Consider the following 72077-nt stretch of genomic DNA (forward strand, 5'->3'; position numbering starts at 1 on the left):
CCCCTCTTGGTTAGCCTTGGGACATTTAATTAGGCTTAACATCTTAATTCATATTGAACGAGTTCTCACAAACAATTTTCTCATTATGTCTACAAATTGCATAAGTCCTTATACATACTCAAACAGGCGCCGTGAAAGTGGTTCAACAAACTCACCACCTCTCTTAAAGCCTTTGGGTTTACAATTAGCAAATCCGACCCATCACTACTTTTCTACAATCGAGATCATATCTCGTTGTATCTGCTAATCTACGTTAATGATTTGCTCCTTACAGGAAATGATCCGTTTACTATGTAATCTCTTTTACAAAAACTGCAATCATAATTTTCACTAAAGGAACTTTGCTCCATTTCTACATTCCTTGGCATTCAAGTATAGAAGACAGCGCATGGCATGTTTCTCCATCAATCTTTGTATGCAGCAAATTTATTAGACTCTTTTGGATTCACAAATTGTCATCCTGTCTCCACACCTGTAGCTCTCAAGTTACCTTCCAGCTCCGATGCCGATCATCCATATTCTAATCCCATATTGTATCGCAAACTGGATGGATCCTTTATGTATCTCACAATTACGCGGCCCGACTTAGCCTTTGCTACAAATCACATCTGCCAGTTTATGCACAATCCCACCAATTAACATTTTCTGTTACTTAAACAGCTCCTTCACTATATTAAGGGAACATTACATTTTGGCATCCCCTTACGCTCTGGTGATTTGCAACTTCGCACATATGTTGATGCCGACTGGGTTGCTGCCAAATTAGATCGCAAATCTGTCACAGGTTTCTATTCCTTTCTTGGTCCAAACCTCATTTCATGGCATGTTAAGAAGCAGACCACCGTTGTCTTCTATAGAGGTAGAATATCGAGCCCTTTCCACTGCCACTTCTGATGTCTTTTGGCAACGTCGTCTTCTTCATGAATTTCAGGCATCTCAGTCGTCTCCAACACCCATTTACTATGACAATACTTCTACTATTGCTCTAGCTCATAATCCATTTTTTCATCCCCAGACCAAACACATCGAGCTAGACTATCACTTCATTAGTGAACATATTCGGTCCACTGCAATTGCTGTTCTTCACATTAGCTCAGTTGATCAGCCAACTGACATTTTAACTAAATCCCTTCCTGCATCCAGGTTTCAACAGTTGCGACACAAGTTGACCATCCAAGATTTGGATAATCAACTTGAGGGGGGCTGTTAGCACACTTAGCCACTGCCTCCACTACCGTAAGGACCACCTGTTGCAGCCGCTCTTCAGTTCCCTTTATTCTCTGATATACAGTCTGTAACCCAACGGTTTTTGCATTTTTTGTCTCCTCTCTACCTCTCCATATATATGTATGAAACGGTATGATTAGTAATAGTGAAAATATAACTTGCTACAGTAAAATCTGTTTCTTCTCCTCAGCTTTCCTTTCTTCCTATTCATTACAGGTTTATTTGCCTGTGTAAACTTTCACTCACGTACTCTCAAACTTTGTTGATTTTCTACTTGGTTCTCTCACTCTAACCTGCTAAACCCGTTACTATGATCAGGTTAAGCCCAACATCAAAATTAAATTAAAAAAAAAAACACTTAAAAAAATAATACTTAGAATACAATAAACTTATAATATGCTAAACCAAACTACCCATCTCCTACCTCTTTGCCTAACTAAATTAATATAACCAATTAATATATTAGAATAAATAAGAATTAACAATTCAACTCCAGAAAACAAACAATATTTTAAACATAAGATTAATATTTAACAAATCCCTCCGTCCTAAATTAAAATCGAGGTAACCATAAAATTATGAAAAATAATATTTAAAGTTTTAAAAACTTGATGAAATGATCCTGTCGCCTGACGCAGAACTGTTGGTGGTCCGCCATGATCGATATAACAATGGCCAAATATTGCTGAGACGATCGATATAACACACCTATCCCAATAAAATAAAGTTGATTACTGGATCAAATCAAATTAGCAGCATCACCCAGGAAATTATTGTGCTAAGAATAAGCATCATTATCAGCTCAAAATGTGTACGCACGTTTTGGGATTTTGGGCAATATTGGTCAAATAATTATGCGCACATATAGCTTTATTAATCTCAATTGTATAAATTTTTAATTATGTTCTCATATAACATTTGCTGTTACCAAAAAAAAAAAAGGTTCAAGACTTAGGTGTAGGCATGATGCAAAATTATACTTTTGTCCAAAATATTATCCCACTAAAATTTCTCATATTCTCTCTTCTTTATTTTTACCTTTGACTCAAATTTGCTTCTTCTTTTTTAGGGATCTATAATTTTTATTGGAAAATATTTAACAACTAAAGATAATTTGTAAACCTAATGTTTAATCAACAATGATAAAAAGGTTTAGCTTTTTTTCACAAAAAAAAAAAGGATCTAGCATGCTTGAAGGAGTGATGAGTGTGGAGATGAATATTTATGCTACAGAGTGTCTTGTAAAATGGTCTCCTATAGAGCAATCATCCTAAATGTTATGTCACTTTTTAAGTAGAATAACAATTTTGAAGACTGTGCCACTAAGATGATCAATGGAATCATTAATTGATTCTCATACATTGCTTCTCTTTTCCGAACTCTCTTATTCATATGCATCACTCCATCCATAAAATTATTTCTCCGACGCTCTCCAACAAAGAGTCATACCTTTTTGAGCTGAGCATCATGGACATAACAATCGTCTTTTAACTGACAATGCACTGAGCATAGCCCTTCAATGCTTGCTTGATGGAAATTGTATAGGCTCATCCTCCTCCAAGATTCTATGTGCAAATTATGGGCTAACACACAAGAAAGTTAGTCTCTCCCAACCATGTCACCTGCATTGAGTCCAAAACCACTTTTCTAACAATTGGTGATATAGTGAAGTGTTAGCAACCCTTCAGTATATTTAAAGAAGATATGTTTTTGTAGTTTTCCACCAATCCTAGGTGAACATTATCAATATCTCAAACTTTAAGTGATGATTTATAGAATGATTTTCCAATAACTCAAGGTAATTGAAGAATTAACATGTTTTTGTGAATATTTCATAAGAACCCAACAAGTCCCTTAGCCAAATATAAGTATAGCTCACTTCCTCCAGAAAATATCAACATACTTAACTAAAGTCAAATGATACTCAATTTTGGTTGATCTAAGTATATAGTTTGAATTCATCACCTATCTTGGATAAGATTTTTCCTTAAATTTCAAGAATAGTGACTATCAACTCAAGGTCAATTCAAACTTTATTTTTCAATATGATGTCTTCTTATCCCAAGATTATTTCACACTTAATTTTTGAAGATAGTGACTGGATAACTAAAGCTACATCTACTCTTAATCTTTAACACCTATCACTTCATATTATAACTATTGAAGGAGACAAAACTAATATTTTCAATCATCCAACCATTACAAGCAAATAAAGAGAAGAATGAAAGAAAGGAAGAGGGAAGTAGAAGCAATATAATCTTATTCTTTGTATTTTGCTCTCATCTTCACAAATAGTGATTATGTTAATTCTTAATGATAAACATATAAAAGTTGGATTATTATCTTCATTCGTATTAAGTGTATAATATCTCTAATTACATTTTTGAAATCTTAGTAGAATGCTTAATATATGTGCATCCATGGATGTTGATGAATCTCACCAAACAACATAAACTCATATATCGTATGCCTTAGATATTTGACGTGGTTATTCTCCCATCTTCATTAATTTTTTCTCAAAGTTTTATATATCTCTATCCTAATAATTAATATCCAAGCTTTTCTCTAAGATGTTTTTTTATTTTATTATTTGAGCAAGGATGATGAGAATATTAAAATTGAGAAGATTGATGGCCATAACTTTGAGTTTTAAAGATTTAAATAAAAGACTATCTATATCAAAGAAAACTTTATAAACCACTAAAAGCATAAAGATTGTAGTTAGTCAATTAGGAAGAGTTAGAGTTGATGAACATACAAATTGATGTTGAACATCAAGTAGATTATGATGACCCTATCACTACATTAAGATTTAGAAATCAAGATGAGACCAAGGGCTATGTTGGCCCCTACTATAAAATTTAAATAGAAGGTTCAAATTAAGGACTAATGGAGAATCATTAACCATACAGTCTTAAGAAAGTCTTGATATGGAAACACACACAAATATAATGATGATTAAAGTTTAAAATTTTGAAAAAATTTTAATGTAAAATTTTGATCTTAATTTTTAATCTTTTGCCCAAGTGGGAAGCTCTTAAGTGCATTATGATTCTTGTAAATTAGTATTAGAGTCATTTTAGATGGAAAATGGATAACTACCCATGTCGGGAGAATATCTAATTAAAGAGATTTCAATTTACTTCATTTTTTTACTTCTTAATGTTTGGTTTCTCCCCTTTTTTCAGTTTAAGTTTTTAAACTTAATGTAATAGTTTAAATAACAATGGAACAAATGAAAAATATTGGTTTGATATTTAGAATAAAATAAATAAAATCTCTAGGGTAAGAGATTGGAGGCCGACCCTCTCCTTTTGGTATTTGGGGGAATATTTAAGTATCTTTCTTATGCTAATTGATCTTGAGAGAAAATAAACCACATGGTTTTGAAGCTCCTATTTTTGTAAAAAAATCCTTCATAGAGATTACCTTACCATTTCAAAAGAAGAAATGATATTCATAATGGATTCAAAAAGAAAATTAGGGTTTTAAAAATTACCATCTTCATTATCAAACACAACATAAATAATATCATGTTATCTCTAAAGACCAAAATGATATTTTTTAATGGCTTTCAAAGAAAAAATTAGAGTTTTGAAAAATATCCTTGATCCAAAAGTTATTTATCGTATCTTAGGCATAAGATAAGGTTTTATTTAATAAGGAGTTATAGGTTCTCAATAAAGGCAAACTCTAATGGTCAATTATAACTCAAGATATGCTAATCTCCTCAGAAGACCCTCACTTAAATTATTGTAAAATATTTCTAAGATTTTAACATTCAAGACAAGGATTAAATTTTGGATTTAAAGGAGATTGGTTTAAAAGTTAAGTAGTTCATTCTAGAGGTCAAAGGATGGAAAGTAAGGAGCACTAGGATTCTAAGAAGCTCGGAAGTAGCTCCAGCCTATCTTATATCGAGCTTTATAATTTTGATATTAAAGTATATTATTTAAGTTGATATTTTATTAAAATTTTAAGACTTACATTCATAATCAAAAGATTAAAATAATATCCAGCAAGTCAGGATTTATGATATAAAAATATATGTCGAATCCTGGAACTAAAATGAACACCATAATTTAGTAGAGCTCGAACCTAGTCTAACAAGATGTAATAGTAAGGTGGAGTTTATATCTTTAACTCCATAAAGAGTTTAGGAAAGCACAATCCTTCTAGAATTACAACCTAACCTAGAGTGGAAAGCTAGCAAAACCCACTTAAATGATTTAAAATCATTTAGTTAGCCTTATGAAATGCAAGACAGGGTAAGGTGTTGTTTAATTAAGAATTTGGGACTAACATATAGAAATCCTCAAAATGGTCTCATCCTTATGAATGGTTCTAATGTTTTTACTTTAAATGTAATTAGACTTATTTTTGTAGTTGGTTATTAATGCAAATTATGATAATTATATAAAAAAATTATTAAAATTTTGAAATTTTTAAAAAGTTCACTATTTTCTAAGCCGTCTAAGTATAGAAATTTGGTTATATCACTTCAATATTTGACTATAACATAGCCGAATTTTTCCTTTGTTGTCAATCATGTATGTCAACATATGCATGCCTCGCAAAATCAACATTATACTATGTTGAAGCGCATTCTATATTTTCTTAAGGGCACATTGCACCTTGGTCTATATGTAACGAAAGGCTCCTTATCCTTACAAGCATTAGTTGCGCCGACTGGGAAAGTGATTCTCGATCAATATCGCAAATCTACAATAGGATATTGTATCTTTTTGGGCTCAACTCTTATTCCATGGGCTACCAAAAAGCATGCTACCATCCCAAGATCTTCTAATGAGGCTGAATATCATGCTCTCACAATAGTAGTAATTTACATATCTAGCTTCGTCGGCTACTTCTAAAATTTCAAATCGCTCTACCACATCCCACACCTATATATTGTGATAATATATCAATCATTGCTTTATCTTATAATAATATTTTTCATGCAATAATAAAGCATATAGACAATGATTTATTTTTTTTGAGCAGATTCATTTCATGCACTCAGCGCTAACAATGAGTTTGCTGAAAGATGATAAAAAATATGCATATCTCGATGATGATAAAGACTTTCGTTTGGGATTTTTTTTTTATTGTTATTTAAAGCAGTTTTTTATTATAAAAATTTTAATTTTTTACTAAAAAACAGCTTTAAGAAACAATAAAAAAGTCGTCCCAAATAAAGCCAAAGACTCTCCTGGGTTTAATGGTCGAATCAAATGCAGCAATAGGATGAATCAGACATTTGAATTACAATAAACTGCAAGAATGTAGCAGGTGAGACTTCCAGCTGTTGGCAATTTGCTTGAAAGCAACATACTCACCTGCTACTGCAAATAAAATAATTCAAATAGCAGTTTAAGAAAATTGTAAGAAGTAAACAAATGATGAACTTTATGAAGTTAATTTTATTTTAACATGCTTAAGAAAAAAATTAATCAAAATAAATTATTTTATTGGGTTGAAGAGAAATTTTAAAGGTATTTATATACATATAATTAAATTCTTATATGTTTGCATGTCTCATATCTAAATATTTATTTTATTTTTTATATAAAACTCAAATTTTGAAATCATATTAAAATATCAGTAAAATTAAATTATGCAAGCTAAAATATATTTTTTCATCTATATACTTTAATATGATTTACATGTTAAATAATATATACATATAAAGATTCAGAATTATATATATATATATATATATGCATAAAAATGTTATTGTACGTACATAAATCTCCAATTTTCTCATTCAAAATTTTAATTATGTTTTTCTTTTTATTTTTCTATTGAAGTGGTTATTAGTTATAAAAAAACAAACAATCAAAATTTTAAATTAATTTTATTAGTTATACTAAGCACCAAATATAAAAAGCAAATGAAACCAAATGAAACCTTCCAAACTATTGTTTGTCATTTTCTCAAACATTTGGTGAGTTGTCTCTATGCAAATATTTGCATGCTTCAACACCAATTGAGCTGGATACCCACTGCGATTGCTTTAACGGAAGGTAAGAAACTAAGAACATACACAAAGACTTAAGCTTCATTTGGGGCGGCTACCTTAATATTTTTTAAAGTAATTTTTTAGTACAAAATTTTCTTAATAAGAAATTTGTATAATTCGATCTATAAATTTTTCTACTATAAACTTGTTTTAAAAAGAAGTAGAAAAGCCGTCCCAAACAAAGACTTAGGCTTCATTTGGAACAACTACTTTGCTGTTTTAAAAAAACGGCTTTTTAGTAAAAAAATTTCTTGAGTTAAAAATTTTTGCACAAAAAAGCTGTCCCAAAGGAAGCCTAAGGTTTTGTTTGTGACATCTTTTTACAATTTTATAAAGTAGTTTCTTAATAAAAATTTTTTGAATTTGAAATTTTTGTACTAGAAAGCTACTTTATAAAACAATTAAAAAACTGCCCCAAATGAAATCTTAAAGTTCGTTTGGGATGACATTCTTACTACTTCTTAAAGCAGCATTTTAGTATAAAAATTTTAAGTTCAAGAAATTTTTTTAGTAAAAAGTTGCTTTAAAAAGTAGTAAGATAACTATCCAAATGAAACCTTAGGGTCTCTTTGGTTAAATAAACACTACACTGCTCTTTTTTCTAATTGCATACTTCTAATTTTTGTATGTTGTCACGGAAATCTCGTCCAATCTCTGATCTAGCCAGGTATAAATTGCTGTAGACAACGTTGCTTCATCGATACGTCAAAACTATTTTCTTTGTTCGATCTCATAACTCTTCTGATCATAATAGAGAATCAAATTCTTGTTTTATGCCCACCCTTAATTTTATAGAGGTTTAATGTAAGGAATGGGACTAACTGTTTCAATAACATCTAAACCAACATCATTTGGCTGTGAGACAATAAAACAAAAGGTAGTAATAATGATTGATGGCAATTGGCAGCAGATGATGCACGTCAAATGAAGATGGATATAGCTGTTGAACTCTCCGAGTTTAAAAATTCTCTTCTCTAATCTTTTTTGTAAGAAAATCAAGACATTTCATTAATCAAACACTTGATGTTGATCAGTATCGATCATTAGATAGGTTTTTAGAGTTTACAATACCTAAATTATGTCAAATTTTGATAATCTTGAGCTTTTTTAGATTTTTCTCACCAAGACAATCACTTTAAATACAATCATGTAAGATTCAAAGATATTTAGGATTCGTTTGGGACGGCTTTCTTACTGCTTCTTAAAACAACTTTCTAATGCAGAAGTTAAAATTTTTGTACTCAAAAGTTGCTTTAAGAAGCAATAAAAAAGCCTCCAAATAACTTTTCAAAATTTTCAACCATATTACTTCAAGAAGATTGTTTTATGTTTATTTGGATTGAGGATACATAGCACTCATTACCTTATTATGCAATTCCATCTTCTTTTGTATAACAAAGAAGAGCAGCTCATTATGACTCTTAGCCTTCATTTGGGACGAATTTTTTTATTACCATATAAAACATATTTCGAATAAAAAAAAATTTAAATTATAATTTTTTATGCTAAAAAAGTGCTTTATAAAACAATAAAAAAGTCATCCCAAACAAAACTTTAATCTACATAGTAAAACTATTTTAGTTGAATTAATACCCCAGTTATTTTTATCCTTTGAGAATTTTCCACATAAAAGAAACTGTACAACAATTTCATGTACAGCTAAAAGACGGTAGGCTAAACAGATGTGTCAAAATAGATTTGTTGGGAATATGGCTGTCATCAGTTTACAAGGCTTTTTGGGTTAAAGAAATGACTATATTGACTTAAGCAAATCTAACATTGAATTTTCCATTTTCCTTAGATCAAATTACAATAGTTTTTTGAATATTTGTGATTCAGATTCAGATTCATCATCATCGACAAGGATCACACTGATCAAATAATTACAAAAAGCAATCAAAGTTAAACCTATCTTTGTTGCAGCACAGGAACCCATTACAAGCGAGGAACAATTACATGGAGAATGAGATCAACCAAGAAAACTCCCACTCTCTCCAACAATCTCGCTCTTGGCCAAACCTCTTAACCACAACCCTAGCCACCTGGTTCTTGCCCAATCTCCATCACCAAAAATCTTAATCCCTACTAGCCGTTGCCCCCCCCTCCCAAAAACAAAAATAAGGCTTCGTTTGAGACAACTTTATTATTGCTTTTAAAACAATTTTATAGTATTAAAATTTTTTAATTCGAAAAATTTTTGTAATAAAAAATTGTTTTAGAAAGCAGAAAGAAAGTTGTCCCAAACGAGGTCTAAATTTAACCAACCCTGTCCACTGTCCAATTCTTGGAGCTTCACGATGTCTCACAAAGACTGAAAATCAATGCTGACTGAGAGATAAAAAGCATTCATTTATGTGAAAATGTCAATTTGGTTTCTGTGCAGTGATAATGATTCAAATACAAAGAAGCTAAAAACTGCTGAATGAGGTGAAATAAAGTCGAAATAGTCAAAATATTCATAAGAAGATTTGCATCTTGTTAGGAAAAATTAAATTAAATATATCAAATTAAAAGGAACGGTTTTAACAGTAAATGCTTGGATCTCTCTGCCGATGCCAGTTTTCTGGTAAATTTATGAAGAATAAATAGGCTCAGGCTCAAGCACCCTGCAAAGGAGCTACTATTGATGGCCAATCTCTACGGATGTCAAAAGTGTAGTTAATCTCCAAGTAGCATTTCTCATCATCGTCAATGAACTGACACAAAATAAAGTTATTCTTAAATTTGGCAAAAATAAATAAATGATAGTGTAGTGTTAAGAGCATATTTCTGAGCTGTTTATTAACTAAAGACACCCACTCATGCAATGCACCACAAAGAGCACAAAACACTATTTATTATGGCTTTGTTTGTTGGTTTGAAGGAATTGAAAGAGAAGAAATGAATTCTCTCTCAACTGTTACCAATCTAGTCACTAAATATACATGTCCCAATTGAATTTCTCAATACAGAAAACAGTGGCAAATGAGTAAATGAAACGCATGGTCCAAACAAATACTCTATTATTATTATACACCTAGTAAAGACAATAGATAGATGATCTTCTTTTGATGATCTCAAATATATTATTGGGGGTAATAATATTTTAATTAACTATTAAGATTGATAAGATGCAATTATCACAAGGGTGAAAATGAATAAAATGAAGGACATGATCTGGAGACCATAAAAAGCTATGAAGACATACTCAAGATAAAGATTAAAAATCTTGTATTAAGTTTTCATTTGGGGCGGCTTTCTTACTGCTTCTTAAAGCAGCTTTCTAGTAGAAAAAAATTTATTTTTTTTACTAAAAAGCTGCTTTAAGCAATAAGAAAGCCATCCCAAACGAAGCCTAAGTATTTTAGTTTTGTAATTTTTCTTTTAAACTTATTTTTTAAGATTATGTAATTACACATTGTCATAATTCATGGCTCATTATGAAACTTGTTCTTAGGAAACCTCCAAAATAAATTTGGAATCTTATGTTAGTCTTATAGCCTTCTGTTGACAACTGTAAGCTGTAGTTTTATTTTAGACTCCTGGAATATCAAACAAATGATCTTGATAGTGCATATGATTTATGAATCACATATAGCTGGGAAATTATACATATGATGGTACATATATTTTTTGACAACTATGAACCATTGGGGGAAAGCTATACACGCTCATTTTAGTAATAATTATAACCACCAAAGTCGATTTGATGCACCATTTATCAAGATAATCAAAATTGCATCATACATATGGCTGTTAAATCACACTTATGATCAGAACAAATTTCCTATAATTTTCACCTAATATTGTACATATAATTGGCAAGAACTTGAGTTTAACATTTGACTTGCCATTTTTTTTTTGGAATTTGATTTTAATAGGAACCACAAAGAGACTTACCCCTTTCCATAACCATTAGTTAGTGAGAAAATTTCCCTGTTATTTTTCATTCACCATATTCAAAACTTCCTTTCTTCAGCTTATTTGCCTTCCAGCCATATTTTAGAGCAAAGAAAGAGAAAGAGCAGTCATAGTAAGATCATTTGTGCAAGATGATGTGGAGGAATAAATCATTATTCAATGACCAAAGCATTGTAAGAAAGTTATTTTTTATTTATAATTTTGGATTTTTGGCTTTAGATTTTTGTTTTGGAAGGCTCCATTGTTTTTGTTTTCATTATAATTTTTGTAATTATTAAAATTCATTTACATTGTAATTGTTGTACTAGATAGTACTCACCCGTAAAGTGAGTGATACGGTGTGAAAATTTTCCATCGACTTGAGAAGTGAAGAGGTTTGGATTGCACTTACAAGTTGCTAGCAAAATCATAATTTGGATGCTGAATAAAAATGGATATCAACCAATTGGGTTTGAACCACATAAAATTATTTGAGTTATTTTCTTAAACATTTATTTGCATGTGATTGCAATTTTACTGTATTTCTATTAGATTTCATTTCATCTAAATTTTAAAGAAATCAATTCGCCCACTAGTGTGTCATAACCCTTCAATTAATATCAGATCGAACTTAGGATCGATATTTAGTTTAGCCACCAAGAGTTAATCCACATAACACAACTTTCTTTGATCCTCCTCACACAAATCACTATTTGTAGATAACATAACTTTTAATTATTGAAAGAATAGAATAAGTAAATTTCTTAGAGAATAGGGTACTTTTCTATTTAATATGCATACTTTTGAATATAAGCCTTCAATTAAGTTTGTTGATGGTTTTAAGACCAAGAAATCATTTTTGGAATGTATTCAATCCATCATAGATTTGGGGACAAGCTTAATCCAAGGCTATAAGTAATTTGTATTGTGCATTAAAATCAGATAACATGAGATTCTCTAAGATGGAGTCAGCCAAAGTCATTTGAGATAAGTTAATCATTGCATAAAAAGGGATCAATGTGGCTCATGTTTCAGACATAAATTAGTCACTACATTTGTTTGATTAATTTCATATGAGAAGTAGTGAATATATTTCAGATATGCATATAATATCTATGAAAATTGCAAATTCTTTACAACCCACCCATCAGTAGTACAGAGGAATGTAGATGCATTTCATAATATGGAATGATGTTTGCCAAAGTAGTGGGATCTGAAAGTAAAAGCTACTATTAAATTAAAGGACTTTATATGTATGTATGTATGCATGTACTTCATTAATTGATTGGTTCTTTGATAGTGCATGAGCAGTAATAGCGATATGAGAAAATGAAAAGCCATTCCACAAGAAAAGGAAGGCAAGGGTATGATGTTTCATGTTTATGAATCCAGAGGACAAGATGGTTATGATCTCTAATTATTAAATTATCAAGGATAACACTTAAGGAAAAAATAGCAAAGTTACGAAATTCAAATCTTTAACGCATAAGAAAAAAAGCCCTTGGTGGGAGAAAAATAAAGTTAAAATGTTTAAAAGTGTAAAAATTTGAGACGCATATAATGAGATTGCCTAGATGTCGTAGAAGGCCATAAGGAGAAGGAGAAAAAAGAAAGAAAATGAGTAAAAATGTAAGAAGAAAAAAAAAACCGTGGACAAACTTTGGGAGCAAATCAAGTTCACCATCAATTGAAAAGTAGGCGTCAAAACATTGCCCATTGGTTAGAGAAGAAAGCAACATGTGCTTTAGATATTTTTTTTATGAAGAGTTTGATAATGCTTTCAATGTTATCAATTAAAAAAATATAAGAAGCTTAAGAAAAAATCTTTATGTAAAATGAACAAAAAATTTTAGATAGAAATTTTTATAATTTGGAAGAATGTGATAGTTTGAAATAGAAAAAAAAATTATTTGCATGACTGCTCTTTACTTGCATTAAAATTTGAAAACGAAAACTTTTAATAAAAGCAAAGCCTAAATTTGTTTTGAAATTACATGCAAGCACAAATACTCCACATTGAGGAAAGCATGCTAAGAATCATACATCATTCACAATCACATCAATCCAATCACCAAACTTGGATTTTTGTTATTCAAAAAGAAATTTTTGGTGCAATTATCCTGTGTTAGACATGAACAAATATCATAATTGAAAATAACATCAAAGAATAAATTATTGGCCTAGGAATTATTAGCAAGAATTACACAATCATTGATAAAATCCTCATAGTTAACGTTCTAAAGTATAGTCTAACTAGCATTAGTTAATTACGTGATAGAGATTATGAAGATAAATTTGATTCATCACTTTATTTAGTTAGAAATAATGGCATGTTAATATTGTTGATCATAGTTATAATATCATCGTATGGCTAATATAGACAAAAAATGTTATACTTATTTGCTTAATACTTAGCATAAATGATGCTAGTCTTTGGCAAGAGGCTATGTTATAAAAGTATGCACACTAAAAAAAATATTTCTAAATCAGATCTTATTGGTTGATCAAATATTGATTGTCATTTTGCTCATTTATGTGATACTTGTGTACATGTGGGGGCTCCGAAAATTCACACCCCGACCTACCCGTTGCTTTTCAGGGGAGTTTTAACGGGTTAAGTTCCAAGGTAAATTTTGGAAAGGCAGATTAGGTTTGTAGAAAAGACACTACCTAGAGATTTAGCACTCATTTTGAAAGGACTTTATGATCTGAGTTCTTGTTTCCTATAGGCACAATCCCCTATAGTTAATTACCCCTCCCAATAAAGAGAGAGAACTTTCGATTAAGGCTAGTCTTCAATCAGATACGTAGTATCCTTCATATAGTAACAGTAGGGGTTAGATGTTTAGTAATTTGATATTTAAAATTGGAAATGCATCATCTTGCACTTAAAGTAGATAGTGGGGGAATGGATGATGGGTCCGATCAAGATCCCATGGTTCCATCATCCCGGGCCATTGTGGTCTCTGGTCTACTTAGTCAGAGAAGGTAGTCAACCCAACCTGACAGAAGGATCCTTGTCGGTAGCCATGGGTTGCTTTGTCCAAGGGTACCTTGTAGACCAGGGATGGATGTCTATCTAAGGGGACAAATTTGAATACACATTGGCTAACAAAGGTCTTTGTGTCCTATTGATTTATATATCAAAGATTTGATGCCACTAGAGAGCATACAGGCTCTAGCCATGACCGTAATTTAGTGATGACATTTGACGACAAAATCACCTAGTTCAGAGGGCCCCGATCATAACCATTTACATGTGATGCCATTTGGCGACAAAATTACTGGTTAGAGAACATGTGCCACGTCCTTACTGACCGGAGGTTATTTGAGAATGAATCATAGAGATATTCTCGACCACACATTAGCTCTTTGTGAGCTAAAGTTATTTTCAATTCGTCCACCCGGCAAACTATTGCGTGGGGTTGATGGATTTTACTTTAAGCATTTAATGGTTTATTTTAAATTTTAAATATTTCAAATTTTGATATTTTTGGAAATTTGAGTTTTCATGAGTATTTGGGTGAAATTTTGAGTATTTGAAATTAACCCCTTTGGTAGAGATCTACTTTCAACATGGCTATAATCAGGTGATTTTGAAATCACTTCAAATGTTCATATTTTTATAAGTTTGGGAGGCATTTGAATATTTAGAATTGACCTCTCCGATTTAGATCTACGTTCAACATGGTCATCATTGGGGTATTTATAGGGAATTGCTCTTTGTCTGTTGAATCTTGTCGATTTTGTATGCTTGCCGATAGAGGATTGGGTTTGTCGTTAGCTTTATATTTTTGTTAATGGATTTTTTTTGTTATAGACCTTGAAGGCTTAATATGAACATATAAAATAGATATTCCGGTCGACACCTTGACCGTATATCTAATTGATAATTTGAACAGTATCAACTCATATCTACCCATATAGAAGGATCGGGATCGAATTAGGGTTTATTTATTGACCCGCGTAACATCCCTAGACATTACGTTGGGGCCCTTGTGGGTATATAACTGCATGTGCATTTCTTGTGTATATGTGTATACATATTGTGGTGCATGTGTGTGTGAGTATTGTCAGGAATATTTGAAGCTGCTCGGTTACTCAGGCAACCCTCCTTTGAATGCAACGTTCTATTTGGAAGTTCGTACACGCTTTCTATCCACTTATATACAGGTTGCGGATCCGAGGATAGCACATTATGTATTAATGCGTGGCGTAACTTGTGGATTGAGCTATTTGCTGCTTTGTACAGGTTGATTGTCCTGCACTACTTGTTACTTTCTACAAGTAGTTTTTTGTGCACTAATGAATCTCCTGCTATTGCAGAAGCTCGTAGGAACTTACACTTATGAATATTTTTTATAATTGCTTGAGGATAGCACATTATGTACATAATATATCTCCTACGATGGTTCGTAGGTATTTAAATTTGCTGCATATCACCCTTCCTGCTTGCAATGGATCAACGTATTTTGCTTAAGGCTGAATGTTAGTTGATTATGAGTTTGTTGCAACATTTATTGGATATCTCTTATCATCATTTATGAACAGTTCAGCGTGTATATCCATGCTCATAGATGACCTTCATTACTAGCATGTCATCTTCTAGCATCTGTTATGAATAATGTCATTGTGAATGCCTTAGATTTTTTGTTGGTTGTAAAATTGAATGTACTTGTTTTATACTAGAGTTGCTAACGGTAGAAGCACCCTGGAATTTGCTGGATATCACCCGGTGTTCGCTTACAGATAGCATTCAGTGTGTACGACGGGTCTTCTTCTGCTACAACAGCTTGTAGAAGTGTTTGTATTTGCTGGAGATCGTACATCTTCACTTGCAAAAACGATGATGTATTCATTTTCATGTTTTTGTTAATTACTGATTGAGCTATATAGTCCTCATCATCCATTTCTTAGTGTGTTGATTGTTGGGTGGGTTGTATGCATCATTGATTTCCCCACACATATTATCTCCAACTCGCCACATTCACTTGTGTGTTGGTTTCCTTATGTTTATACGAGACCGGTGTCAAAGGGGTGTGGTGAAAGTCTTTTTTGTTATGGAACAATAGTCTGTCTCATTGGCTTTAGACTTTTAAGAGCTTTGAAACAAGTTCTTTGTTGCTAGCCCTTTCGTTTGAAGTTTCTAAATGAAGAGAAAGAACTCTCTTTTTAGAATAAGATCTAGTACTCTTTCATTGTTCGTGTCTTTCTTCTTGCTTGGCCCATTTGAAGTTTCATTTCCTCAATAATCTCAATTCTTCTTACGAGCCAATTCAAGTGCTTTACGAAAAGTGTTCATAGTTGGCAAGTTATATTTATTTGCATATTGATAACTGATTTGTCACATTCACTTGCACCTCGGTCCTTCAATTTTCCTAGGAGGCTAACATACTATCCGCATATATTTTGTATTTACTTGTGGACGATCTGTTGTACACATACTGAGCTTTATGTAGTAGCTCATAGGAGCTTGCATCTGCAGTCTATCCTCCACCTTTGCTTGTAGGAGAGGTTGGTGTTTTTGTTGTATATTGGTCTTCTTTACTTTTGGACAATGTGTTGCATTCGTATGAAAGAGTCAGCATAGCCATTGCATGTTGACCCTCATCGTTCACATAGAACTGTTATAATACTCCTCAAGTGGTTGACATTGACTGTAAGGATGCCAAAGTATTCACCATTAACCTTATCATATGAATTGATCAGCGGACGTTTTATATCTCTTGCACATTGGCTCTTGGTATTGTAAAGAACTATGATGCATTTGTTTACAACTACACAACATCGACGGTATTCAAGTTCCAATCATCTTATGATTCAATTTATGGATTTGGTTTCCTTTCATTCTATTTCTAATTTCGAAATTCTTTATTCTTATTGATGTTTAATTTTAATATCAAATTCATATTGTTAAATTCAAATTTAGGTTCAGATTATTTGGGTCTAATTTCTTGTTATTTTTTCGATGTCCCCTTATTCATCTCATTTGATGTTCAAATCAAATGCAAGTCTTAAGTCCCTTATTGTTCAATATGTGTATCTAGTTCATTGTCATTGAGTTCAAGTCCTCTGTAACTGTTCATTCAAGTTTGAATTCAATGTTTGCAAGTTCAATTAATGTTCAATCGAGTTAAAGTCCAAGTCCATGTCCCCTGTTCACCAGAATTTTCGACAGCCTCCCGGCGTCTACCCTGTTTAGGGGAAGCTAAGGGAAATTGGGCCATCCCATCACGCTACAAGAGCATGTATGGTAGGTGTCGGATGACCTCAAGGCCGTACATCTTCAATCACATCACGCTATAAGAGCGTGTATGGGGGCTTTAAAGTACCTATTTGAAAAACACAGTCGACTCTCCCCGCCATGCTACAAGAGCATGTTGTGGGATCCAAAAATTCAGCCCCGGCCTCCGCCCAACTGTTACTTTTTCTTTTGCGAGGGAGTTTTAACGGATTTAAGTTTCGGGGTAAATTTTGGAAGGCAGATGAGTTTGTAGATAAAACACTACCTAGAGATTTCGCCCTTATTTTGTGAGGACCTTATGATATTAGTTCTGGTTTCCTATAAGCGCAAGCCCCTATAATTAATTATCCCTCCCGATCACGAGAGACAACTTTCGATTAAGGATAGTCGTCAATGAATACATCATACCCTTAGACCCGTGATATCCGATATATAATAGCAGCATGGGTTTAGAATTTGAGAATTTGGAAAGTTTGGATATTGGAGGTTCAAGGTTTAATACTTAAAATAGAAATTTTCGCCATCTTGCACTTAAAGCGGATAGTGGGGGAATGTATGATGGACCGATCAAGATCCCATGGTTCCGTCATCCTGGGCCATCGTTGTCCCTGGTCTACTTAATCAGAGGAGGTAGTCGACCTGACCTGACAAAAGGAACCTTGTCGGCAGTTATGGGTTGCTTCGTTCAAGGGAACCTTGTAGACCTAGGAGGAATACTTGTCTAAGGGGACAAATTTGAATCCACCTTAGCTAACAGAGGGCTTTGTGCCCTATCGATCATATCATATTGATTCATATCTCAAGGATTTGATGCCAATAAAGAATGTATTGGCTCTGGCCATAACCGGTATTTTGTGGTGCCATTTGGCGGAAAAACCACTCGGTTCAGAAGGCCACGGGTCATAACTGTTTATCCTGCGGTGCCATTTGGCGGCAAAATCGCTGGTTATAGGACACGTACCACGTCCTTATTGGCAGGAGATTATTTGCCAATGGATTCTACTGATATTTTCGACGAGGCATTAACTCTTTGTGAGCTGAAGTAGATTTTAATTTGTCCACCCCTACAAACTGTTGCGGATGGTGGATTGATTTTGCTTTAAGTGTTTGATAATTGAATTTCAATTTTAAATATCTTGGAATTGAGATTTTTTAAGATTTTAAATTTTGGTGGAATTTTGGAGATATTTGTGAACCCCTCCGGTTGAGATAAGCATTCAACACGGTCATCATCAGGGTGTTTGGGGTCATTCATTTTAAAATATTTGCATTTTGTGGATGAGCCTTGTCAACTATGTTGAGCTGTCAACAGAGGATCGAGTTTCTCAGGCTTCATGCCTTTGTTTGTGAATTTTTTTTTGTTAAAGGCCTAATATGAATGTATAAAATAAATATTCCTGTCAACTTCGTGACCACATATTTATCCGATGGTTTGAACCCTGTCTACTCCTATTTATATGCTTAGGAGGATCAGGTTTCGTAGGCTTTATGTCTCTGTTTGTGAATTTGCTCTGTTAAAAGCATTGAAGGCCTAATATGATGTAGAAAATAAATATTCCGATCAACTTCGTGACTGCATATTTATCTGATATTTCGAACCTTATCTACTCCTATTTACCAGCTTAACAAGATCGGGTTTCGTAGGCTTTGTGCCGCTGCTTGTGAATTTTCTTGATTATGGGCCTTGAAGGCCTAATATGAATATATTAAAACAAATACACCGGTCCCCACAACTATGTATTTGTTTGAAGGTTCAAACCCTGTCGACTCCTATTGATCCGTATAGAAGGATCATGCTCGAATTTGAATTCACTTATTGACCCGCACAGCATCTCTAAGTGTCACGTGTGTACCAATAACACGCTCGCCGAGGACAATGCAGGTCGAGATTGTATTTTCCCCTTTAGTGTACCTATGTGTTTACAAACTATAGGGCACATGCAGGGGTACTTTGAAATATTTTAGTTGTGCGGGTAATTGCAGTTTGAATGCACACAACATTTCATTTCAGAGCTTATACACGCCTTCTGTCCTCTTATATGATTGTTGCTGATCCGGTGGCAGCGTGTTGTAGATTGTAGACGTCATCTGTCTGCTTGTATAAGTGTTGCAGATCCGGTGGTGACGTATTGTAGATTGTAGACGCCTTCTGTCTGCTTATATAAGTGTTGCATATTCGGTGGCGACGTTGTCTGGTTGTCATGAGGCATCTCATAATCTTGATGTTGACTCCCCCTTTCTCATTCACTGGAGAGGTCTTTCTAGACTTTGAAGTCAATGGCCGCTGATTTGGAAAGAACACCTTTTAAGATCATCGGTATAATAGACTTGTCATTTCCAGTGTTTGTGAATGCCAGAGCTGTTTTCTCCCTAATGGTAGAACCAAAAAGAAACTTTGAAACATCAGAAAGTTTAGTTTTAATTTGTTCAAACATCCCTTCCATTCTGCCAAGGGGGTGTCCTTTTTCGTACATCGAGTTGCCTTTATACCCGACATAATTTGCAGCATCTCAATTACCGTTATTGTGGGTGACATCTGTACTTGTTCCCACAGTGGTTCATTGTACCTACGATATATCCATTGTTGTTATCCACAAGAGGCTCGTATTCATTTACAGGAACTCGTTATATCCACTACGACCTCCTAGAAATGTTCGTAGGAGAGCCATTTACACTAGTATCATATCCACCTTTCATCAATCTTAGGTGGTTTGGCGTACTTGCTTGCAAGGATGGATATTCTACTATCAATTGATAATATTGCCATTTCAATCTACAGGCAATGTTGTTAGCGTTGGAGGTTTCAACAATGCGTGTAGGGAACACTCATGCATTTTGAAACCATTCGTTGATCTTGCAGGTATGATGCACCTAATCTCGTAGAGACTGTTGTAAGAGTCCAGGATATTCTTTGTTTGTATGCATTGAGGTCTTGTAGCGTTCTTGCTTGTATCTCGATGTTGGTTACGAGGATATTGCAATATCTTTCCAACAAGAGCTTGCGGGTGTTTGTATCATCGCACTTTAGCCACATTTGTTTACAAGGATCAATGTATCTCATCTAACATTGAGTCACTATTGGCCATACAAATGTTCTTGTAGTTTGAGTTCCCTCGTTGTCCAACTCAAGTACTCGCTTGATTTCAAATTGTTCAAGTAATTAATGTTTAAGTCTAGAGTACAAGTTCACATTGTCTTGTTTAATTCATCTCATTTTCAAATTGAGTTCAAGTTTGAATTCACTCGAGTCCGAGTTAGGTGCACAAGTTCACAGGTCCCTTGTATTCAATCCAATTCGAGTTCAAAGTACATGTTCAAATGCTTGTTCAGAGTCTTCTGAAGTCCTTGCAACTTCAACTGAATACTCAAATTGATTTGAATTTTGGTTTCAGTTTGATTTTATTTCATTTGGGTTTGACCTTTATAAATCATTTAAATTTTGTTCAGGTTTAGGTCCACAAGTCCACTATTCATTTGAGTCCAAGTTCTATGCTTTCAGTTCAAGTACGAGTCCTCTGTTGTCCTTCATATTGTTGCTTAAATGATGTCTTCAAATTGCTCAAGTCTTGTGTACTTCAGTGAAAATTTCGACAGCACCCCGGCATATCCCCGTTTGGGGGAAATGTTGGGGAGCTGGGCCTTCTCACCACGCTACTCGAGCGTGTATGGTAGGTGTCCTTAGACACCGCGGTTGTACATCTTTTCATCCCATCATGTTACAAGAGCGTGTATGGGGCCTTCTACGGTACCCGTACAAGAACAGTAGTGGCTCTCCCCACCACGCTATAAGAGCGTGTATAGGGCTTACCCACCTCGCCATATACGTCGCATTGGGCTCCCTCCTACCGTGCTACTAGAGCGCGTATAGGTGGTTTTCCAGTCCACCGCAAACATCGAAAATGGGATTTGGAACATTATACCTTGCGTAGCAGTCGTCGGCGGTGCTAATATTAAGGTCGAGGCAAAAGAAGGTTTCGTGGTACTCAAGGTCGTCTCCACCACGCTACAAGAGCGTGTATAGGGCTTCCCCACCTCGTCATATGCGTCACACCAGGCTCCCTCCTACCATGCTACAAGAGGGCGTATAGTGGTTCTCGGATCTATCACAAATGCCAAGAATAGGATTTTAGAACATTATACCTTTTGTAGCAGTCGTAGGCGATGCTGAAGTCGTGGTCGAGGATTTTCCCCACCACGCTACAAGAGCATGTGTAGGGCTTACCCGCCTCGTCACACCTGTCGCACCAGATTCCCCCCCACCGTGCTACAAGAACGCGTATAGGGGATTCACTAGCGCGTCATGCACATCAAGGGCGAGATTTAAAACTGAACCAAAAGGGATCCCCTCTCACCTCTTCTTTTTCTTTCCTTCTTTTTCTTCTATTCCCCTCCTTTTTTGTAATTAATCATATTAATAAAAAATTAATTATAATTACTAATAATTAACTCTAATTAAAGATAATTAATTATAATTAATAATGATTAATTATAATTAATTATAAATAATAATAGATAATTAAGATTAAAAATAATTAAATATAAACAATTAAAATTAATGATGATTAATCAAAATTTGAGTTAATAAATTATAATTAATTCATACCTAGTCATTATTAAAAATAATTAGAATTAATTAAGATTAATAATGATTGATTATTATTATTAATGCTAATTAATCATTATCACTCGGGGCTAAGAATGTCAAAGTAGAGATCTAAAGATATATTTTATGATAACAAAATTGTCAAAAGCATTAAAAAAACCTTGCCTCTCAAAATTCAGCCTTCTATCCAAATTCATCAAATCAGATATCATACTATTTGCATTGACATATATATTAGTAATACTACAAAAGTAAAAAATTGTAACTATGAAAGCATCAAGCACAAAGCTGACAAAAGTAATCACAAGATCATTTATGTACAGAGAAAATGTAAAAGATTTCACCGGATTCATAACCTTAAAAAATAGATTTAATAGAATAAGCTTAATTGTATCATGAGCAAAACTTATGGCATTTACACTTATAAAAAGCTATTCGAATATGAAATGGAGTATTGATGCATATTTCCATAGCACACAATTATAACTTTTAAACCTGCTCTAATAGTCAAGCAACATGACTTCAAAACGGCAAATAAAATAGAATAACAAAAATGGGAGTGTCATGGTGATAATGATTAATTAAGATTAATAATAACTAATCATTATTAAAAATAATTAATTTAGAATTAATTAAGATTAATAGTAATTGAATATCATTAATGCTAATTAATTGAAAGTGATTATAATTAATTAAAATTGATAATAACAAATCATTATTAAAAATAATTAACTTAGAGTTAATTAAGATTAATAATGATTTATTATTATTAACCTTAACTAACCAAAATTGATTGTGACTACCTGAATCAACTTAAGGAATTTATGTTTGACTTTAAACAGAAGCTTGCTTTGAGCAGAACTCAAATCAAATTTAAAATAACTGCCCTCAAATGGAATTTGTTAAATCTCATAACTCAAAAGAGCTCTTTCGAATCTGCTTTGAATCAAATTTTCTGAAATCAGATTTGAGCACCGTTAGTTCTCATGGCAGTTAAACCTTCAGCTTTCTCTTATGCAACACAGATCTATAGGATTTGCTCAGAGAGCACGTGAATAAATAAGTAAATAAAAAGAAATAAAACAAAACAAAACAAAACAAAAAAACTAACTTTACAGTGAGAAATCTTTTGTTAATTGTTGTTTCTCCCAATCAAAATGATATAACGCCCGATCCCGCTAGAAAGGAACGTCGTCGAAGGAACGGGTCTACAAGCGTCTTGGAATGATGTGCCTAAAGCTTATAGCTTTGGTGGTTTGGTTCGACGAGGTTAAACGCAAGAGTTGATTAGGTGGAGGCAACGAAGTAGAGAGCTGCGGTTTGAGGCCGATAAGAGCTTCGGCACAGTAGCCGGGTTCGACAAGGAAAAGAAACGTGGATTTTGGCTGTTGAGTTGGAGTGGAGACATATGAAAGATCGGACCGGGCAGCGAGTTTGTCTGGAGGTTGGAGGGCTTCGTGAATCGACTCAGAAAAGCAACACAAGTGGGTGGGGTTTCAGCAAGAATAGCTCTCGTTTTGCACGAACTGAAGAATGACGGATCATCCCCATTCAATCAGTTTAAGGTCTTTTTTATCCTTTCATGCTACGATCGTGCTTCCTCTTTAATTGACGACAAGCAAATCCCAAGAATCGTGGGCAAGGGACGAATGAACATTGTGCAAGGTTCACCGGAGTTGTGGCTGGACGTCCTATTAATGGTGAGGTATTGTAGCGCATTAATATAATTTTGGAATGTTGCATTGATTTTGATTTTTTTTAATGATAAATATTATTATTACACTCTGATGATAATAATACTTATTATTATTAATAAAATATCATAGAGTTAAAATATGAATTCCTGCATTGATATTTTCGCTATTTCCTCGATGTTCCTGTCGGGTTGCATTGATTTTGCTTGCGTAATTTTCCTTGAGCAAATTTATAGTCCCTTTTGAATGTTGACAATGCTCTGAATGCAACGATAAAGTCCATTTTTATGTTCAGAGGTCATTTGGTTGACGTCGCACATTATTTTTGTCACCGATTTTGCTCTTTTCATGTGCGTATTTGCTATGTGGGTCAACAAATGCTCCCCCAACAAAAATAGTGTGCGTTTAGAGCACGCCGTGTTTGTTGTGTTGCTATTGGTTGCCGTTAATAATTTTTTTCATACATATAGCCTTTCTTACCACTGGTTTCCAACGTATTTTTACTCTATTTTATACAGGAAATGTTTGGTTGGCGACGATCTGATGATGTCACTCCTGACGAGCCTAGTGAGGCCACCATTTGGGAGGTCGTTGATAGACATGATCCTTGGGGTATTGCTGACATTCGTGACAGACTTGAGCAACACGAGGATATGTTGCGGGGCCACGACATTTTTCGCAGTTTCTTCTCACGTTCTCCCCTACTTTCGGTTTTCTCGCCAGACTCCATAGCATTTGATAATCCTGCTGAGTGGGTCACTAATATCATATTGCAGAGTTGGAAGTACAACCACGTGGACAGTACCATTGATCATATCAGTTGGGGCATATGTGATATTTTACAGCCTGCAGCATACACTCTTGAGCCTGTAGGACGGTCGAGGTTATTGAGTCACTGCCAGCTGCATTCGAAGACATTAGAGTGGCCACGTGACTCTTCAGTTGGGCAGACACAGAGTCCTGTTAATGGGTACGTTTGTTGGTGCATATATGTGCTGAAGGCTCACAGATATACCCTTCAGGAGGCTGGCATTTATGAGGCTGTATATGCCTCTTTATTTGACTTCGGACGAATTCTTTCTTCTTGGGCCCACGGATTGGTGGAGTTTTGGGATAGTGGCAGCAATACTTGTTGGGCAGGGCCAGAAGAGCTAACAGTGACACTTTCAGATCTACATGCAGTGTCAGGATTATCCATTCTTGGAGACCATTTTGAGGAGTGTATTTCTCCTGACGTGGAGCTATTTTGTAGGGTACCTTCAGCAGATGGGAGCAGGAGGGGTAGATTAGTTTTGCCAGACGTTTACCCAGCTCTCCTTCGGCATTACCGTTAGGTGTATAGATCTTCTAGTCTGTCGATGCGCTCCAGAGCCGCCATGCTGGTGGATACTTGGGTTCGTAGCTTTCTTCAGGACAGTTGTTTTTCTACGACTGTCGCATCATTATATGACCCTTTTGAGCTTAGCCTACGACCAAGAGTTTTGCTGTCAGAGGAGACTGCAGAGCCTTCTTCGGTTGGTTATAGGTCCCTTACATTGCCAGGCATTGATGAGGATTGACTTTTGGCAGAATTCTTAGCTACGTGGTTGTGCACGTTTGTTCTCCCACTTAGGGTGGAATCTGTACATTGTAGTATTTTCCTAACAGCCAATCAGCTTTCTCAGGGGTGACACCTTTCTTTAGCTCCATCAGTGCTTGCTAGGATTTTCAGAACTCCTCATGTAGCTTTTGAAGCGAGTTCACTTGAGCTACGAGATCTAGTTTTACCGTGGCATTACCTGTACGGTTAAGCCCATCTACACATCAGAGGTGCTTCTTCTTGCCTAGAGTGCCCTCAATACTTCTTGGAGAGGAGATACCCGACAGTCATATAGTTGGAACAGGCTACATCTACTTTGGAGTAAAAGGGAGTACGACTTTTCTTCTTCGCTCCACACCTAGTTGTGGACCGTTTCGCTGTGGTTCATTAGTCAGATGTTGTTGGCTTGTCATCCTACCTGAGAGAGCAAGTTATTACTAACAGACTTGACGGACACGGGAGATGTACTTTGTTACATAGTAGGAGCACTTTGAGAGCAGCTGAGTACTTTGCCAGCATGCGCCTAGTCTAGCTATGCTATCGTTCTGGCAACACTGTAATATTGGAGGAATATCAGCCAAACAGAGTTGCTCGTAAGTTTGTCTTCTCACAGGCTATAGCGTATGACAGACGGCCGCTTATTCCTGGGGTGGCAGATACTAGACAAATGGACAGCGTTCCTTTAGATGCTCGATTCTATGCGGCTTCTGCAGTATGGTTGCATTTACTGAGATTTGGTACTGGTTCTACTTTCCGCATAGCTCCTCCCCATAGTCAGACTGGTGTCAGATACATACACTTAACTTGGGTACGACTTTCTTTCAACCCGTTTCTGGAGCGTGGTGCCCGGACATACGAGCATAGAGTGCGAAATTTGGGATTACCAAGGGAACAGAGATCCTCACGAGGCTCTTCACGGACCAGCGATGATAGAGGTAAGTCATTTACTAATTTCCCCTTTTTCCTCATATGTGCATTTCATTTGTTGATTGGTAATTTAAATTTGCATATTCTTTTAACTTCGATATAGAGAGCCATGATGATCGACACACGCCATCGAGGGTACTGCACCTTCTCCTGTTAGGGCACGAGCTACAGATTTCGAGCCGCACCGTTCCGAGGCACCTCGATCTTCTCGAAAGCGTTCAAGTTCCCAGCATGCTGAGCCTTCTCGTACTTCTGTAAATCAAATAACCAGTCCTATGCCAGAGCACTTTTTGACTCCCGAGGAGGTATCAGTAGGCCCTCGGATGTCTATGGATGCATCATTTCTCTTCAGGGGTTCTATGGAGGACATTCATGGTTCTAGGATGTCATATTTTATTGGATATAGTGCACCAGACCCCTTTTTAGAGTTCAATTTTCAGATGAACCTGTATGGGTCATTCTGGCCTGGAGAGACAACCAGGGCTGGTGTACCTTCGCCTCTAGAGCCTCTAGATATGTCGTCGTACACACCTACTGTCTTGGACCTAGTACCAGTTGTTACAACACCTTTCCCTAAGGCTCTTCCTGGTGACCCTGCTAGCAACTTCTCAGAGACTCATCCTAGTGATGTTGCTAGCTCCTCAGGTATACTGTTATTATATTTTAACTTCAAATTTCACTCAAATTTTTATTAGTCTTTTCTCATGTTTATTGCTTTTGGGTTTCTTATAGTGCCCGCAGGAGCGGATTATACATCGAAGATTCATTGCCACGCTCCTGTAGCTTCTGACCCTTGGAATAGAGACATGTACGACCATTGTACGCATTTTTTACAGGACCTGATAGCCCGAGTGGATCCTGGATCACCTAATTCCCTGGGGCAGTTCACTTCTACAGCAAATTACACCCTTGGCTTGTTGGCACAGCTTGGTTTAGAGACCTCAGAGATGCAGTACTGGTAGACCTTATGCAAAGAGGCTGAGTTTTACATCTGGAGGTTATAGTCCCTTTCCATTATGCGCACTAGAGTTTCACTGCCAGAGTTACAGAAGAAGGTTGATGGACGCCGAGAAGCGGCAAATTTGGCACACGACGAGCTTGATAGGAGCATTGAGGCTCTTAGAAGACACCGTGAGAGTTCATCTAGCATGACCGGTGAGATTGAGGGGTTGACTTCTCGTGTGATGGACCTTTGGAGGGACATCAAGGGAGTGATGTTTCGGAAGACAGGCCTTCAGAAGGGACATGAGCGGCTCATCAGAAGGGAGGAGCAGTGCAACCAAATGTTACGCTAGGCATTGCAGGCTGTTGAGACTGCACTGACTCGAGCCACAGAGGAGCTGCACACAGATACGACTGAGTACCAGATTTTGGCTGAAGTTACTTCAAAGTTAAGGGATTTACGAGCTCGTCTCTCTTGATGTACTTTTCTCTTTTTTATCTTCCATGAGATGTACTATGCCATCTCTCTTTTTTTTAGATGATAACATTGAGTATTTCTGTACTTTTTCTTTATTCTGGTAATATTTTAATAAAATTTTAAATATTTATTTGGGGATCTCGGCATGCAGCGCGATGTCGACTCAAATAAATATTTAAAATGCCCCCTATCTCGTAGGGACATTTTAGAATGAAATAAATTTTAAAATTTGAGATTTTAAATATTTATTTGAGAATCTCAGCGCATAGCACGATGTTGACCTAACTAAATATTTAAAATGCCCCTTGTCTTGCAGGGACATCTTAGGATAGATTTGGAAATTTTAAATATTTATTTGGAGATCTCGGCACACAGCGCGATATTGACCAAAATAAATATTTAAAATATCCCCACTCTTTAGGGATATTTGTAGATGTCATCCAGGGTACTCATTTCATGGCTTTGACTTAAGTCATGAGATTCTTATTTTTTCTGCCTAGTGCTATGAATGGCGAACTTGGTGAAGGGTTGTCTGATTTGTCTTTACTAACTTGATAGAATATTTGTATGCCTTATGCCCTTTGCTTTTAGCTTTGGCGGACTTGACGAAGGGGTAGATGCCAGTGACCTAAAACCTTTTAGGTTTATACTAGGTCGGTGGCCATGAGTCATCGATCCAGAGCTTTGTGTATAACAGACTTATTGATGACAAAATCCTCTTAGTTCAGCTTTGAGCTTTGTGTGAATTTTGGGATAATTTTCTTCGGTCCTTTGCTTTGTGCTTTGACGGACCTGTTGAAGAAGAATTTTCTTTGATCCTCACTTTGTGCTTTACGGATTTGTTGAAGGATTTGCAAATTTTGAATTCAGTTGATAGCACCAAATGTAAGTAGTATCTTGATCCTTAACCACTTGAGGAGACTTTAATCTGAGTCAATTGAGATCATCAGATTAGGAGAGCTAGAATTTCACAGCTCTTCGTCCTCTGGTTGTTGAAATGGGGGTTCTCTACGGCCTTTCTTATGGCTTGTTGAGTAGATGGAGCTGCCAGCGATCTGGTCATATTTGGGCTTGTTGAATCCGAGCTCTTACATCTATTCGGGCTTATAATTGAGCTATGTGAAATTGCGCTCCCCAATGCTGATTTTATTGAAGTTGACAGACTTGGAGTTCTCCTTTGTGGTTGAAGATTTGGAGCCAACGCACATTTGGTGGTTGTTCGAGACTCATCTCCCCCATTGGAACTTTGATTCTCCAATCATTTGGGAGACTTCGGTGAACTACGATCACTTGAACTTGTCAAGTTAAATTAGCCTTCATACTATCTTCAGCCCCTACTGAAGGGTTGACGAAATGGGGTTCCGCTATTACGGCCTTTCTTATGGCTTGTTGAGTAGACGTAGCTGCTAGCGATCCGGTCATATTTGGGCTTGTTGGATCCGACCTTTTACACCCATTCGAACCTTAAGCTTCAGGCTGTTGAAAGACTTCAAGCTTTTCCAGCTCAATTTGTAGGAGTGTATAGTTATAAAAGTCTCTTTCTTGACTTTTAAATCTTTGCACATTGGAAAATATGGTGTCTTGAACTTTTGAAAAATCACCTAGATATACTTTGGAAAACAAGTATTTGTATTTTTTAGCACAAAAGAACATTTGAATTGAAAATTTTAAATATTTATTTGGGAATCTCGGCATGCAGCGCGATGTCGACCCGAATAAAATATTTAAAATGCCCCATCTTGCAGGAAAATTTTAGAGCAGAATAAATTTGAAATTTTAAGAATTTAAATATTTAATTGAGGATCTTGACGTATAGCACGGTGTCAACCCAATAAATATTTAAAATGCCCCCAATATGACGGGGGATTTTGAAATACATTATCATAACACAAGAGAATCTTAAAATGTGAAACGTATACGCTAATAAACATTTGCAAAATTATAGCGCATCAAACATAACATTTCTTGGATAATTTCATGCGTGGTATTTCTTTAAGTATCGGCCATTGATCGGCAACATGGGCCTCTGACCATTCAGATCGATTAGTTGATAAGCTCCTCCCTAGTACATCTTCTCGATGACAAAAGGTCCTTCCCAGTTGAATATGAATTTGCCATCAATTTTTCTATGGGGAATGATTGATCTTCTCTGCACTATGACCAATTCCCCTTCTTGAAATAATCAATGACGCACCATTCGATCAAAGGACTTTGTCATTCGATCTCTGTAGATCTTCAGATTTTGTTGAGCTTACAATCTGAGTTCATCGAGTGCATCGAGCTCCTCTATCCTTAACCAAACATTTTGTTCTTGAGTCAGCTCATTCTGGATAGCGACTCGAAGAGATGGAAGTTCAACTTCTAGTGGCAACACTGCTTCAACTCCGAACACCAGCGAGTAAGGAGTGGCTTTGGTTGGCGTTTTATAAGTAATACGATAAGCCCATAGCACCTCTGCCATCTTCATATGCAATTCTCTTTTGTTCTTAGTGAGGATCTTTTTCAACAATTTCACTAGCGTTTTATTAAAGGCTTCTACCAAGTCATTTGCTCTAGGATAGTATATGGAGGAATACCGTCAATCGATTTTATGCCGATCAACAAACTTATAAATTTTTGTACTTTTGAATGCAGTACTGTTGTTTGAGATTATGCGGCGTGGCACATCAAATCTGTAAACAACATTGCGAGTAAAAAAGTTAATTACGTACTCAGACGTAATTTCTTTGAATGGAGTTGCCTCTGCCCACTTGGAGAAGTAGTCGGTTGCTGCTAAGATGAAGCGGTGTTCTGCTGATGACGGCGGATCTATTGGTCCGATAACATCAGTACCTAGCATTTAAATGGCCAGGATGCTATTGTAGGATGCAGTGAATTTGGTAGTTGATGCATAACACCACCATGAATCTGACACTCGTAACACCTCTTAGCGTGATCAATGCAATCTTTCACCATTCTTGGCCAATAATAGCCCATTCTTTTGATTTTAACTGTCATCTTGAGACCCGATTGGTGCGCTCCACAAAGGCCTTCATGAACTTCTACTACCACTTTATCAGCTTCTCTAGTCCTTAGGCACCTTAGCCACAATTGATCGAAAGCACGCCGATATAATGAGTTGTTGACAAATGCATATCGTAACGCTCTTTTCCTTATTTGAGCAGCTAATGACTTATCTGTTGGTACTCTACTTTCTTTGAAGTAATCAACGAAAGGCTGCCTCCAGTCATCTTTTTTTTCGACATCTAGACAATGCCACCATGATTCTAAAACTTGACTAGTCTTGCGTCTTTTCTTAGGAACTTGTTGTTCTTCAGACTGATCTTCAAGGTCAACTGATTGGGGAGGTTGAGAACAACTAGAGTTGCATCCTGTTGGCTTGAGTTCGGTATTCCCTCTGCCTGCGGGAATTGTAATAATGCTTGGTTTAAGACTCGACGATTGTGCACCATAATTAATAGTCATTCATCATCCGTATTCGCCATTTAACCAATTTGGCAAGACAATCAGCTTTGTTGTTTTGACCTCGGGGAACTTGAGCTAGTTTGACGATTAGGATTTGTTTCATCAACTTAAGAACTCGTTGATGATAACAGGCCAACTCGAACTTGATGATTTTATAAACTCTCAATACTTGATTTATAACAAGTTAAGAATCACCAAAGATTTGAATATTTTGAATTCTAACGTCGATTGCAATCTCCAGTACTATTATTAAAGCTTTATATTCGGCTTCATTGTTGGTTCGAGGTTTAGTCAAGCTGAACGAGAATCTCATTATGCCTCCCTCAAGTGCTACAAAGATGAGACTGATTCCGGCTTAAGCTTTCTCTAGGTTTAGAGGTAGAGCACGTTTAATTGATGATGCTCCATCGACGTACATTTTCCATACTTATAGCATCTCCTCCTCTTCGACATTCATGATTTGTTCGTATATGAAAGCATAATACATTAAACATAATATTTTCTAGGGCAATTTTCATGCATAGTATTTCTTCAGGTACCGGCCATTGATCGACGGCATTGGTCTCTGACCATTCAGATCAATGAGTTGATAAGCTCCTCTCTGGTATACCTTTTCGATGACGAAAGATCCTTCCTAGTTGGATACGAATTTGCTACTAATTTTTCTGTGTAGGATAATTGGCCTTCTCTGCACCAGGACTAATACTCCTTGAAATAATTATTAATCAGAGTTAATCATTATCATTCGTGCTATGCGCCGATATCCCCAAATAAATATTTAAAATCTCAAAATTTTAAATTCATTCTATTTAAAAATGTCCCTACGAAACAGGGGGCATTTTAAATATTTATTCGAATCGACATCGCTCTGCATGCCGAGATCCCAAATAAATATTTAAAAATTTATCAAAACATTACCAGAAGAAACAAAAAAATACATAAATACTCAATATCATCATCTAAAAAAAAGGGAGATGCATAGTACATCACATGGAAGATCAAAAAGAGAAAAGTACATCAAGAGAGATGAGCTCGTAAATCCCCTAACTTTGAAGTAACCTCAGCCAAAATCTAGTACTCAGTCGTAGCTGTGTGTAGCTCCTCTGTGGATCGAGTCAGTACAATCTCAGCAGCCTGCAACGCCTGGCATAACATCTGGTTGCACTGCTCCTCCCTTCTGATGAGCCGCTCACATCGATCATGTCCCTCCTGAAGGTCTCTTCTGAGACATCACTCCCTCGATGTCCCTCCAAAGATCCATCACACAAGAAGTCAACCCCTCAATCTCACAGGCCATGCTGGATGAACTCTCACGGTGTCTCTTAAGAGCCTCAATGCGCCTATCAAGCTCATTGTGTGCCAAATTTGCCGCTGCTCGGCGTCCATCAGCCTTTTTCTGTAACTCTGGCAGTGAAACTCTAGTGTGTATAATGGAAAGGGACAGTAACCTCCAGATGTAAAACTCAGCCTCTCTACATAAGGTCTCCCAATACTGCATCTCTGAAGTCTTTAACCCAAGCTGTGCCAGCAAACCAAGGGTGTAATTTCATGTAGAAGTGAACTGCCCCAGGGAATCAGATGATCCAGGATCCACTCGGACTATCAGGTCCTATAAAAAATGTGTACAATGGCCATACATGTCTCCATGCCAAGGGTTAGAAGCTACAAGACCGTGGCGACGAATCTCCGATGTATAATCTGCTCCTATGGGCACTACAAGAAACCCAAAAGCAATAAACATGAGGAAAGACTAATAAAAAACTGCGTGAAATTTGAAGTTAAAATATAATAACAGCATACCTGAGGAGGAGCTAGCAAAATCACTAGGATGAGTGTCTGGGAAGTTGCTAGCAGGATCACCAGGAAGAGCCTCAGGGAAAGGTGTTGTAACAACTGGCACTAGGTCCAAGACAGTAGGTGTGTAGGACGGCATATTTGGAGGGTCTGGAGGTAAAGGTACACCAGCCCCGGACGTCTCTCCAGGCCAGAATGACCAATACGGGTCCACCTGAAAACTGAACTCAGCAAAGGGGTTTGGTGCACTATATCCAGTAAAATCTAACATCCTAGAACCATGAATGTCCTCCCTAGAACCCCTGAAGAGAAACAGTGCATCCATAGACATCCGAGGGCCCACTGATACCTCCTCGGGAGTCAAAAAGTGCTCTAGCATAGGACTGGCTATCTGATCTACAGAAGTACGAGAAGGCTCAGCATGCCGAGAACCTGAATGCTTCCGAGAAGATCGAGCTGCCTCGGAACGGTGCGGCTCGAAATATGTAGCTCGTGTCCTAACAAGAGAAGGTGCGGTACCCTGGTGGCAGTGTGTCGATCATCGTGGCTCCCTATATTGAAGTTAAAAGAATATGCAAATTTAAATTACCAATCAACAAATGAAATGCGAACATAAGGGAAAAGGGAAATTAGTAAATGACTTACCTCTATCATCCCTGGTCTGTGAAGAGCCTCTTGAGGATCTCTGTCCCCTTAGTAACCCCAAATTTCGTACTCTACGCTCGTATGTCCGGGCACCACGCTCTAGAAAAAGGGGCAAAAGAAAGTCGTACCCAAGTCAAGTGTATGTAACTAACACCAGTCTGACTGTGAGGAGGAGCTATGTGGATAGTAGAACCAGTACCAAATCTCAGTAAATGCAACCATACTGCAGAAGCCGCATAGAAACGAGCATCTAAAGGAACATTATCCATGTGTCTAGTATCAACCACTCCAGGAATAAGCGGTCGTCCGTCATACATTGTAGCTTGTGAGAAGCCAAACTGACGAGCAACTCTGTTCGGCTGTTATCCCTCTAATATTACAGTGTTGCAGAAGGATAGCATAGCAAATTAGACGCATGCTGGCAAAGTACTCAGCTGTTCTCAAAGTGCTCCTACTCTGTAGCAAAGTACATCTCACCTGTCCGTCAAGTCCGTTAGTAATAACTTGCTCTCTCAAGTAGGATGGCAAGCCAACAACATCTGACTGATGAACCACAACGAAACAGTCCACAACTAGGTGTGGAGTGAAGAAGAAAAGTCGTACTCGCTCTAACTCCAAAGTAGAGGTAGCCTGTGCCAACTGCATGATTATCGGGTATCCCCTCTCCAAGAAGTACTGAGGGCACTCTAGGCAAGAAAAAGTACCTCTGATGTGTAGATGGACCCAACCGTATAGATAATGCCACGATAAAACTAGATCTCGTAGCTCAATGGAACTCGCCTCGGAAGCTACACGAAGAGTCCCGAAAATCCTAGTAAGCACTGGTAGAGCTAAAGAAAAGCGTCACCCCTGAGAAAGCTGACTGGCTGCTAGGAAAATACTACAACGTACAGATCCCACCCTAAGTGGGAGAACAAAAGTGCACAACCACGTGTCTAAGAATCCTGTCAAAAGCAAATCCTCATCATTATCTGGCAATGCGGGGGACCTGAAACCAACTGAAGAAGGCTCTGCAGCCTCCTCTGACAGCAAAACTCTGGGTCGTAGGCCAAGCTCAAAAGGGTCATATAATGATGCGGTAATGGTAGAAAAACAATTGTCCAGAAGAAAGCTACGAACCCAAGTGTCCACTGGTATGGCGGCTCTAGAGCGCATCGACAGACTAGAAGATCTGTACATCTAATGGTAATGGAGAATGAGAGCTGGGTAAACATCTGACAAAACTAATCTGCCCCTCCTGCTCCCATCTGTTGAAGGTGCCCTACAAAACAGCTCCACGTCAGGAGAAATACACTCCTCGAAATGGTCTCCAACAATGGGTAATCCTGACACTACCTGTATATTTGAAAGTGTCACTACCAGTTCCTCTGGCCCTACCCAACAAGTATTGCTACCACTATCCCAAAACTCTACCAATCCGTGGGCCCAAGAAGAAGGAATCTGTCCAAAGTCAAATAGAGAGGCATATACAGCCTCCTAAAGGGTATATCTGTGAGCCCTCGGCACTTATCTACACCAACAAATGTACCCAGCAACAGGACTCTGTCTGCCCAACTGAAGAGTTACGTGGCCACTCTAATGTCTTCGAATGCAATTGGCAGTGACTCAATAACCTTGACCGTCCTACAGGGTCAAGAGTATCTGCTGCAAGCTATAAAATAACACATATGCCCCAACTGATATGATCAATGGTATTGTCCACGGGATTGTACTCCCCACACTGCAATCTAATATCGGTGACCCACTTAGCAGGATTATCAAATGCTATGGAGTCTGGCGAGAGAATTGAAAGCAGGGGAGAACGTGAGAAGAAACTGCGAAAAATGTCACAGCCCCGCAACATATCCTCGTGTTGCTCAAGTCTACCACGAATGTCAGCAATACCTCGAGGATCATATCTATCAACGGCCTCCCAAATGGCGGCCTCACTACACTCATCAGGAGTGATGTCATCAGATCGTCGCCAACGAAACATTTCATGTATCAAAGAGAGTAAAATGCGTCGGAAACCAGTGGCAAGAAAGGTTATATGCATGAAAAAAAAATTACAAATGGCAACCAACAGCAACACAACAAACACGGCGTGCTCTAGACGCACAACACTTTTGTTGGAGGGCATTTGTTGTCCTACATACCAAATACGCACATGAAGGAGCAAAATCGGCGACAAAGATAATGCGTGACGTCAATCAAATGACCTCCGAACATAAAAATGGACTTTGTCGTTGCATTCAGAGCATCGTCAGCATTCAAAAGGGACTATAAATTTGCTCGAGGAAAATTACGCAAGCAAAATCAATGTAACCCAACAAGAACATCGAGGAAATAGCAAAAATATCAATGAAGGAATTCATATTTTAACTCTATGATGTTTTATTAATAATAATAATAAGTATTATTATCATCTGAGTGTAATATTTATTATTTAAAAAAAAATCAAAATCAATGCACCATTCCAAAATCATATTAATGCGCTACAGTACCTCGCCGTTAATAGGACGTTCGGCCACGACTCCGATGAGCCTTGCACAATGTTCGTTCGTCCATTGCCCATGATTCTTGGGATTTGCTTGTCGTCAATTAAAGAGGAAGCACGATCGCAGCATGAAAGGATAAAAAAGACCTTAAACTGATTGAATGGGGATGATCCTTCATTCTTCAGTTCGCACAAAACGAGAGCTATTCTTGCTGAAATCCCACCCACTTGTGTTGCTTCTCTGAGTCGATTCACAAAGCGCTCCAACCTCCAAACAAACTCGTCGCACGGTCTGATCTTCTGTCAGTCTCCACTCCAACTTAACAGCCAAAATCCACGTTTCTTTTCCTTGTCGAACCCGGCTACTGTGCTGACGCTCTTGTCGGCCTCAAACCGCAGCTCTCTACTTCGTTGCCTCCACCTAATTAACTCTTGTGTTTAACCTCGTCGAACCGAACCACCAATCTTCCCAAAGCTATAAGCTTAAGGCACATCATTCCAAGACGCTTGTAGACCCGTTCCTCCGACAGCATTCCTTTCTAGCAGGATCGGGCGTCATATCATTTTGATTGGGAGAAACGTCAATTAATAAAAGATTCCTCACGATAAAGGTAGTTTTTTGTTTTGTTTTGTTTTGTTTCTTTTTATTTACTTATTTATTCACATGCTCTCTGATCAAATCCTATAGATCTGTGATGCATAAGAGAAAAGCTGAAGGTTTAACTGCCATGAGAACTAACAGTGCTCAAATATGATTTCAAAAAAATTGATTCAAAGCAGATTCGAAAGATCTGTTTTGGGTTATGAGATTTAACAAATTCCATTTGAGAGCAGTTATTTTAAATCTGATTTGAGTTCTGTTCAAAGTCAAGCTTATGTTTAAAGTCAAATATAAATTCCTTAAGTTGATTCAGGTAATCACAATCAGTTTTGATTAGTTAACATTAATAATAATAAATCATTATTAATCTTAATTAACTCTAAGTTAATTATTTTTAATAATGATTTGTTATTATCAATCTTAATTAATTATAATCACTTTCAATTAATTAGCATTAATGATATTCAATTGCTATTAATCTTAATTAATTCTAAATTAATTATTTTTAATAATGATTAGTTATAATTAATCTTAATTAATCATTATGAACCTGACATTCCCCTTTTTATTATTCTATTTTATTTGCTGTTTTGAAATCATGTTGCTTGACTATTAGAGCAGGTTTAAAAGTTGTAATTGTGTGCTATGGAAATATGCATCAATACTCCATTTCATATCCGGATAACTTTTTATAAGTGTAAATGCCATAAGTTTTGCTCCAGATACAATTATGCTTATTCTATTAAATCTATTTTCTAAGGTTATGAATCCGGTGAAATCTTTTACATTTTTTCTGTATTAAAATGATCATGTGATTACTTTTATTAGCTTTGTGCTTGATGCTTTCATAGTTACCATTTTTACTTTTGTTATATTACTAATATATATGTGAATGCAAATAGTATGATATTCTGATTTGATGAATTTGGATAAAAGGCTGAATTTTGAGAGGCAAGGTTCTTTTAATGATTTTGACAATTTTGTTATCATAGAATATATCTTTAGATCTCTAATTTGGCATTCTTAGCCCCGAGTGATAATGATTAATTAGCATTAATAATAATAATCAATCATTATTAATCTTAATTAATTCTAATTATTTTTAATAATGACTAGGTATGAATTAATTATAATTTATTAACTTAAATTTTGATTAATCATCATTAATTTTAATTGATTATATTTATTTTTTTAATCTTAATTAATTATCATTAATCATTATTAATTATAATTAATTATCTTTAATTAGAGTTAATTATTATTAATTATATTTAGTTTTTTATTAATTATGATTAATTACAAAAAAGGAGGGGAATAGAAGAAAAAGAAAAGAAGAAGAGACGAGAGGGGATCCCTTTTGGTTTAGTTCTAAATCCCGCCCTCAACGCACTTGACGCGCCAGTGGATCCCCTATACGCGCTCTTGTAGAACGGTGGGAGGGAATCCGGTGCGACACGTGTGACGAGGCAGGTAAGCCCTATACACGCTCTTGTAGAGTGGTGGGGAAAATCCTCAACCTCGACTTCAGCACCGCCGACGACTGCTACAAAATGTATAATGTTCTAAAATCCCATTCTCGGCGTTTGTGGCAGATCGGAGAACCACCTATACGCTCTCTTGTAGCACAGTAGGAGGGAGCCCGGTGCGACGCATATGACGAGGTGGATAAGACCTATACACGCTCTTGTAGTGTGGTGGGGATGACCTCGAGTACGGCGAAACCTTCTCTTGTCTCGACCTCGACACCAGCACCGCCGACGACTGCTACGTAAGGTATAATGTTCCAAATCTCATTTTCAATGTTTGCGGCGGACCGGAGAACCACCTATACACGCTCTAGTAGCACGGTAGGAAAGAGCCCGATGCGACACATACGGCGAGGTGGGTAAGCCCTATACACACTCTTGTAGCGTGGTGGGGAGAGCCACTGGTGTTCTTGTACGGGTATCGTAGAAAGCCCCATTCATGCTCTTGTAGCGTGGTGGGATGAAAAGATGTACGGCCGCGGTGTCTAAGGACACCTACCCTACACGCTCGAGTAGCATGGTGGGAAGGCCCAGCTCCCCTACATTTCCCCCAAATGGGGGATATGCCAGGGTGCTGCCGAATTTTTCATTGAAGTACACAAGACTTGAATAATTTGAAGACATCATTTGAGCAGCAATACGAAGGACAATAGAGGACTCGTACTTGAGCTGAAAGCATAGAACTTGGACTCAAATGAACAGTTGACTTGTGGACCTAAACCTGAACAAAATTTAAATAATTTCTAAAGGTCAAACTCAAATGAAATAAAATCAAACTGGAACTAGAATTCAAATCAATTTAAGTATTCAGTTGAACTTGCAAGGACTTCAGAAGACTCTGAACAAGCATTTGAACATGTACTTTGAACTCGAACCAGACTGAATACAAGGGACCTGTGAACTTGTGCACCTAACTCGGACTCATGTGAATTCAAACTTGAACTCAATTTGAAAATGAGATGAATTAAACAAAACAACGTGAACTTGTACTCTGGACTTAAGCATTAATGGCTTGAACAATTTGAACTTAAGCGAGCACTTGAGTTGGGATCAGGTGAAGGCCGGCTCTTTTTCTAAATATCAATGGGTACTTTTCTTAGCAAACATAAATTATGCATTTTGGATATTTTAAAAATTTGCAAAATGCATAAAAAGAGAGCAAGAATGTTATATTTCTACGATTTAACAAAATCTTGAAAGAGAAATTGAACATAAATTATTTGAGGATTAATGTAACGAAATAGAATCAAACATAAATTTTTAACTCTTACAATTATGTTACGAATCAGCTAAACCTACCCAGGAGGGGTCGGTTCGGACATACAGGAGGCGAACTAGGCCACCTCCTCTTAAACCCATTACTTAAGTGGGTGGGTCTTACCTCCTTGGGCGGCAACCAGAGAGAGAGGAGGGGGCAGTTCATACAAGAGAGCAATTTGAAATAAAATTATATTAGGAAGATTTTAATTAGGAAGAATGTATTTAAAGAGGATGAGAGGTATGCATAATTTGAGTTGTTCTTTTGGAGAGTTCCTTGGTGTCTTGGGCTCAAGATCTATAATCTAGAGATTGGGAGAGACGATCCTCCTCTCGAATTGAGGATCAATTATATCTTGCTTTTAGTTTTGCTTTGCTTTATTTCCACTATCGCAATCTATCGTTTCTAGATTGATTTGTCCAAGTGTTTTTTTTTCTTGTTGTATTGAACCAATTATTGCTAGGGTTGCTTGCGAACTTAAGTAAATCCGTTAGGATTACTTGCGAACTCAAGTATTTCCTATCAAATTCCTCAAAATAATTGGGTTATGAAGGAAAATAATATAATAACAATTGAATTCACAAGAATAATGTCATAGAACTAATATAGTTATGGTTAGAAAAAATGAATAAAACTTGCTAATAGAGTAAATTTAAGATCAATATTGAAAAGGATGCCACATGATTTGCTTAGAGAAAAAATCAAATATTAAACATTTATTTGTTTTTTGATTGAATGTTATATACAGAATAATGGAAAAGAATAATATAAAAAAATAATAGTAAATTGGGTGACAAATCCTTGGATATTCGAATTTTGGTAGAGAATGCATAGATTTTTTAATAAGAGAAATATGATTTAGAAGAATTAATAGATATGATAACTGGAAAAAAATAACTTGATTGATACTATTAGAAATGCCATCGAAAACTATGTTTGGAAGATAAGAAAGAAGACTTCTTGTCTAAAAATTGAAATATGCTAAGAGTCATCCTAATGAGTTGATGATAGGTAAGCAATCTCAAATCTTAGAACTAAACAATATCTCAGCGTCTTGAGTTCTCATCTACAATGAGTAAGAAATCTGAAATGAGCATGATGGAACAACTTTTTTTTTCTTGGAATTTCAAGCAAGAATAAAAGAACGCATTCATTTGTTAAACAAGTTACTATGTGAATTGCTTGAAATTTTTGAAATAAAGAGATTCAAATGGATTTTTCAAAAGAAAGAGTTATTTTGCGAGAAGAATTGTTTATAGAGAAGATCTAGCTTGGCAAATAGATATATTTGTATTGGCTTCAACATGCCACGTAGTGGCAACAAATTATAGATTCTAGCATGATTATATGCTTCAAATCATATAGTTGATTTAAGCTTCATTTTGTTAGGTATTCAACAGTAAAATTGCATTTCTTTGTTTCAAAATAATTAAATAATTAACTAGCATTGGCTATCTGACTTTAAAAATAAAATTTAATTAAAGTTGTGGCCCATTATTAACTTTATATTCCAGCTTGCTACTTATGCACGATACCAACGACTTTGCAAGCATTAATACATCATTGATAGTGCTTACAACATCAACATTTGCCCGTTCTACTTTATGCCATAAAAACAGTGGGAAACACTGTCTGGATATGAACAACCATTGTTTTCCTTTATCTAAAAACAGCTAAATTGTTGAGCACCAGTTATAAATTGGCCAGAAAGCTTAAGTTAAAAATCATGGCCCAAGATCAAATTAACATTCAAACATACACATGCCATTGCAAACAGTAACCAAGTATAACAATGACAGTGCTTCAAGGACACCAATGTGGGCTCCGAAAATTCGGCCCCGGCCTCCCCGCCGCGCTCTTCTTTTTCGGAGAGGGAGTTTTAACTGAATAAGTTCCGGGATAAATTTTGGAAGGCAGATGGGTTTGTAGATAAGACACTACCCAGAGATTTCGCCCTCATTTTGTGAGGACTTATGATCTGAGTTCTGGTTTCCTATAGGCGCAAGCCCCTATAGTTAATTACCCCTCTCAATCATGAGAGAGAACTTTCGATTAAGGCTAGTCGTCAATCAGATACGTATATAATACATGTTATCTGTCATATAGTAGCAGCATAGGGTTTGAGATTGGAGAACTGGATTTGGATTTGGATTTGGGTATTTGGACATGTTTGGAAAGTTTGATATTTAAAATAGAAATTTCACCATCGTGCACTTAAAGCGGATGGTGGGGGAATGGATGATAGACCCGATCAAGATCCCATGGTTCCGTCGTCCCGGGCCATCGTGGTCCCTGGTCTACTTAGTCAGAGGAGGTAGTCGACCCAACCTGACAGAAGGATCCTTGTCGGCAGCCATGGGTTGCTTCGTCCAAGGGGATCTTGTAGACCTGGGGTGAATGTTTGTCTAAGAGGACAAATTTAAATCCACCTTAGCTAACAAAGGGCTTTGTGCCCTATCGATCATATCCTATTGATTCATATCTCAAGGATTTAACGCCATTAAGGAGCGTATTGGCTCTGGCCATAACCGCTATCTGTGGTGCCATTTGGCGGCAAAACCACTCGGTTCAGAGGGCCCCGGGTCATAACCGTTTACCTGCAGTGCCATTTGGCGGCGAAACTGCCGGTTAGAGGACACGTACCACGTCCTTACTGGCAAAAGATTGTTTGAGAATGGATCATAGTAATATTTTCGACTAGGCATTTGGCTCTTTGTGAGCTAGAGTAAATTTCAATTTGTCCGCCTCGGCAAACTTTTGCGGAGGGCGGATGATTTTGCTTTAAGTGGTTAATGGGTTGAATTTCAAATTTAAATATTTTTAGGATTTTGTGGAGTTTTTGGATTTTTCTGGGATTTTGGGTGGAGCTTGGAAGATATTTGGAATGGACTTTTGGGAGACAATTGAAAATATTTGGGAACCCCTCCGGTTGAGATCTGCATTCAACACGGCCATCATCGGGGTGTTCGGGGTCATTTCTCTTTATGGATTGAACCTTGTCAACTCTATCGGGCTATGTTGTTTCTCCCACCACGCGCAATAAAGGCGTGCATAGGATTTTAAAAAGCATTTTTGATAATCAATTTCGATTTCCCCCGCCCGGGGGTACTTAATAAGCGACCCCGCTTCGCCGTACGTGCCGCACCAGGGTCCCATCCCACCACGCGCAATAAAGATGTGCATGGGGCGGTTCTCTGGTTTGCCACGGACATTGAAGCAAGGTTTTAAGTTTTAGAAATGTTCATATCTCCGCGGGGTTGTCGTGGTTGACAAGTGGATCGAGGGGTCACTCGCCTACCTCGTCGTAGGTGTCGCACCGGGTTTCCTCCTACCACGGCCAATAAAGACGAGCTTAGGTGGTCTGCCGGTCCGACACGGACATCGAGGAAAGAGAGTGGGGGGAAGCAAGGAATTTCGTACCTTCACGGAAGAGGGCTCGTGGATCGAGGCGAGCATAATTAATTAGATTTAATAATAATTACTTATAATTAACCTGAATTAATTATAACAAATTAAGATTAATACTAATTAATTATAATTAAAGGCAATTAATTTATAATTATCGTAAATTAATTATAATTAATAATAATTAATTATAATTAACCTTTATTAATTATAATTAAATATAACTATTATTAATTAATTAAAATTAATTATATTTTAATTTAAAAATTGATCATAAATCAATTAATTATAACTTATGATTTATTATGAATTAATTATAATTACTTATAATCAAATTATAAATAATTATATTTAACATTAATAAATTATAAATTAGGTATTTTTAATTTTTAATTAATTATAGATTAATTATAATTAATTATATTTAAAATACAATTAATTATATTCAATCCTAAATTAATCATAGATTAATTAAACATAAGAAATAAATGATTAGGCAGGATTTATACAGGATTTAGGCTAAATCCCGATAAATTCCACGGCAGAGCAAATCCTCTGTTTCCCTCATCTCGGTTTGATGGCTCACGAGATTTGGCTGAAGAAACGAATGAAAAGGGGAAAGTTACCTTCACGGCCAGCAACCTCCCGTCCCTACTTCCACTCAAAATGTCGTAACTTTCGATCCGAGCAAGAAGGGATGCTGTCGAAGGAGGCGGAGGAGTCGAAGCTGGCGTCGGGTTAGGGTAGAGGTGGAGGTGTCGGCTACAACAGCAAGAAGAGAGGTAGGGATCTCTCTTTTTCTCTCTCTCTCTGGATTGAGTGGATCGGACGGGTGAAGAGGCCGAAGGGATTTTGGCTGCTGGAGCTCGTGGATTTAGTCGGAGAAGGAAGACAGGAAGAGAGGAGCTCGGGATTTGGGAGAGGAAGTGTGGACGGGATGAGAAGAGCGACGGGAGAGCAGCGTGAGAGAGAAGTGTTCGGCTTCTATTTAACGACGCCCGTGGTCGTTCGATCGAGGCGCTCGCGGGAAATACGGGAAGAAGCGACTGTTTCAGCGCCGGTTTCAGCAGGATTTGCGGCAGAATTTGTGGATCCGTCGAGCATAAGGTTTGTATGCCGGCTCTCTTCCCTCTTCCCCTTTTTTGTTCTTTGGATAACACATGAGGTCAACAACCAACATCTGTCCCATATGCTCTACATGATACAAAACACATAGAGAACACGAGGAAATGAACTCCAGGCACTTCAATCTGATGCCATGATAAATGATTACTACAATGTGTGTCAGCCCAGAGATCTGCATACCCTAATTGTCCCAACTACATGCACCTTGGATGCATTAAGATTCTGATACGGTTTGGCCTTAACCAATCAAACAAGTGTTAGCAACAATGATAAGCTATAAACATAAACAAGCCTTCTTATCAAGGCTGCTCTACTACCCGCAACAGGGAATCATTTCAGCTCATGGCCACAATTACGAATGGACTACTTAGCAAATCACTCACAGATATTTGTAACTAACCGAATATTCGGTTCCTCTATGTATACCCACAAGAAAAATGTTGAAGCAAAACGGAATACATTTTCACAAACAGATTTCATCTCTAAACCTCTCTTCTCTTCTCTTCTCTATTATTCTCTTCTTTGGTTTAGTTTTCTAAATTGCAGGTTGCTTCATGGTATCAGAGCTATAAGCTCCACAGCTTCTCTTCAATGGCCGAACAAGGTTCCGCCACATTTGCAACTCCACGGGCTTTTTCTTTGTCGATGGCAATGGCGGTCTTCACTATACCAGGTCCGTTGAAGTTTATAATGACAAATCTAAAATCTATAGTCAATTTACCGCTTACAAACGATAACTACACTATTTGGAGATTGCAAGTGTACAAACTCTTCGCTGCAAACGGGTTTGACGGCTATCTCACCGGAAAACAAACTCGCCCCAGCGGATCTTCTTCCGATCCCAAACTTAAACTTTGGCTTTTAATTGATCAAAACCTGGTAGCAGCTCTCCTCTCCACGATTTCATCATCAGTGCTTCCCTATGTTCTTCATCTCTCCACAACAGCCGAAATCTAGAGCACCTTAGCGAGCTGTCTGCAACCCGCCAATAGATCGAGAATGATACAGCTTAAAAACGAGCTGCACAATATTTAGATGAAAGATTCTACAATGACACAATATCTCTCTCGCATAAAGCAGTTAATAGACAGTATCATCGTTGCCAGATCACACGTTGATACAGAGGATATAATTTTATACATACTAAACGGCTTACCACCTACTTATAACTCTTTTAAGACTACCATCCGCACCATACCGTTGCATTTTACCTTGGATACACTGTATTCACTTCTCTGTAGCGAAGAGATCCACGTTAACAATGAGTTCCAATATGATACTGCTCCAATCACAAACAGCTTGGCTCTCTACTCCGGAAGAGAAAGATCCAGTCGAAACAGAGGAAGTTATCATGGAAGAGGATACTCACCAAGACCGCAAAACAGCAACAATCGTCCTCAGCCAACTGCAGACAATGCTCGTCCAATCTGCCAAATTTGTGGCAAAACATGTCATATTGCCCCTTCACTGTTGGCATAGATGCAACCTAAATTACTCACCATCAGGACCTCCTCGAGCACTCATCACTCAACTATCCGAACAAAACACCACAACGACCGACCTGGTACTTAGATTCTGGGGCTTCATCACACTTAACATCTGATGTCATTCATCTGCAACACCCTCTACCATATGCAAGCAGTGAAAGAATCTCCATTGCAAATGATACATCCCTTCCAATTCACTCAAGTGGTCAAGGTCTTCTTCCCTTATCCAACACCCCAAAGAAGCTATATCTTCAAAACGTACTTCATGTCCCTTTTTAACTCATAATCTAATCTCCATTCACAAACTCGCAACTAACAACAAATGTTCTATTTGCTTTGACTCCATTGGCTTCACAATAAAGAACAACCTGACTCATCAACCAATCCTTAGAGGTCGGACGCATTACGATCTCTATATCATTCCATCTCCACAAAATTTTACTCTACAGACTACAAAGACTTCTACTTCTTTCTAGCATGCAAGATTGGGACACCCACATCACAACTACTTCAGTTCTTAGCTAGGAAAAATTCTACTATATGTCTTTCAAGTAGTTCTATCTTTTTATGTAACTCATATAATATGGCCAAAAGCCACAAACTATCCTTTTCTATTAATGAAATAAAAACTTCAGTTCCATTTATAATTGTTCATAAAAATGTTTGGGGTCCCGCACCCATATCATCCTTAAATGGCTACAATTACTATGTTGTTTTCATAGATGACTTCTCTTGTTTCTCATGGCTCTACCCAATGTACACAAAAGCTGAAACCATACAAAAATTTCAGCACTTCTTACATATGGTTAAAGCTCAATTTAATGCTCACATTAAAACTTTTCGATCTAATGGTGGAGGTGAGTATACATCTCACAATTTTAAAAACCTCTTGCTTCAACATGGTATCCAACATCAAATGAGTTGCCCATATACTCGTGAACAAAATAGAACTGTTGAGCGCAAACATCGGCATCATATTGAAACAACTCGTACACTTCTACATGCCTCTCATCTCCCACTCAAATTCTAGTTGGAAGCCCTACTAACAGTCAATTACCTCATTAATAGACTTCCTTCCAAAACCCTGTATCTCGACAACCCATTCAATCTTCTACATGGTCACCAACCCTCTTATACTCATCTAAAAACATGTGGCTGTCTATGTTATCCCTGGCTTCGTCCACTATCTCCTAACAAACTTCATCCACGTTCAGCTACATGTATCTTTCTTGGTTATTATTCTTCACACAAAGGGTATCGTTGCTTCAATCTTCAAACATCTAAATACACATCTCTCGCCATGTCATATTTCATGAAGACAACTTTCCCTATCTTACCTTACATACATCTATCTCCTCAACTTCACCCAAAGAAAATCACTCTCCTATCACTCTCATTCCAATCTCCACCATAAATACCTCACCTGCATTAACTCCTCAGCCTACCACTATTAACATCTCCACTTCCTCAACACCATCCATTCCCACACCATCCTCCCCTACAGCTTCACCCAAATCATCATCCCGCTCCACAGCAGCTAATACTCACTCATCCAATACTTCTTCTCCTCTCATACCAATCTCACATCACCAAATGCTCACTAGATACAAAACTGGCCACTTAAAACCAAAACAACATTTTGATCTTCTAGCCAAAATTCAAGCTCCCTTGACCCCAACCTGTTACATTCAAGCCATCAAGTTACCTTCATGGAGAATGGCAATGTCTGATGAATTCATAGCCTTACAAAAACAGGGAACATGGTTCCTTGTGCCACCACCACAGAATCACAACATACTTGGCTGCAGATAGACCCATCGAACTAAACTTAAACCGGATGGAAGTGTTGATAGATACAAGGCTCGCCTAGTCGCACAAGATTTCACCGAAGAGTATAGCATGGACTACAAAGAAACTTTCAGTCCAGTTGCTAAAATGTCCATATTTCAAATCTTACTCACTATTGCTCTTACAAGAAGCTCGCATGTTCTCCAATTAGATGTCTCTAATGCCTTTTTACACGGCACACTACAAGAGGAAGTCTACATGAGACAACCACTAGGTTTTGCTGATACGACTCATCCAGATTATGTATGCAAACTTCACAAGTCCATTTATGGACTCAAACAAGCTCCAAGACTGTGGTTTCAAACATTTATAGAATTTTTACAATCTCTTGACTTCTGGTTTAGCAACTCTGATCCTTCACTATTGATCTACACCAACAACAACACTCAAATCTACATCCTCACGTATGTGGATAACATACTCATCTCGCGAAACAACGATAGTTGCATCTCAGCTTTAATCATCAAGTTACAGTCCAAGTTCTCACTAAAGAAACTCGGTCCAATATCCTTTTTCTCAGGCATCCAAGTGCTTCACACACCTGATGGTTATTTCCTCAATCAATCTCAATATGCACATGATATTCTACAAGTGGCTGGGTTTACACAATGCAAATCAGCTCCCACCCCAATAGCAATTAAATCAGCCTCGATAGCACACAATGCAGTCAGCTTTGATCCGGGTTTATACAGGAAAATAGCAGGCTCTCTACAATATCTCACAATCACAAGGACGGATATAGCATTTGCTACTGATCTAGTTTGTCAACATATGCATAAGCCAACAGATCAAGCCCAACACATATTGAAACGACTCCGCTATATCCAAGGAACACTTCAGTTTGGTCTCCCAATCACTCGCGGTGACTTGCAACTGAGATCATTTTCCAACTCAGATTGGACATCAGATCCATTGGACCGCAAATCAATTACTGGATACTGCACGTTTCTAGGCAACACACTTGTCTCATGGTGTGTGAAGAAACAACTCGTTGTTGCCAAATCTTTAACAGAAGCAGAGTATCGCTCTCCAGCAACTGCTACTTTCGATATTATTTGGCTAAGAAGACTTGTCAATGACTTTCAAATCTCCACATCTTCTCCTACTACACTCTCATGTGACAATACTTCTACTCTTGCATTAGCCAATAATCCAGTTTTTCATGCTAAGACAAAACATATTGAGATTAACTATCACTTCATGAAAGATCACATTCTCTCAAAAGAAATCTCGGTTCAACATATCAATTCTCTTGATCAACTGGCTGATATGCTTACAAAACCATTGTCTTCTCATCGCTTCAAGTTTCTTAGAGACAAACTTACAATTCATTCAAATGAATTATAAGTTTGTGGGGCCTGTTAGCAACAATGATAAGCTATAACTATAAGCAAGCCTTCTTATCAAGGCTGCTCCACTACCCGCAGCAGGGAATCATTTCAACTCATGGTCACAATTACAAATGGACTACTCAGCCAATCACTTACAGAAATTTGTAACTAACCGAATATTTGATTCCTCTATGTATACCCACGGGTACAATGCTTAAGCAAAACGGAATACATTTTCACAAACAAATTTCATCTCTAAATGAACTACCCCGTCTGGGCCGATTCAATTCTACACAAGGCGGGCTAAGCCACCTCCTTAAACAAGCCGTCAAGGCTTGTGGGCCCCCTAGGGAGGAGACTAGAGAGAGGGCAGGTGGGGGCTAGCACTTTGGGAAACTATTTTGAATTGGGTTTATTCTAGGCAAGTTTTTATTGGCTTTGTATTAGGAAGTTAGGTATTTAAAAGAAGATGGAGGCTAGAGTTAGGGCATGCATGATTTGAGTTGTTCTCTTTGAGTTTTCCATGGCGTCTTGGGCTCTAGACTCGTCGTCTAGAGATTGGAAGAGAACGATCATCCTCTCGAATTGATGATCAATTGTATCTTTGCTTTACGTTTCCTTAGCTTTGATTTCCCTAATAAAATCTACAGTTTTGGGTTGATTTTGTTGGCATTTTTGTGTTCTTTCTCGCTGTTTTCATCAATTATCATTAGGGTTGCTTACGAACTCAAATAATTCCAATAGGATTACTTGCGAACTCAAGTATTTCCTATGAGATTCCCACATGCTTTGACCCAAATAAAGTTTACATAGCTTGAGTAGTACGGATAGCTCAACCTAAGATTATTGACACTGATTGACAAGCAAAGCTGATCTAAACCTAGCTAAGAAGTGCATTATCTGTAAACCCCAGCACTATTTGACTTAACCCATATGTCCTAACCAAAACTCATTCACACAATGTATGATCCATTCATAGCAAAACATAGTAGAATCATAAGCTAAATAGTTGTGGTCCAATTCAACTTTATGTCATAATGAAATTATTAAGTTCATATCTGTTCCACTAAGTTCTAACTTATCAAGCATATGAGCTAATTAAGAAATATAAGAATACTCGACAACTGCGCATCAAGCAAATAAAAGTCCAACACCTTTATACTTGAAGAGTAGGCAACATTATGTTTCAAGCTAAGTAGAACAGGTTAGTCAGGACTCGAGAAACAATAAAACATATGATGGTACAGATAGGAATTATGTGCAGTTTACCTTTGTTCTTGCTGAGTAAGATCCCCTAGCAAATAGTCCTACAGGGGTGGTCTCTTCTGGTGTCTCATATGTGTAAGGTTCAAGCTGAGGACTAAAAGTACCAAGCATCTCCTTTGTTCTGTCCACTGAACATAAGATTGCAAAAATATAAAACCATTGTGGAACAACTCTTCAATACATAAAAATGATAGAATACTCAAAAACCATACTAAAAACTTACCCCTAACACCTGTCTTCCAAACAGTGTTGATGTATCTCAGACCAGAGACAATATTATTACTGACAAAGAAGGTGAACTTTAGTTTGTAAGAGCTTCCCTCTTTCAAAGTAAACCATACACCTTTGGAATTTGGGACCACAGGCATTGGTAGGACTATATCAGCTCTTCCAGGGGATATGATTGAAAGGCTCAAGATATTGACATCTGGTTCCAATTTATCTACATCACATGACAATATCAAATATGGATTCTAGTTATCCAGTTCTACATGAAAATAAATTAGGCAAAAGGTAAGAATTCACGAGATCCCACTTCACAGAACAATCAATACTTTATGAAATGGCTAACATGTTCAATCAAGATCTATATCACTGATCACAACATTTCTTTAAGGATCTTTTTGATTTCAAGGAATCTGAGAGAATGCAAATGTATTTTACCTCAAAATTTCATTTTGGTGTTAGATTTTAACGTGTTTAGTAAGTAATTTATTTCACCAAAGAAATATGAACGAATATATTTTTCTTAGACAATTCCCACCTAACCCCAAGTGCAAAATAGGAAGGAAAATTTATTGGTTGTCAGCGCTATAACTTACATATTACATCCTCACAAAGAATAAAAAAAAATATATATATATATATATATATATATATTTTCGCTCAATTTCTCCTCAACCAAACAAGTGGATGAAAACTAATTTCAAATCTTTTCCTTATATCATTTCAATTTTTATTTCCGTTTCACTTTTTCTTTTTCTATTCCTTCAAACCAAACAGAGGCTGAAATATTCAAGGATTTTCCGACCACAAGACCAACAGAAAAACCATGCATTCAAAAAAAAGGTTCACCGTTCTAAAAACTAAGCTCCCAACAAGCACTCTCATGAGTACAAAATTTGCATCAATAAAAGTCAAACAAAGAGTGGATCGAGGGAAAATCAAAATATAAAGGAAAAAAGTCGGGCAAAAAGTGAAATTGTTCACCTCCAACGGAATTCAAATCCACACTCCCTAATAGCTGCTCCTTCCATCTTCTCAGGCTCTCATCATCCTGTCCCAAACGAATCACAAAGAAAGGAACCAAGGCCTCCATTTTAATCATCAAAATGAAAGAACATAAGCAGAATATAAAGAAAAACAGAAAGAAGACCTTATCCTTCTCTAGCTGATCCTTGAGAGTAACCTGCGGCCCCAAATCAAGCAAATTGTCTGCTTCTCCTTCTTCTTCCTCCTCATCGTCAAGGGATAGCTCGCTTAAGCATCTTCCAAGCTTCTCCTTTTCCTCCTCTTTCTTACCTTCCCCATCTACTGCACTCGCCAAGTTCTCGTTTTTCTTACTAGCCACATTGTTCTCTTCGAAATCCATATCTTTGGAACAACTAGAACAAGCTTCCACGGTCAAAGACATAGGATCTCCAACACATCAACACAGAGTAAAAGAAAGTTAACGAAACTAAATATGCCCACTAACGCAACCAACGGTAAGAAAAACTGGAAAGAAGTAAAAGAAAGGAAAATTCACGATTTTGAAAACAACAAGTCCAGAAATATTCAAATGATTTGATTTTGGAAACAATTGAAGAAGGCGATGAGATCGAGAAGGAGAAGAGCGGAAACTACGGAGGGAGAAGGAATAGTTTGCGGTACCTTTAGGGATTTTTCGCAGTTATTTGGTTTATTGGAATGGAGAAACAGGGGACAGCTGAGGAGTTGGATTAATTAACACAGAACGGAACGAGAGGGAGAACGTGAGGATCATTAGAAAGTCGGAGGATGCAACTTGACGGATTCTTTAATGTGCTTGGGCTGCTAATCTTATTAAAATACAGCGCTGTTATTCAACGTGTCGTATTTGAGAAAAAATTTTGTTGATGTTGTTGTTGTCAATGATATTGATACATCATCAAAAAAATTATCTTGATCGGCCACGAATCTCAATACAAAACTAAGTTGAAAACTCCCAAAATTAAAATTGGGAACATCTGAGTTCTGATTTCAGCAAACTTATAGTCGAACTGAACGCCTCGAGAATACGAACCCAACGACACCAAATCCAACCCCATTCGCGCCCAAATGGGTACAAATCAAGGGTTAGAAGCGCTGCAGGAAGATTCAAACCATAATTTGGATAACCAAACGGTTTCCAAACATAACATGATTATAGTCAAATCGAGCGGCTCGACGAGACGAATCAAACGAGCCCAAGATCATCGAATTCCGACATCACTAAGATATTCAAATGTTCATTAAATAGTCCATGATCAAGAGATTCAACATCGGCTGTCCATCCAACCACTCCCCATTTTCCCTTTATCTCTCATCTATTTACGGGTCATGCCACTCTAAAAATATATAAATAGAGCCCCATTTTCTCTTGAAAAGGGGCCACAAGCCGAAGGATTCAAAAGAGAGATCGGAGATCGCTCTTGCCTCCTTGCTCCTCCTTGACCACCGCCTGAGTTCCGAGGCGTTCATTTGCTTCGTCCGACCACCACTTGAGGCCCTCACCTCCGCCGGACCACCACTTGAGAACCTCACCTCCGTCAAACCACCACCTAAGGACCTAAGCTCTATCGGACCACCACTTAACGCCCAGAGTCTCGTTGGACCACCACCTGAGGCCCGGAGTTCCGCCAAACTACCACCTGAGGCCTGAAATTCTGACATACCACCAAGTGACGCTAGACTACCTCCTTATTCTTCACTAGTTTTTAACTTTACAATCGACATTTGTGATTTGATCTCCCTCAAGGACGAGTCAGGCCGCTATAACCTACTCAAATTCTAGTGGAATCACTTTCAACTAGGCTAGGCCCCATGGTTTTTTCCCTTTCCAGGATTTCCCACGTAAAAAATCTTGTGTTCTCTATATATAAGCTGGATATGCATGCAACGCTAAGACGTGGGACTCTAAATCTATCGTCGCATATATTATATCCCGCAATAGTTTGGCGTTGTTTGTGGTAAACTTTAATCCCACTACCTTAAGCACTCCTCAAATGGACAATAGGCGTAGTCATCGCATCTTGGGAGCCTCCCGCTCCAACTCACACCAATCCAGGAATCCTTTCATGAACCAGGGATGCTAGGTATCTGCTTCCTTTCACCCCGAGGGGCAAAACCCTACTGGGGAAGGAACATCAGGGCCCTCCTTAGAAGATTGAATCAAAAATATGGATGAGTCTCAGAACGAGATCCTTCAACTCTTACGAGATTCAAACTATCGAGCATCGATTCATACGACGGAACATCTAATTCGTATGAACATATCAATCACTATAAGACCATAATGCACATCTAACAAGCCTTTGATGCGCTCCTATGACAGGTCTTTCCAGTTACCTTCAAAGGGCAAGCTCGAACATGGTTCTATTCACTCCCCACTAAAACCATTCCAATGTTTGTCAAATTAGCCAAAATGTTTATCGAACAATTTGTTGCCAATCGGAGGATGTTCAAAGACTCTTCTCACCTCTCAGGAATTTGCCATAATGAAAATGAGTCCCTCAATAAGTACTTTCAAAGATTTTATACTAAGGCCCGACAAATTCCAGGGGTAGATCCCGAGTTACTTAGAGGTATATTTCTCAGAGAGCTTCATCCTAACCCCTTTTACTCATCACTCATGCAAGACACAAACCATTTGTATGCAGATCTGATCCATCATATGGAGGCTTAAATCTCTACCGACGAAGCCATTAATGCTCATATAAAGTAATTTGAGCAAATATGTATGAAGCATAAAAGTACACTATGAATGAAAAATCCATCCTCGTAGTGGAAGAAGCAAGGAAACTATAATCTGCCCCTTCGACCCTCACAACCGCGATGAGAGCCTCACCAAGAAAATGAGTATACACCACTTAATGTATCCCAAATAAACATGTTGATGGCCATCCGGGACTAGAAGAGCGTGAAGTGGCCACACCCTTTGAAGCCCAACATCGAAAATTAAGAACAATATTGCCACTTCTACTGTAGTTGTAGACATACTACTGAAGAAAGCAGGCAGCTCAAGGAAGAAATCGAGAGGCTAATCTGATAAGGATATCTCTGATATTTCATCCAGAGCCCGTCGGCTCGAGATGAGAGTGGTCCGACTAGGGGTTGAATCATAATCAAAGGCCTTATGCAGCTCACTCTCTATCTCATCACCATCAAAATCTAAAGGAGTGTCATCTAAAGCCTGACTAGGGGTCACCCCTTCGACTTGAACTCTGGTCTTCCATTGTATCAGGTGAATTGCCTTCAAAAAGCCTCGGATGAATCCCTCATTAATTCACTGCTACTCCGAAGCCTTCACTTCTACATCATAAATATGATCTCGTGCCTTCTGAACGTGATCTTGAATGATGGTCTTAAAAGTTATGGACTTCTTAAAATCTTTTATAACTCTTGAGGGTTCTAAGCTAGACAAAGTAGCCTCCTTCTCGGCTATAAGAGTTTGGGACCTCTTATTCTCCTCCTTGAGTGCCGCTATCTTCCCTACAGAGGCCTCTTAATCCTTTAAAAGCTAGGTGATTGTTACTTGTGCATCCACCAGGTCAATTTGTAGCCGATCTGCCTACTGATTTTGAAGAGACACATAGTATATTATATTGGAAAACTCAATCCCGCACTCACATAACTCCTCCTCTAGAACCTTTGCCTATTTGTTCTTATGATCATACTTCAACTTGAACTCTCCTTAAAGAAATTTAATCTTCACAAATTCATCGTTCCATTCGTTCAAAGCCTCAGTAAGCTCGATCCCAAGCCGCGACAACTAAAATATGGAAGAAAAGTACGTTAGAAGCCATCATAGAAGAAAAGAAGAAGAAGCGTTAGGAAAATATTACTCACCAAGTCATCAAATTTGCGGCGTCGATACATTAATGGCTCAAGATATCCCCAAGGATATGAAACTTAGTGGAGGAAGGGTCAGGTAGAGCCTTATCAATATTCATCGTAGTCCCCTCCAACTTCTTCTTCTTCAACAAAACCTGGAGGTCTTCACTTTTCTCCTATCATTTAGGAGCCATCTTTGAAACTGGGGTAGGGGGCTTAGGAACCTTAGAAGATGACTTCAATATCCATGCTTAAGACCTCCCAGCATGGAATGATAGCCCGGCCTTGAACAAGAACTCTTCTTCTATATATTTACTCAAGTAATGGACCTCATATAGAAGATATTTGATGTCAGAAATTAAACCTTGAGGATCCTCATTATATCTTATTCCTTGACGTACTGAACGACTGGTAGATCCCTCATCTTCCCCTACTTCTCAATCAGACCCCCAATCATTCTTTATAAAGAAAAATGTGCTGGCCTAGCTCTTTAAAGATCACAGGAATGCATATTCAACCATTTGGATCTAAATATTACGTGCCCCTATGTGTCACTAGTGAATCGACCCATCCGTAAAAGATGCTCAGGTATTAGAATAGCTCCTCATTTCCTAAAGAGCGCAATCAACCCCACGGTCACCGATATGGCTCTGTATTAAAATTGGGATAGGTACACTCCACACCGCTGCAAAATTTCAATTAGCTCAGCAAGAGGTGGAAAGCACAACCCACTCGTAAGCTGATTTCATAGACGATAAAGTACCCGGGAGGAGGGAGGCAATCCTGATCAGACCTCTTAAGGATCGTCACCACCACATCATTCGAAAAGTAAAAATTCTTGTGGAGAATGATCAGAGTGTCACTCGTGATGATGGACGCTGTCTCATCTACCCTCACTCCCTTATTTGGCCTCTTCTCACCATCCTACGGTGTGATAGGGTCTCTCCTGATTATAGGATCTCTCGATGGAAAGTGGTTGCCCGATATTACCCCTATATAAGGAGGGGCCCTACAATTAGACAAGGGATGCCACCTATCTAAAGGCAGGGGAATGCCTCCCTTATAGCAAAATAACTGAAGGGTGTTGGAGAGAGAGGGGGAGGATTTCCTTCTTGCATAGAGGTGCCTTGAGCTTAGACGAGGGATACCACCCATACAGGGTCAGGGGAAGGCCTCAATTGAAAGAAGAGAAAGAGAAGAGAATGTGTGAATTTAAGGGCCAGGGGGGGCTATTTATAGATGGGGAAGGGCAATAAAGTATAAAAAAACTTAGATGCCATATCATCAACAACATTAGTGCCACATTAGCACCACATTAATGCCACATCAACCATAAGCCCACATGTCATGGCCATGTCAGTCATGATCCTACGTATTGTGGCTATATTATCTACAACCCAACAGATCATGGGTGACACATCAACCATGATCTGCATGTCGTAGCCATATCACCCACGATCCTGCATGTCATGGACACATCAGCCAAGACCCAACAAGTCATGGGTAACACATCAGCCATGATTTGTGTGTTATGGCCATATCAGCCATGATCCTACTTATAATGGCCATGTCAACCACGACCCAACATGTCATGGCTTCTATATAATCAATCCACCCTTCGTGTCACTGCCACATCATTGATCTATCCTATGTATCACTATAATATCATCAATCTATCCTATGTGTCACTACCATGTCATTGATCTGTCTTATGCATCACTGCCACATCATTGAACAACCCTTCATGTTACTACCTCGCCATCGATCTATCCTGCATGTTAATGCTACTTCATCGATCTGTCCTGCGTATCACTACCATATCATCATCTATCCTTTATGTCATTACCACATCATCGATCAGTCCTGCGTGTCACTGTCACATCATTGATTTATCCTGCATGTCACCATCACGTTGTCAACCCATAATACCTGTCACTACCACGTTAGTGCCATAAAAATCCTTGACTTCAGTAGGATTCAAACTTAAGACCTTGGGATATCTTTTGGCCCAAATTTGGGTCCAAAAAGGCCAAATTGCATGTTTTTGGAGTCTCTGAAACTATTTTTTGATATTCCTGACTCAATTTTGGCACTTTCAAGGCCGTCCGAGACCTCTATACCCTATAATAAAATATTTTTGAATTTTAAATCACCCAAGAAATACCTTACACGTTGCGACACATATTTTCAGACTTTTGGAGCTTTAACGTCTAAAAATATGGGGGGTAACTGATATATCATCAAAAAATTATCTTTATCGTGCACGAATCTCAATGCAAAATCAAGTTGGAAATTTCCAAAATTAAAGTTCAGACCATTTGAGTTCCAATTTCAACAAACTTAGATTCAAACTAAACGTCTTGAGAATACGAACCCAACAACACTAAATTCAACCCAATCCGAGCCGAAATGGGTCCAAATAATGGGTTAGACGTGATATTGGAAGGTTTAAATCATAATTTGGATTACTAAACGATTTCCAAACATAATGTGCTTATAGTCGATTTGATAAGCTTGACGAGATGAATCCAATGAGTTTAAGATCATTGAATTCTGACATCATTAAGACATTCAAATGTCCATCAAATGTTCCATGATCAAGGGATTTAACATCGGCCGTCCATCCAACTACTCCTCATTTTCCCTTGATCTCCCACCTATTTACGGGCCATGCCACTCCAAAAATCTATAAATATAGCCCCCTTTTCTCTTAAAAAGGGGCCCCAAGCAAAAGGATTCAAGAGAGAGATCGAAGATTTCTCTTGCCTCATTGCTCCTCCTCGACCACCATCTAAGTTTCGCACCACCACCTGAGAACCTAAGCTCCATCAGACCGCCACTTGATGCCCATAGTCTCAATGAACCAGAACCTGAGGCCCAGAATTCTGCCAGACAACCAAGTGACACCGGACTAGCATCCTTATTCGTCACTAGTTTTTAACTTTATAATCAACATTTGTAATTTGATCGCCCTCAATGATGAGTCATCTCGTTGTAACCTACTCAAATTCTAATGGAATCACTTTAACTGGGCTAGGCCCAATGGTTTTTCTACTTTCTAGGATTTTTTGCATAAAAATCTTATGTTCTCTATATGTGAGCTGGATATCCGTGTAACGCTAAGTCATAGGACTCTAACTCTATCCTAACTTATATTCTGAAAATTTGTGGATGTTAAGCCCTTATGACCTAATCCCAAGGCTAACTAAGAGGGGTGGGGGGGGGGGGGGGAAATTGCTTTTTAAAAAACTCTTGGAAAGTTTTTAGAAAACGGGGGGGGTAAATTAGTATTTAAAAATATCTCTAAGCAAAAATACAAACACAACCAAAATAAGATTTACTATAAGAGAAACGAAGTATGAAAATTAAATGCGAAAAAATAATAATAAAGAACACACCAGATTTATACTGGTTCGGTCTAACCTGACTGACATCCACTCCTCAGAGGCACCCTCCGAGTATTGTACTAAACCTTTAGTGCATCTCCTTTAGCCCTCATAGCTAGGTGGAGAAGCCCTTACAAAATCACTTCCACCTTCCCCGATGCGGCGGACTAGCCGGGTCCTTTGACACCAAAGAGATCTTCTTCTTCCCAAAACTTCCCTCAAGACAAACCTTAAATTCGATGGTATTAAGGTGCGAGCTCTACAGAGAAATTGTGTGAACCCCCTCCACACTCTTTTGAAACCCCCTCCAAGAATCTTCTCCCTCTCTCAAACTCCACCCTTTCCTTTCTCCCTTTCAAGTTCTCTCTTTAAGTTTTCTCCAGAAGAACGAAGCTTCAATGGCTATCAAAGACACTGACTTGTATAAATTAGAGGTCTTAAATAGAAGAACTCCAAATTTTCTCTTAATTCAAACAAACTGACATTATCGTCTAGGACGATATAAGGATCATCTTGTACAATCAGTATAAATCATGGAGTAAGCATCACCCTGAATATATGTCTGGATGATAGAAAAATGAACAGATTGTCGTGATCGATTAGTATAAAAAGGCACATATCGTCCAAAACATCACTCTGGATGGAGCCAAGCCGATTATAAATCATCCAGTAAGAACTAAGGTTTGTTAACTGATTGTCCTAGACGATCCTGTGATCGTCTAGGATGATATTTTTAAGCAATCAAACCTTAAATTGCTTTCCTTAATTACCAGATTAATTTAGTCATAATTACACTATATCGTCCAAGATGATGTCCAAAATTAACATATGCATAAATATATACGATGGCTGATTCTTTTTGATTTGAGCCTATCGTCCCGTACGATGAAATAATCATCTAGGATGATTTGCTTAATTATGGATGCTTTAACCAGGATGCCCTAATTAGGATTTCTATTTTTAACTAATTGTCCAAGCTAATTTTTTGATCGTCCCATATAATGTGATCGAAAATAGAAAACTCTAAAATAGACAGAATTTTTTCCAATTATGTGTGTGCAATGTTACTAAGCAAGCATACACCCTTACAAGATATGACTCAAGAAATCAAAAAGTACATTAATGAATATTACAAATAAAACTTATTTTCTCAAATCTTGAGCCTTCAATAGTGTATCATAATCCTGAAAAGTTAGTATACACATAAACAAAAATATATTACAAACACAAGTAAATAATAGAATGTGAGCCACAATATTTATTATAATAAAAAATATAAACTCATAAGCTCGAGTTGCAACAATCTCTCTCTTTTTGATGATGGTAAACATTACTGGTTGAATTTACAAAATTAAAAATATTTTCTCCTAATCTCCCCCTCACTAGAATAAAAGTTTAAAATTAGGGGAAAACTAATTTTTTGTAATTTTTATCTGTTTTTTTAAGGTAAAAAAATAGATACAAATCCAATAAATACGATATAAATATAACAGTACATTCTCCCCCTTTGACATTATCAAAAAGAGGAGGAGCACAAACAATCAGAATAATAAGCAAAATGATCTCTAATTAGTGAAGAAGAAAAACAAAATCAAATTTTCTTGAAATGAGAAAGTTACCTCTTGATTTTTTTTCAAAAAAAATTAGTAAGGAATAAATTGACAACTCATAACCCAAAAAAAGTTTGAAATTCAGAAATTGTTAAACCAAACTCAAGTACTTTTAAAGGTTCAAAAACTTTTTAATCTAATATCTAAATCAAGGAACAAATTAGAAAAAAGAAATACTAATTTTTTAAAACTCCTTTCATGAAACATATCTAATATAAGATTAATGCAAAAAAATTGGTGAATTAGGAATCATGATTTTTAAGCTCAAGTATCAAAAATATCAATAAATAAATAGATTTTCTTAAGATTTAATAAATACAAGAAAGGTAAGCTTGCTTTTTGTGGGCTTATTTTATGTCTTTTGTCAATTGTTTGCCACACTTTGCGCATCTTTTATTTTTTATGCGCTTTATATATCATTCTCAATTTAGCGTTATTACGCATCTTTTGATTTGGCATCATTGACAACTTTTTTTTAAATCGAATATGTTACCTTTCTGAAATTTTAAAAACTAAAGCAAACTCATCTTATTGACAAAATGAACACTTGATTAAGAAAATTATGAGGTGGATTCAACAACTTGTAAAAGATCCCTATATGATAGATAAATTGTAGGAAGATGAAAAAATTTAATTTGCAATATTATAAAGATTTTGAATCAAAAGTAAAATAACTTCTTTAAGAAAAGAGATAGAGAGATAAAAGCACGAGTTTCTTTCATTTGACTGTCTTTAGAGAAGTCAACTACAACTAACAAGAGATTTCAAGAAAAAATAGCAAATAGGTTTTTCATTTATTTTTTAAATGATTTGATTAAAAAAAAGTGATGTGTGTGTGTTGATCATAGAAAACTTCACAAAATAAAGTATAAAAGCTAATTTTAAAATTTTCATTGCAATAAAAAAATGAAGAAAAATAAAACCAAAAGAAAACACATAAAATAAACCAAAAACAAAACACAACACAAACAAATAAATACACAAACAAGGCTTTTAAACACCATCTTACTCCTAGTCTGATGATTCAGAAGCTAGGTCTGCCCAGGAGATTTGTTGCTCTTTATTAATTGTCCTTTTTACAATTTTCTTAGCTTTACCTTTTTTTTGCAGGAAAAGTTCTCAAATTAGGGCACTGATTTGTCATGTCCAGGTTTCTTACATGCAAAACAAATAATGTCAGAAGAAATATTAATATTCTTACCATTTTTATCTTTATTCCACTTTTATTGATACTTATGCTTTAGTGGACTTTCTAATTTACTTGATAAGTCGTCGCTTTCGTCATCAATTAAGTCATTTTTCTTCATGTCTTTAGCGTTTAACACTATCATTTCACTTGCATCTAAAAGTCTTTGACCCAAACTTTACTCGTAGTCAATGAGTGAGGCAATCAAATTAACAATGGAATATTAATTCAAATTTTTTTATTCATAAATAGCAATAACTTTGACATCAAACTTATCAAGTAGAAAACGTAGAATTTTATTGACTTTTTAAAATTTGAAAATTCTCTACCTAAAGAATGTAATGATTTCACAATTTGAATAAACATAGTATACATGTCTAAGATAAACTCATAAGGTTTCATACAAAATAGTTCATAATCATACATTAAAGTATTCAACATGGATTACTTGATTTCACTAGTGCCTTCGTATATAGTGTGTAATTTATCCCAAATCTTATTGCCAGTAATGCACGTGGATACAAACATACAATCATCAGAATTTAAAGCACAAAAAAAAAATAATTTAAGAATTTAGCATTTAATTGAGCATTGATTTGTTCTTCCCTACTCCATTGATTAAAAGGAATATTAGTTTTAATTCCATCTATAACATATGATGGTACAGAATAACCAGTTAAAATCATTTTCCATATTAGGTAATCAATTTATTGCAAGAAAGTAGACATGCAAATTTTCTAAAAATCAAAAGTAATATTTTCAAATAAAGGTGGTTTGGTGATTGAATAATATTTTGCAATATTATGATTACAAAATTTAGCCATGGATCGAAATTCAAAAGTTTTCAAAAATATTATTTTATGAATCTCGCACTGATGCCACTTGAAAGTCCGTTAGAGATGTTAAACACTTATGAATACGTACCAAGGATAACTAAGAGGGGGGGGGGGGGAATTGGTATTTAAAAATTTCTCCAAGTAAAAATACAAACACAACCAAAATAAGATTCACCACAAGAGAAACGAAGTACATAAATTAAATGCAAAAAAATAATAAGAAAGAACACACCATATTTATAGTGGTTCGGTCCAACCTGACCTACATCCACTCATCGGAGGCACCCTCCGAGTATTGCACTAAATCTTTAGTGTCTCTCCTTTAGCCCCAAAACTAGGCAGAGATGCCCTTACAAAATCACTTCCACCTTTCCTGATACGACAGAGTAGCTAGGTCATTTAACACCAAAGATATTTTCTTCTTCCCAAAACTTCCCTCAAGATAAACCTTGAATTCGATGGTATTAAGGTGCGAGCTCGTTGGAGCAACCGTGTGAACCCCACTCCACACTCCCTTGTAACACCCTCCAAGGATCTTCTCCCTCTCTCAAACTCTACCCTTTCCTCTCTCCCTTTTACGTTCTCTCTTCAAGTTTCCTCTAGAAGAATGAAGCTTCAATGGCTGCCAAAGACACTGACTTGTATAAACAAGAGGTCTTAAATAGAAGAGCTCCAAATTTGCTCTTAATTGCAACAAATCGACATTATCATCTAGGACAATATAATGATCATCTTGTACGATCAGTATAAATCGTGGAGTATCGTCCAGAGCATTGCCCCTGAATGTATGTCTGGATAATGAAAAAGTGAACGGATCATCCGGGCCGATTAGTAGAAAAATGCACATATCATCCAGTAATTCAAATGTATGTCTTCTTATTGTCCTAAGTAACTTATGATCTCCCTAAAATGTTAGTACTTACAAACAAGAGTAGAAATCAAAAGTATTCAATGAATAGTAATTCAAATGGCATTATTTGTCATCATGTAAATCTCATACAAGGGGTCATAGATTGCAACAATCTCCTCCTTTTTTATGATGTCAAATAATGTTGGTTATAAGCAAATTTGCAAGGTATTTTTTTTTTATTTTTTAATTAATTAAAATATCACGAAATAAATAGGAAAAAAATGCATTTCATTGAACTTAAACATAAGAAAAAAAAACATAAGTAGGACATACTGACTACAATAGACTTCTCCCATTTTTGGCATCACTAAAAAGAGGAGTCATAAACAATACTAAGAAAAGCAACACAAAATAGATACACTTTAGAAAGGATGATCTTGATCACTTGGAGGTGGAGGTGGTTGTGGTTGAAAATATTGGTGGATTGACTCAAATTGGTGATCAACCGAAGTGAACCATTCCTGAAACCACTATATATCTTCCTTATGTTGTTGATGTTATTCTTGTATGTGTGTGTCAAGATGACTCTGGAGTTGGTCGAATCGTTCAACCAAGTCATCATGAGGGTAGGCTGGTGCAGGTCCTCGGGGTGGTGCACGCTGTGTTTATAGAACAGGAGCAGCTTCTCCTTCTTCATCATCAAAGTCTTATTCTTTAGGCTCTTGCCCCCGATGAAATAGAATATGGAAAGATGCATATGTATAGAAAACTAGGAGATTATCGGGTTCACCAGGATAGGTTAATTGGTATTTATTTTAAAGGATATAACCTATAAGGTGGCTAAGGGCTAGATTTTATTTTCTATGGGTGGTAGGGAGACGAATGAAGGTCATGTTTCAGATATAATCAATAATTAAATCCGTCTCATCAAGTTTTTTGTTTGACATTATAAGGTAAGTAACGACCGATAAGATTGGGGTCATGCAAATTCAGTCGCCAACTTTGGGTATGATTGAAGTGCAAAGGATGTGCTGAATAATTTGGGCATTTCGGGTTAAGGATTGAACAAGAGGCTGGTGTTGATAGAAAGCTACATTCTTAAGGATTAGATTCACAACACTCTAGTCAAAATCATTTGAGAGGAAGGAATGAGCTCTAGGGCCTTCAGTAGATAGCCCAATGTATGGGGCGATGTCAGCCTTAGTGATTTCTACGCGTTGTCGGCAGACAAAAGAGTGGAAGGTTAAGGTGTTTATAGTGTAGGTTAGGTTGGCTAGGAATTCAAATAAGACTTCTAAATTATACGGGAAGGCCAGGGTAAGGAGGAATTAGAAAGTGATGGATACGAAGAGGTTCGTTACCTCAAAGTTTAAAGTAACTTGATTCAACATCCAATAGGGTGTAATTTTGCAGGCATTATATTTGCGATAGGCCTCTTCATTTTCAGGAGTCAGAAAACGGTCATTGGGACGGTGAGAGGAAGATGATCTTCCAACGACGAGATGACTATGCTTGCTAGAGCTGGACATTTTGTGAAGAAGGGTGAGACAAAGTGAGGTAAAGGATGAATGTGTGAAAAGAAGCTTCTGATTCATCCAATTTATAGAAATTTGGATGTATCGTATAGTACGATGTAGGATCGTGCAGTACGATGGGTAATAATGTCGTCTGAATGAACAGTTGGGAAAAGTTGGTCAACTCGTCCAGTACGATATTCATCGTGCAGTACGAGCAGAAGGATTTCAATCGTCCCAACGGTCTTCGGTACGACTTTTGACGATAAGTATCGTACAGTACAAACAGGTGTTCATACAGTATGAACAGCCATTATATCGTACTGAACCGCTTTAAGTTGTCCTCATCTATTTCATTGATGTGGATTGTACAGTATGAAGAGGAGGTATCATATAGTATAATGAGTCATAAATATTGTACTAAACGGAGTAAAGTCGTCCCAATCTGTTGCTAATGTTGATCATACGGTACGAAGAGGAGGTATCAAATAGTACGATGTGTAATAATGTCATACCGAACAAATTGAATAACCAGACACATGTATAATATAGTACAATGGTAATCATACAGTACGATCAACAAAGACAAAATTTGAGTCTGGGTTGATTGTGTAGTTTTGATTATATCATACAGTACGATGCTGATCATATAGTACGATTAATAGAGATGAAATATGAGTCTGGTTTGTGATTTGTGTAGTTTTGATATATCATACAATACTATAGTGGATTGTACAGTATGATAAAGAAAATGTCAATTTTCTAGTTTTGTGTAGTGAATGTGTGATGATCAGGAACAACCTTAGAAGATTTTTTTTTTATGCATTAATGTCTATGACACTAAATCTTATCCTTAAAGTGCTAAAGGTGTCTTATGAAATGGTGTCTAATGTCTATGTATTTTGTTCGAGAGTATTGAATTGGATTTTTAGAAATGCATATTGCATTTGTATTATCACACATGATTGAGATGATTCCTACATGTAATCTAAGATCAAGAAATTGTTGTTTCAACTATAGTACTTGTGTAACACAACTTCCTACTGTAATATATTCTGCCCCGGCCGTGGAAAGGGCTACCGAATTTTGCTTTCTACTGGACCATGAAACTGAAGAATGTTCTATGAATTGATATGTACTAGAGGTGCTTTTTCTATCTACCCTACATCCTGCAAAATTAGAATATGAGTATCCTATGATTTCAAAAGAAGTGTTGTGCCTAAGATACCAAATTCCTAAGTTCGGGGTGTTTAGTTGATATCTAAGGATTCTCTTGGCTGCAGTTAAGTGAGACACTTTAGGATCTATTTGAAAATGGGCACAGTGGCACACATTAAACATTATGTCTGGTCTACATGTAGTCAAGTAGAGGAGAGATCCGATATTTCCTCTATATTTTTTATGGTCTACTGATTTTTCATTCAGGTCTTTACCTAGTTGAATCGTGGAGCTCATTGGAGTGTTCATGGGCTTAGCACTATTCATTTTATATTTTTTCATAACATCCTTTTTGTATTTTGTTTGGCTAAGAAATGTTTCATTATCCATTTATTTTACACTAACGCTAAGAAAATAATTAAGCTCTCCCATCATGCTCATTTCAAATTCATTACTCATTATTTTTAAAATTTCATCACATAAATTTTTATCTGAAGATCCAAATAGAATATCATCCATATAAATCTGAATAATGAGAATTTCATCTTTAACCTTTTATATAAAGAGTGTAGTGTCCACACTACCCTTAATAAATCCTCTATCCAATAAGAATGAGCTAAGTCTTTTGTACCAGGCTCTAGGTGCTTGCTTTAACCCATATAGTGCATTTTCTAATTTGAATACATGGTTTGAAATTTGTGAACTTTCAAATATGAGGGGTTGCTCAATATAAACATCCTCCTTGATTATCCCATTCAAAAAAACACTATTTACATCCATTTGATATAGTTTGAAACTTTTGAAGCAAGCAAAAGCTAAGAGCACCCTTTTGGCTTCTAGTCTAGTTATCGGAGCAAAGGTTTTTTCAAAGTCTATTCCATCAATTTGGTTGTACCCCTTAGCTACTAGTTTGGCCTTATTTCTTATTATGGTTCCTTAGTCATTCACCTTATTTTTGAAAACCCATTTTGTTCCAACTACCCTCTATTCTTTAGGTCTCTTGACTAACTCCCAAACATCATTCCTAGTGAATTGGTTTAATTCTTCTTGCATTACTAGGATCCATAATTCATCTCCCAAAGCTTGATCTATACTTGTGGGTTTTATCATAGAGATGAATGCTGAATGACTAACCTCCTTCCTAATTCCGTGCCTAATTCTCACACCTTATAACAGGTCTCCAAAATTAATTCTTTAGGATGACTAGAAGAGTATCTTCATTCTCTAGAAAAATCTTCCTGAGGTTTTACCCTTTCTCCTAAGGTTATAGTTTCTACTCCTTGAATTGCCTCTACCTCATCTTCTTCAATTTTAGATTCAAAGGACCTATCTGATTCATCAAATACTATAAGGGTGGACTCTTCTACTACTTGGGTTCTCTTATTAAAGATTCTATAGGCCTTACCTACAGATTAATAATTAAGAAGACACCCTCGTCAGACTTGGGATCAAATTTTTCTAGGGGAAGTTTGTCATTGATTAAGATAAAGCTCTTGCAACCAAAAACATATAAGTGTGAAAGATTCGGTGTCCGACCCTTAAGGAGTTCATAAGGAGTTTTATTCATCTTTGACCTAATATTCACCCTATTTAAGACATAACAGGCCGTGTCAACTGCTTCTGCCCAAAAATATCTTAGAAGGGTATACTCAGCTAACATTGTCCTAGCAGCTTCTACCAAGGTTCTATTCTTCCTTTCTCCTATTCCATTTTGCTGGGATATTCTAGGGGCTGAGAAATTTTGCTATATTCCTATCTCTTGACATAATGATTCAAACTTTTCATTTTGAAACTCTCCACCGTGATCACTATAGATTGTTGAGATTTCACATCCTAATTTTCGTTGAATCTAAGTGGAGAAAATCTTAAATTCCTCAAATGACTCATTCTTATGTGCTAGAAATCTTACCCAAGTGAATCTAGTGAAGTTGTCTTACAATCACAAATCCATAATTTTTTCCACCTAGGCTAGCTGTGCTAACGGGTCCAAATAAGTCCATGTGAAGGATTTTTAATGGCTTAGAGGTGATCACATATTTGATTGAATGAAAGGATGATTTGATTTATTTTCCTAGTTGGCAGGCATCGCATAGATGGTCCTTAGTGAAGTCTAACTTAGGTACGCCTATAAATAGGTTTGTCTGAGTGATATTTCTAAGTGTTTTCATACTAGCATGGCGTAGTCTCTTATATCATAGCCACGAGTCATCTACTATTATTTTTAAGCAAAATGAATTTGAACTATCAATGCAATCAAGATCTAACATATAAATATTGTTCATTCATTTTCCTTCTAAAACAAGTTTATTATTTAAATTAATTAGGCAATTATTAGAAAGAAATTTTATGTCAAAACCTTTATCACATAATTGACTAATGCTTAGTAAGTTATGCTTTAAACTATCAACTAATAAAATATTTTAATTAAAAAATTCTTAGAATTACTAATAATATCTGAGCCCACCACTTTTCTGGTGGTGTTGTCTCCAAATGTTACTTTGCCTCCAGTCCTGGTCTCCAGTATAATGAACTTCTTCATATCTCTAGTCATATGTCACGAGTAGCCATTATCCAGGTACTACATGCTCTCACTAGTTCTTTTGTGAGAGCATCCCTATAATTTCATTCAAGGGTTAGATTTGAGAACCCATGTGAGTTTGGGTTCCTCCTTATGCTTACATGAATGAGATGTATGCATGCCATGTTATGATGGATACAGTTTAGGTCTCCATACTAGGTGTGTCCTATAATGAATCATACAAGTGTGGGCTATGTGACATAGCATGCCACAAGATAAGCACCTAACACCGAGAAATGGGTTCACTAACTTATGTGGGTGGTGATGCCTCTTCCTAAAGTTATGTGAAGCATATAGTGTTGGGGGTTTGCTAGATTGGGCTAATGTGGGTGATGTCTTCTCTTTTTTTAGTTCTTTGATTTTTTCTTTAAATGTGTTATTTTGATATGTCAAACCTGCAACTTCCCATTTCAACAGATGTTCATTGTGATATAACTCCAAAGAAAATTTGTTTAGTCTATCAAAATCCTTTTCTAGTTCAATATAAATTATTTTCAAGGATTCATGTGCTTCTGTTAATTCAATATGCTTCTTATTTAATGCATCATACTCATTAAGCAGGGACATATGATCTCTATCTAAATCAGAAATTTCTTAAACTAAGTTATCATGCTCAGTTTGTAAAGTACTAAAATCAATATTAAGACTAGCATGTATCTTTTTTAACTTCATATACGAGTCATGAATTTTCTCAGAAATAAGCAGTAAATCTTCTTATGAAAGTTGACATACCTCATCTTAATCCGATTGTTCAAGATTATCATTAGCCATTAGACATAAATTTGTTACCTCCTCCTCTACTTCTTCTTCTGACAATTATGAAGCAGAGTCAGCCCAAAATGCTTTTTATGTCTTCATCTTCCCCTTCTTATATTTAGCTTTGTCTTCTCCTTTTTCCTTAGTTGGTTGACTCTTTAAGTTGGGGCAATCAGTTAGGAGGTGACCTTGTTTCCTGCACTCAAAGTAAATCATGTCAGATGAAACTTTAATATTTCTTGAGCTTTTACTTTTATTCTAGTTGTTCTAATGACGCCTTTGTTTTCTTTTCAAAAAATTCTTGAACTATCGGGTCATCAAGACTATGTCATCTTCTTCCTCTACTGCAGAACTTTTACTTTCTGAGTTATTTACTTTCAATGCCACCATCTGCTCCTTCTTCTTTCACCTGCATCACTTTACCTTTGACTCACTCCTTGCTCGTATGCAATGAGTGACCCAAGTAAATTGTCAATTGAATAAACATTAAGATCTTTAGATTCTGTGATTGTAGTAATTTTAGCATCATAGGAACTAGGTAAGCATCTAAGTATCTTATTAACTTTTTTAAAATTTTGAAATTTCTCTACCTAATACATGCAAGGATGTCATGATTTGGGTGAACCTAGTGTACATGTCTAATATTATTTCGCTAGGTTTCATACGGAAGAGTTCGTAATCATAAAATAGATATTAAGTCTGGACTGTTTAACTTCATTATTTCCTTTGTATGTGATCCACAGTATATCCCAAATCTCCTTACCAATAACACAGGTAGATACTCTCATATAGCCCTCAGATTTTAATGCACAAAAGAAGCAGTTTAAGCACTTCACATTCAATTGAACCAAATCCCTATCCTCATTACTTCATTCATTAAAAGGTATTTGAGTTTTCATTCCATTCATAAGTTTAAACGATGCAACATTACCATCATTAACCAAAATCCACAAACGATAGTCTATAGACTATAAAAAAGTAGACATTTTAATTTTTCAGAAATCAAATAGGATATTATCAAAAAGAGGTGGACGGGTTATTGAATAACCCTCCATGGTATTATGATTACCAAAATAAGACATGATCAATTTTTAAGGTTTTCTAAAACGCTATTTTTGAAACCCCGCTCTAATACCAATTAAAATTAAGAGATGCGCCAAAACGGCGGGGTGAATAGGAAAACTTGTTGCAATAAAAAAAATCCTAAAGAGTTCTTTTTTTTGTGTTTTTAAAATTTAAACAAGAAAATTAAATTATGAGGAAGCAAGTTCTTGAAGTACAATTTGCAACAACGAATTTTTACAAAAAAATTTCACCAAGCAATTTTAATGTAAATAAAATGCAATCATAAATAAAAAATAGTAAAGGAAAAAGCACACCAGAGATTTTAAAGTGGTTCGGTCACTTGACATACGTCAACTCCCCGGAGTCCTCCACTTCAGGAATTTCACTACTAAACAATAGTTCTCCTTTTGCCCCCTCGGCAAACCAGAGAAGCCATTACAAACCTCACTTTCTCCAACCCAGTGTGGTGGAGTGCCAAGCGCTTTGTCACCCTCTTGGAGATGGCAGAGTACCTTCTCATTTTTCTCCCTCCTAGAGAAGGCAGAGTACCTTAGAGGACATGGATGTAGAAGAATCTCCCCATCGAAGAGCCTCCCACAAGATCTTCTTATGCCACAGAAGGAGCAAAGTGTAGCAAGCTTGGAGCAACCGTGTGATCTCCCTCACAGTCCTCCCTCACTAAGCCCACCTTCTCCTTCCTCTCATAAACCCTAAAATCTTCTCAAGAGCTCTCTCCCAAGGAATCCCTCTCTAATCACGTTCCTCTCTTTCAGTGACTCCAAAAAATAAAAGTTTTTTAATATTTAAAATAGGCTCTAACAAACCATAAAATTTTTCAAATTAGCTGTTAGGATCATACAATACGATACAATATCGTATAGTATGATTAGTACAAAATAGACATCGTCCTGATACGAAGGTTTATGAACAAGCAAAATGTTATGAATATAATCGTATGGTATGATATAAATTCGTACAATACGATATGTAAAATCCTTATATTCATATAATATGATTTTCAGGACGACGAAACTCATCTCTATACATCATAGGGTAAGAACTACTTCGTACAGTACAACTAGTAAAAATCAAGAAATCGTCCAGTATAAAAACTGGGATGATTGAAAATAGCCTCGGTTGATTATATAGTACGAACCATGTCATACAGTAGGATAACCAATTAGAAATTAATCCTTGATTTATGCACTAATCTTGGGGTTAATTTAAGTAAGTATTCAAAAATAGGTCATACAATATGAATGGGATCTTACCGTACGAAGTGTTATTAAACTTACTTAAATTAATCTGGTGGCTAGGATTTTTGATTAGTAACACATCGTATAGTACGATTATAATCGTACATTACGACTTATTCACAGAAACTTCCCATTTCAACAGATGTTCATTGTGATATAATGTGAGACCTCGTTCCCTTACTGTTCCTCTCTGATTTGGATTTTTCCTCTCAAGATCGTCCAGGACGATTTTAGATCGTCCAGGCCGATCGACACTGTAGAAAATATCGGCCTGAGAATAGTTCTGGGAACCGTCCAGGACAATTTTTCTGGTCTGATCGTCCCGGGACAATTTGGCGATCGGCCGGGCCGATCAAACAAATGATTTAAAGAAATCAGCTCATTTTGAGGAGAGAGAAAACATTTTAAAAATCAAAATATCTGATTTGAGGAGAGAGAAAGAGAAAGGGAAAAAGAGGAAACCTGGTTTTGGAGGCCGCGGAGCGCTTTTCGTCCGACGCTGCTGTTGGGAAAAGTGAAGATCTCGTGGTAAGGACTCCGAACCCTATTTCTGTTTTCAAAGATATTGAGTTTTGACCGAGTTATGAGTTGTTTTGTGTTTTCGTAGTCAACTTTTCGACGTGATTTGGATTTGGCACAACTTTCACCGCACAACTTTTGATATGTTATAGATATGATTATTGCACACGATTTGACTGTATTCTACGAAGATTTTACCGGTCGGAATTGATTCTACGCGATTTTAATCGAATAGAAAATTATCGGGACTTGATTTGATTTGATTTCTATAGGACAATAGTCTTGTATTGATGTCATAGACCTTCGCCTGTAATTTGGAAAGATTTGGAATTGTGTCTTTTTGCAGGATTTTTGTGTAAATTCGACCGACTGCCGTTACGCTGCCCGATTTTCGTAGATTTTCGGATTTGCTTGGAATTGATAGATTAGATTGATATGCTATTGATTATTGATATGATTGTTATAGATTGCATAATATTGATTATTGAA

The 72077-nt window shown here is 36.8% G+C and overlaps 1 protein-coding gene across 4 annotated transcripts; it reads right to left on the reverse strand.

The window, feature by feature from the left end:
- Positions 1 to 9578: 9578 nt before the first annotated feature.
- On the reverse strand, positions 9579 to 51851 carry LOC110115729 (rho GDP-dissociation inhibitor 1). Of its 4 annotated transcripts, none has more exons than XM_020849060.2 (6): positions 51695 to 51851; positions 51198 to 51426; positions 51032 to 51098; positions 50046 to 50264; positions 49826 to 49950; positions 9579 to 9945 (listed from the first exon to the last, which is right to left on the reverse strand). In XM_020849060.2, the coding sequence occupies exons 2-6, from the start codon at positions 51411 to 51413 to the stop codon at positions 9847 to 9849; spliced, it is 726 nt and encodes a 241-aa protein (XP_020704719.1). In that variant the 5' UTR covers positions 51414 to 51426; positions 51695 to 51851; the 3' UTR covers positions 9579 to 9846. The 4 variants fall into 4 exon arrangements, with proteins under 4 accessions (XP_020704719.1, XP_020704720.1, XP_028549322.1 ...); XM_020849061.2 differs by having other exon boundaries at positions 51198 to 51436; XM_028693489.1 differs by having other exon boundaries at positions 50046 to 50249; positions 51198 to 51460.
- Positions 51852 to 72077: the final 20226 nt, after the last annotated feature.

Source organism: Dendrobium catenatum, unplaced genomic scaffold (genome assembly GCF_001605985.2).
Source record: "Dendrobium catenatum unplaced genomic scaffold, ASM160598v2 fragScaff_scaffold_306, whole genome shotgun sequence".
In the NCBI taxonomy this organism is placed as follows: Eukaryota; Viridiplantae; Streptophyta; class Magnoliopsida; order Asparagales; family Orchidaceae; genus Dendrobium; species Dendrobium catenatum.

What these genes read in the sequence shown, in the direction of transcription:
- LOC110115729 (XM_020849059.2), bottom strand. Translation starts at nt 51,455, where the DNA reads ATGTCTTTGACCGTGGAAGCTTGTTCTAGTTGTTCCAAAGATATGGAT. An exon ending in ATCAGCTAGAGAAGGATAAG is followed by an intron (nt 51,099 to 51,197) that starts GTCTTCTTTCTG and finishes CGTTTGGGACAG; the next exon opens with GATGATGAGAGCCTGAGAAG. An exon ending in CTTACTCAGCAAGAACAAAG is followed by an intron (nt 9,946 to 49,825) that starts GTAAACTGCACA and finishes ATTTTGTGTCAG; the next exon opens with TTCATTGACGATGATGAGAA.